Source organism: Grus americana, chromosome 1 (genome assembly GCF_028858705.1).
Source record: "Grus americana isolate bGruAme1 chromosome 1, bGruAme1.mat, whole genome shotgun sequence".
In the NCBI taxonomy this organism is placed as follows: Eukaryota; Metazoa; Chordata; class Aves; order Gruiformes; family Gruidae; genus Grus; species Grus americana.
The window spans coordinates 136,967,005-137,039,093 of NC_072852.1; the positions used below are offsets into that span (position 1 = coordinate 136,967,005).

At 41.0% G+C, this 72,089-nt stretch overlaps 2 protein-coding genes across 3 annotated transcripts in view; both read right to left on the minus strand.

The window, feature by feature from the left end:
- The window catches only part of TLR7 (toll like receptor 7), a 10,470-nt gene extending 9,710 nt beyond the window's left edge, over positions 1-760 (minus strand). Inside the window, exon 1 of the mRNA XM_054813265.1 lies at positions 568-760. Coding sequence (XP_054669240.1) covers positions 568-570 — 3 coding nt within the window. The 5' untranslated portion in view covers positions 571-760. The remainder of the gene's footprint in view (positions 1-567) is intronic.
- A 14,722-nt stretch (positions 761-15,482) lies between these two features.
- Positions 15,483-42,183, minus strand: PRPS2 (phosphoribosyl pyrophosphate synthetase 2). 2 transcript variants are annotated; one of them, XM_054817334.1, is made up of 8 exons: positions 41,861-42,183; positions 31,264-31,447; positions 28,580-28,600; positions 24,912-25,010; positions 23,688-23,812; positions 21,415-21,588; positions 17,498-17,657; positions 15,483-16,505 (listed from the first exon to the last, which is right to left on the minus strand). In XM_054817334.1, the coding sequence occupies exons 1-8, from the start codon at positions 41,980-41,982 to the stop codon at positions 16,413-16,415; spliced, it is 978 nt and encodes a 325-aa protein (XP_054673309.1). In that variant the 5' UTR covers positions 41,983-42,183; the 3' UTR covers positions 15,483-16,412. The 2 variants fall into 2 exon arrangements, with proteins under 2 accessions (XP_054673309.1, XP_054673318.1); XM_054817343.1 differs by lacking the exon at positions 28,580-28,600 and having other exon boundaries at positions 41,861-42,173.
- Between the last annotated feature and the right edge of the window lie 29,906 nt (positions 42,184-72,089).

Below are 72,089 nucleotides of genomic sequence, written 5' to 3' on the forward strand. Positions count from 1 at the left end.
TTGTTTTAATTAGAAAAAACAAGAAACGCTGACCTGTGCAACGCTTTTGCAATGAGAAGCTAGTTTAAAAGTACAGCTTGAGGTATTCATGAGAACTGTCCTTTTCTCTGCGATCTATGCTTGGCTTTATGAGAAGTTCAAAAAGCACTAATCTGCTGATATTAACTAGCACATGCACAAACCCATGATGATTTGGTATATTCTTCAAATATTCAGCAACATTAAAGCTAGGTGTTTCTGAAGGAAGTTTGTCTGTAGATGTTCCATAGGTGTTTTAAAAGGTGAAAGGGGGAAAGGCTAGAGAAAAAAGAACACCTCAGAATTTACAGAAATTAGAAAAGACATTGTTATACTCGTTCTGTACCACAGCAGTACAATTAAATGCTAGCCAGTTAGTATTAGCACAAATAAATGCTTTCCTTTCCTGTCATTATGTATTGCAGCTTCTAACCACAATAGTAAATTTGAGCATTTAGAAAGCAGAAAAGGAGATTATGTTGAAAGTCTTCCACAACAATTCCAGTCAAAGAGGTCTAAGAGCAAATTTAAAATGAAAGTTCAACCTACCATTTTCTGTGTGCTTCCAGGTCTGGCAAATTTGTTGCTGGAGGAGACTGTAAATCAGAGCAGAAAACAGCATAAAAGAGATCCCCACTGTTTCAGCTCAGGTGCGAAGGAGAGTAACACGACATAACTCACTCGAGACAAGAGCTGTAATCACTACTATATCACTACTCTTCAGCTGGACTGTGACTTGAGAAATAATTAAATGTGAAACAACTGCTGCAACCTACTTCCTCAAACATTTGTACTTAAAACTAAAACAACAGTACCTCATTTACTCCACCCCCCCGTAAAAATAACCGTGTACTCTTATTTTTTCACTTTTAAACAAATTCTCACATGACTCATACATCCATGCACTGTTGTGATAAAAGTGGTTTGGGTTTTTTTTCCTTTTGGTCTCATATACTGCAATTTTCTCTCTTCTTTGCTACTTTTGAACACAGTTTTGATTTCAAACTGTGAGCTTTACCTAGCTACAATGTCATACCATAAAGAACTACAATAAGACCAACTCCAAGAAGATGAACATCCAAGCCATGGGGAACCCTGAAGGAGAGAAATTGCAAAATACGTGGCAACAGAGCATAAGATCAATCAACTAGGAGATAAATGTGCTACGTAAGGGTAACATTCACTTCAGACAACTAAGATTTGCAGAAGCTTAAGCTCCTTCTTTTTCTTCCCCTCCTTTTTTTAGTGTAAACTGCACAGAGACAGAAATTGTTAATTGATGTTAACAATATTTTAGATTTGGGAGTTTAGTTGCTGTTATTATTATTATTGCTACTACTACTATTATTGTTGTTGTTGTTGTTATTATTATTATTGTTGTTGTTATTATGTGGTGTAGTGTTCATTTCTGTTGCAAATACCTTCAAGAACTGGGACAAATCTCTTAAGCTGAATACTTTGTGGAAGAAATGTCTATTAAGTGAAAGGGACTTCAGGGAAGGGAACTAAAATAAACCAGGAAAAAAAGCATAGTGGTAAGGGCATAGGAAACAGCATACAAAAAGTTGACAAGTGCGTGGGACAGTGTAGAAGGGACCAAGTAAAAGATGACATGGATAGACTTAAGCTGGTGACAATCCAGCATTTCGTGGAACACCATGTCTGTTTGAGAGCTTCTTACTTAGAAGTTTCTATGCTGAGCAGGACGGACTAGTTCAATGGCTAGGATATTTATTACGTGTGTGTCTTCTTTCCCTATACAGACATGAACAAAACCAAGAAAGTGCACAGCATCATTACCATTTAAATCAAGGCCTAGGAAAGGACTCATTAATTCACTATAGGCTCAGGACTATATTGCTCACCTTTGTGCCTGATTACTAATGGTATTGTAATAAAATATGATTCCTCTGTTATTTACTGGTAACTGGATTTTTCTTTTCACACAGGATGCACTGAAGTTTTCATTGTCATACCTACATACCTAATGCAGACGTGTCACTAAAATCCTGCTGCGTTCTGCAAGACCATTCAATGCAGTTCTGGTAGGAGGAAAACCTTCATTGCAAACACCCTACACTAGCTATTCCCCTCTGAATATTTCACCTATTGTATGTCACCAGAAGAGAAAGTTAACTTCCACACATTTATAGTTATTCAGCTTATTATAAAGTAAATGTGCTTAATTAGTTGTAAAATAGTACCTAAGAGAATGACTTGGCACAAGTTGAATTGTGAAAGTTGATTTCTTCAAGCAGCTACCCACGTCCATGGTATCTGACACTGGAACATTGCTTAACCATGAGAAGCTTAATGTCCATTCACTTTGGTTGTAAGTAGGTTTTCTAAAGCACACTGTTGAGTCACTCAACCCTGTAATTTTTGACTGGTGCTCAGTGTCTTTGGAGATCTTCCTTGCAGTCTGTTCCTGCAGACTTCAGAAATTTTAATATCTGTACCAATGCTTTTCCTTTTCTTTTGGACTAGTCTGATTTTATTTTTTTCATATTAGGAACTCGCCGTCACTTAGCCAAGTGCATACAAGTTTCAATTCCGTGCAGAGTGAAACTGCAACTTTAGCTGAACGCTAATAGAAACACAGAGCACTTTTTTTTTTTTTTTTTTAACCAAAGAAATGTGGGAAGCAAAATACAGCAATATTTCCCTTCAAAAAGTCGGGGATAAATGCAAGGGATCTCAGCAGTCCAGAACTTCAGAACTATAATTTGATTTTTAGAGACACAGGGAGTCACTGATTTACTGATTTTAAAAGTTCAGGTTTCCCTCAGAGGTTGTGCAAAATCTCTTTTGCCTCCTGTGAAACACAAAGTAACTGAAAGCAGAAAAGTACTTCCTACTGCGCCACGTGCTAGGGGACGACCCATTGGTAACAACACATGTATTTTGCCACTTCTGTGAGTGAAGAATTTAATTTAAAATACAGTAGGAGTCTTTAATTGCCTCAATCCTTCATCTACAGGTTTAATTTTCAGTTAGATTGAAATCAGACTGGTGAACATTACATTTTCTTCTTTTATTTTTGTCTTCTAAATGAAAACTTACAGCAAGTTAGTTTATTTATAAAAATCAGAATTCTACTGTGTTTGTCTTAAAGCTGAGTAGTTTACTTATAGTCTTAAAGCCTTGCAGTAATGTCTTTTCTCTAATGTGCTAAGCCTTATACCAATAATCGTGATACAACCCCATGTGTTCATCGATAATACAATGTTCAGTGTAACATTGCATAATTTACCCAGGAAATTATCAAAGACATAAATTAAGTTGCTCAGTATTTGAAATACATAAGTTGAGTCTTCAAACTGCTGTAGACAGATGTATGAAAAGAACCACAAAGAGAAATGGATAGCAAAATTGAGGAAATAATAAAAAAATCACTTGCAGAAGGGATGTAAAAATCTAGAATTCCTGCTGACAGCAGTTGCAGAAACATGTTTGCAGGCATTGAAATAACCAAAACAATAAACAGAAGACAACAGTAGGGAAGATTGGCCTACAACAAGGGCAGAGTAAGCTCTCAGAGCTCTGGTGAGGGAGGACACCCTCACAGATCTGCGCCAAGAGGTTGCCCAAGTGCCTACCACGCTCATTTATGACCAAGAGAGCCACTAGCGTCACAGAGATAGACTTTCCCATTTCTAAAAGCTGAGGATACACCAGGCTACCCCAGTGCCAAGACTGACCATTTGGTGTTTACAACAGGTTAAAACTTTGCTGAAAGCAAATGCACCTGGCATTCGATGAATAGAATAGAATAGAATAGAATAGAATAGAATAGAATAGAATATTGACTATTGACTATTGACTATTGACTATTGACTATTGACTATTGACTATTGACTATTGACTATTTCAGTTGGAAGGGACCTACAATGATCGTCTAGTCCAATTGCCTGACCACTTCAGGGCTGACCAAAAGTTACAGCATGTTATTAAGGGCATTGTCCAAATGCCTCTTAAACACTGACAGGCTTGGGGCAGTGACCACCTGTCTAGGAAGCCTGTTCCAGTGTTTGACCACCCTCTCAGTAAAGAAATGTCCAGTCAAAACCTTCCCTGGTGCAGCTTTGAACCATTCCTATCTGTCTTGTCACTGGATCCCAGGGAGAAGAGCTCAGCACTTCCCTCTCCACTTCCCCTCCTCAGGAAGCTGTAGGGAGCAATGGGGTCACCCCTCCACCTCCTTCTCTCCAAACTAGACAAGCCCAAAGTCCTCAGCCGCTCCTCACAGGACATTCCTCCCAGCATTTTCACCAGCTTTGTTGCCCTCCTCTGGACGCATTCAAGGACCCGAACACCCTTCTGAAATGGTGGGGGCCAGAACTGCACACAGTACTCAAGGTGAGGCCGCACCAATGCTGAGTACAGCAGGACAATCACCTCTTTTGATGGGCTGGTTATGCTGTGTTTGATGTCCCCCAGGATGGGGTTTTGCCCTCTTGGCTTCCAGGGCATGCTGCTGGCTCCTATTGAGCTGCTGTCGACCAGCACCCCCAGATCCCTTTCTGCAGGGCTGCCCTCCAGCCATTCCTCTCACAGTTTATACTTATGCCTGGTATTCCTCTGTCCTAGGTGCAGAATCCAGCATTTCAAATTGTTAAATTTCATCTTATTAACCATAGCCCAATGCTCCAATCTATCTATATCCCTCTGCAAGGCCTCTCATCCCTCAAGAGAGTCAACAGCACCTCCCAGTTCGGTATCATCAACAAACTTGTTAATGGGGCATTCAACTTCTGCATCCAAATCGTTGATAAATTTATTGAACAGAACTGGCCCTAGAATTGAACCCTGAGAAACACCACTGGTGACTGGTCACAAGCCAGATGTAACCCCATTCACTACAACCCTTTGAGCTCTGCCCTTCCACCAGTTCATCACCCAATGCACTGTGAAACCACTCATCCCACAGTTGGACAACTTGTCCAGAAGGATACTGTGAGGGACAGTATCAAAAGTCTTACTAAAATCCAGAAAAACTACATCCACTGCCTTCCCTTCATTCACTAGACAGATGAACCTATCATAGAAGGATATCAAAATAGTTAAACAGGACTTTCCTTTTGCGAACCCATGTTGACTGTGCTTGATGATTGCATTATTCTTTAAATGCCTTTCAATAGCACCCAGTATGATGTTCTCCATAATTTTTCCAGGAACTGACGTTAGACTTACAGGTCTGTAGTTCCCTGGGTCTTCTCTCACGTCCTTTTTGTAGATTGGAATAACATTGGCTACCTTCCAGTCAGTGGGGGCCTCCCCAGACTCCCCAGACCTTTGGTAGACAATCAAGACAGGTCCTGCTATAACATTGACTAGCTCCTTCAGAACTCTGGGATGAACTCCATCAGGCCCTATGGACTTGTGAACATACAGCTGATACAGCTGGTCCCTTACAATTTCAGTGTCCACGAATGGAAAGTCATTGTTTACATACTCATGGTCCTCCAACTCAGGGGACCAGGCAGCCCAAGGTCTATCAGCATTATTAAAGACTGAGGTAAAAGAAGCATTGAACGCCTCCACTTTTTCTTCGTCTTTATTAGTCAGATGGCCGTTTTCAACAAGTATTGGTCCCATGTTTTCTTTAGACCTCCTCTTTGCTATTAATGTACTTAAAAAAGTCCTCCTTGTTATCTGACACAACACAGGCCAGCTTCAACTCACTGAGCTTCAGCCTTTCATGTCTTCTCCCTGCATAAACAAACCACAGCTCTGTAATTTTCCTGTGAAGCCTGACATTCCTTCCAGAGATCATACAATTTCTTTTTCCTCTTGAGCTTCACGAGGGGTTCCCTGTTCAGCCAAACTGGTCTTCTGTCCTGCTTACTTGACTTACAACACAGTGGGATTGTCTTCTGTGCTTCTAAAAGGCAGTTCTTAAAGACTGACCAGCACTCATGAACTCCTAAGCCCTCAAAAGCAAATTCCCACGGTACTCTGCTGAATAGCTCCCTGAAGAGCTTAAATTTTGCTCTCCTGAAGTCCAGGGTAGCAACTCTGATGTTCTTTTTTCTCATTACACCAACAATTTTAAACTTAACCATTTCATGATCACTGTGGGCAAGACAGCCACCTACCATCACATCCCCCATGAGTCCTTCTCTACTCACAAATAGCAAGTCTAGGAGGCCATCTTTCCTAGTTGGCTCACTGAGTACCTGTCACAAGAAGTCATCTCTTACAAACTTAAGAATTTCCAGGACTTGCTCATTACAGCAGTATGATATTCCCAGCTGATGTCTGGGAAGTTGGAATCTCCCATAAGGACAAGGCTACTGATCCAAAGATTTCTCCTAATTGCCTGTAGAATAATTCATCAGTGCTTACATCCTGGCTGGGCAATTGGTAATAGACATCCTCTACAACATCGCCTTTGTTTTCCATGACCCTAATCCTTACCCAGAGGCTCTCAATCGCATCATCACCAACTGTAAGGGCTGTGCAATCAAACCTCTCCCTTATGTATAGTGTTACATCTCCACCTCGCCTGCCTTGCCTATCCCTCCAGAACAGCCTGCATCCCTCCATCCCAGCACTCCAACTGTGGGACTCATTCCACCAAGTACCACTAACACCAATGATATCATAGCTCTGGGAGCTGACCAACGCTTCCAGTTCACGCTGATTTTTTCTCATACTGTGTGAATTGCTGTACAAGCATTTCAGATATGCTCCTGAACCCTCTGTGCTCCCAGGAGCAGTGCAAGTGTTCTCACTAGGATTTCTACCCTCTGGCAATGCTATGTCAACCTTTGGCTTACCTACTGCAATCCTGTTGGTATTCGTTCCCCCATGGATTCCAGTTTAAAGCTCTCTTGATCAGCCCCACCAGCTTACACCCATTGGGACAGGTGGATCCCATCAGGCCCCAACATACGTTGTCTCTCCAAGGCTCTTTCATGGGTTGAAAACCCAAAGTTTTGGTGGAGGCACCAGTCCTCGAGCCAGGGACTGATATCTTGGACTTGCCTCTTTCTTCCAAGGTGTCCCCCTATTACTGGGAGGATTAAGGAAAATCATAGAATCATAGAATCATAGAATGGTTTGGGTTGGAAGGGACCTTAAAGATCATCTAGTTCCAACCCCCCTGCCATGGGCAGGGACACCCTCCACTAGACCACGTTGCCCAAAGCCTCATCCAACCTGGCCTTGAACACTTCCAGGGATGGGGCATCCACAACCTCTCTGGGCAACCTGTTCCAGGGCCTCACCACCCTCACAGTGAAGAATTTCTTTCTAACATCTAATCCGAATCAACCCTCCTTCAGCTTAAACCCATTACCCCTTGTCCTGTCACTACACTCCCTGATAAACAGTCCCTCCCCAGCTTTCCTGTAGGCCCCCTTCAGATACCGGTAAGCCGCAATTAGATCTCCCCGGAGCCTTCTCTTCTCCAGGCTGAACAACCCCAACTCTCTCAGCCTGTCCTCACAGGAGAGGTGCTCCAGCCCTCTGATCAGCTTCGTGGCCCTCCTCTGGACTTGTGTGTTGGGTTTGCGTGGCAAGGTTTTGGTAGTGGGGCGGGGGGCTACAGGGGTGGCTTCTGTGAGAAGTTGCTAGAAGCTTCCCCTGTGTCTGATAGAGCCAATGCCAGCTGGCTCCAAGATGGAACCCGCCCCTGGCCAGGGCCAAGCCAATCAGCGCCTCTGTGATAACATATTTAAGAAGGAAAACAAAACAGAAGGCTTTTGCAATCGGAGAGAGGAGTGAGAAGATGTAAGAAACTCTGCAGACACCAAGGTCAGGGAAGAAGGAGGGGGAGGAGGTGCTCCAGGTGCCGGGGCAGAGATCCCCCTGCAGCCTGTGGTGAAGACCATGGTGAGGCAGGCTGTCCCCCTGCAGCCCATGGAGGAAGGATGAGGGACTGTAGAGATTCCACCTGCAGCCCGTGGAGGACCCCACGCCAGAGCAGGTGGAGGCACCTGAAGGAGGCTGTGGCCCGTGGGAAGCCCACGTTGGAGCAAGTTCCTGGCTGGACCGGTGGCCCCGTGAAGAGGGGAGCCCACGCCAGGGCAGGTTTGCTGGCAGGACTTGTGACCCTCTGAGGGACCCCACGCTGGAGCAGTTTGCTCCTGAAGGTCTGCACCCCACGGGAGAGACCACGCTGGAGCAGTTCGTGAAGGACTGTAGCCCGTGGCAGAGACTGCATGTTGGAGCGGGGGAACGTTGAGAGGAGTCCTCCCTCTGAGGACAAAGAAGCAGCAGAGACAATGTGTGCTGAACTGACCGCAACCCCCATTCCCTGCCCCCCTGTGCTGCTGAGGGGGGAGGAGGTTGAAGCCGGGAGTGAAATTGAGCCCGGGGAAGATGGGAGGGGTGGGGGGAGGTGTTTTAAGACTTGATTTTATTTTCTCATTGCTCTACTCTGTTTTGCTTAGTAATAAATTAGATGAATCTCCTCTCTACATTCAGTCTGTTTTGCTCGTGACGATAATTAGCGAGTGATCTCTCCCTGTCCCTGTCCTACAAGCCTTTTGTTATACTTCTCCTCCCCATCCCACTGGGGGAGGGGTGAGTGAGCGGCCGCGTGGCACCCAGCTGCCGGCTGGGCCTAAACCACGACAACTTGCTCCAACAGCTCCATGTCTCTCCTGTACTGGGGCCCCCAGAGCTGGACGCAGTACTCCAGGTGGGGTCTCACAAGAGCAGAGTAGAGGGGCAGAATCACCTCCCTCGACCTGCTGGTCACGCCTCTTTTGATGCAGCCCAGGACACGGTTGGCTTTCTGGGCTGCAAGCGCACACTGCCGGCTCATGTTGAGTTTCTCATCAATCAATACCCCCAAGTCCTTCTCTTCAGGGCTGCTCTCAATCCATTCTCCACCCAACCTGTAGTTGTGCTTGGGATTGCGCTGACCCATGTGCAGGACCTTGCACTTGGCCTTGCAGAACTTCATGTGGTTCGCATGGGCCCACTGCTTCAGCCTGTCAAAGTCCCTCTGGATGGCATCCCTTCCCTCCAGCGTGTCAACCACACCACACAGCTTGGTGTCGTCGGCAAACTTGCTGAGGGTGCCCTCGATCCCACTGTCCATGTCACTGACAAAGATTCTGAACAGTGCCGGTCCCAGTACCAACCCCTGAGGAATGCCACTTGTCACTGTTCTCCACTTTGACATTGAGTCATTGACCACAACTCTTTGAGTGAGACTGTCGAGCCAATTCCTTATCCACTGAGTGGTCCATCCATCGAATCCATGTCTCTCCAATTTAGAGACAAGGATGTTGTGCGGGACAGTGTCAAATGGCTTGCACAAGTCCAGGTAGATGATGTCAGTTGCCCTTCCCTTATCCACCGACGTTGTCACCCCATCATAGAAGGCTACCAAGTTTGTCAGGCACGATTTGCCCTTAGTGAAGCCGTGTTGGCTGTCACCAATCACCTCCTTATTTTCCATGTGCCTGAGCATAGTCTCCAGGAGGGTCTGCTCCATAATCTTGCCAGGCATGGAGGTGAGCCTGACTGGCCTGTAGTTCCCTGGGTCTTCCTTTTTACCCTTCTTAAAAATGGGGGTTATGTTTCCCCTCTTCCAGTCTGTGGGAACTTCACCGGACTGACAGGACTTCTCAAATATGATGGAGAGTGGCCCGGCCACTTCATCTGCCAGTTCCCTCAAGACCCACGGATGCAATTCATCAGGTCCCATGGACTTGTGCACCTTCAGGTTCCTTAGATATTCTCGAACCTGACCTTCTCCTACAGTGGATGGTTCTGCATTCTTCCAGACCCTGCCTTCTGCGACGTGGGCAGTGTGGCTCAAGCACTTGCCTGTGAAGACTGAGGCAAAGAAGTCATTGAGTACCTCAGCCTTCTCCATATCCTGGGTAACCAGGTCACCCGTTTCATTCCAGAGGGGACCCACATTTTCCCTCATCCTCCTGCACTACCTGTGCTCCCAAATTTTTAAGCATGCTTCCCAGAGCTTGGAAATAGCTTTTGATTGACCTCAGACTTTTTGTTGCGACATCATTTGTACCCATGTGAAAGAGTAGAAATGGATAGTAGTCTGAAGGTTGAACTAGGCTCTTCAGTCTTGTGGTGATGTCCCTAATTCAGGCCTCAGAGAGGCAGTAAACTTCCCTGAAAAGAGCATCCAGTCTGCAAACGGGTCCTTCCATTCTGCACAGGAGGGAATTACCAATGCCCATAACTCAATGTCATTTCTTCTTGGTGCAAGTTTTATTATGAGAGGTTGGGTGTCTCTGATCTTGGCAAGACTGCTTGCACAGGTTCCTCCTCTTTCTCATTATGCACTTCATCTACTGTACCCAGGGCCTTGTACCTGTTCCGTAAGGGTATCTTAGAGGGTAAGGAGGGGTTTCTCTTACTGCTCCATGTTGTAACCTTCTTCCACCCCTCCCTATCCCTTGTGACACTGCCTTCCTCCTGGCACAAAGCAGATCCAGGACCTGCCTCTGTAGTGGCCATGCTGAGTTGGCTTCAATGCATCAGATGGCAGAATATGGCTCCACTGATCAATCTCCCTCTCAGACTCTCAGTCTGCTCACCTCCTCCTGCAACTTGGCCACCAAGCAGAGCATCAATCCGGTCTTACCTCCTGCCGTCTTGCTTGCAACCACTTTCTACCTCTAGGAATATCCCTTCACACATACCACAGCCAGAAACCTGCGTGGTTGCGTGCTTGAACAAGAGCTCTGTCTGTATGGCTGGATTGATTCTACCAGGTGCTAGAAGCTCAGGAGAAACAGGGGGTACTGGTTTTTGCTGGGTGGTCACCATGCTGATGCTGCCACGTGCCTGCCCACTGCCGCGTGCTGATCTTGTTTCCTGTTATTGAAAGTGAGTTACCTTCAAGGGAGGTAGTAGGCGCAAAGAAATACCTGAAATAAGATGCGGTTGCTTTCCAAGCTCTTCAGGATCAGCAAGGCAACTACACCTCTCACATTTCCCCCTTCCTAAGGGATCAATAAGATAGGGTAGCTAAAGAGGGCATCACTGCCTTCCTCTGGGGGATGAGGAGGAGGAGAAGTGCTAAGGCAGTAATGCTGGAAGTGGTGGTGCATGCTCATGCAGGAACTGCTGGCAAATCATGCTACTGGCAGGCTCAAAGGAATTTGGGCACTTGTAAACTGGACATCCTCAAGTCCTACTTCTTAGTGATGAAATCATAGAATCATAGAATCATGGGTTGGAAAGGACCTCAAAGATCATCTAGTTCTGACCCCCCCTGCCATGGGCAGGGACACCCTTCACTAGACCAGGTTGCTCAAAGCCCCATCCAACCTGGTCTTGAACACTTCCAGGGAGGGGATATCCACAACTTCTCTGGACAACCTGTTCCAATGTCTCACCACCCTCAAAGTGAAGCACTTTTTCCTTAGATCTAATCTAAATCTACCCTCTTTTAGTTCAAACCCATTACCCCTTGTCCTGTCACTGCACTCCCTGATAAACAGTCCCTCACCAGCTTTCCTGTAGGCCCCTTTAGGAACTGGAAGACTGCTATAAGGTCTCCCGGAAGTCTTTTCTTCTCCAGGCTGAACAAGCCCAACTCTCAATCTGTCTTCACAGGACAGGTGCTCCAGCCCTCTGATCAGCTTCATGGCCCTCCTCTGGATTTGCTCCAACAGGTCCATGTCCTTCTTACATTGGGGGCCCCAGAGGTGGATGCAGTACTCCAGGTGGGGTCTCACAAGAGCAGAGTAGAGGGGCAGAATCACCTCCCTCGACCTGCTGGTCACACCTCTTTTGATGCAGCCCAGGACATGGTTGGCTTTCTGGGCTGCAAGCATGAATTGCCAGCTCATGTTGAGCTTCTCATCAATCAATACCCCCAAGTCCTTCTCTTCAGGGCTGCTCTCAATCCATTCTCCACCCAACCTGTAGTTGTGCTTGGGATTGCGCCGACCCATGTGCAGGACCTTGCACTTGGCCTTGTTGACAGTCATGTGGTTTGCACGGGCCCAGCTCTCCAGCCTGTCAAAGTCCCTCTGGATGGCATCCCTTCCCTCCAGCATGTTGACCACACCACACAGCTTGGTGTCGTCGGCAAACTTGCTGAGGGTGCACTTGATCCCGCTGTCCATGTTGCCGACAAAGATGTTAAACAGCCCCAGTCCCAATACTGACCCCTGAGGAATGCCACTTGTCACTGATCTCCACTTTGACATTGAGTCATTGACCACAACTCTTTGAGTGAGACTGTCGAGCCAATTTCTTATCCACCAAGTGGTTCATCCATCAAATCCACATAGACTGCAGGACCACCTCGATCTGAAAAGTTTCATGTAGGTTATCCTGCCATGGTTTATGAAATCATTCTCAGGCAAGAGCATGAGGGAGCACTGGAACGGCCTCTATAGAACAACGTGGAACCCAGACACTGATAGACCTGACCAAATCACACAGCAGGAAGGTAGCTCCATATGAAATAAAGGCTTAAGATTAGGGCAAACGAGCAACCGGAAGGATGCTCACATTAAAAATGCAATTGTGTCAATTTATGGGCTTCTAGAGACCATGAGAAAAGATATTACAATTTATTGTAGGCCTTGATATTGCCTTTTCAAAAACTGTGCATGATGTTTTCATGGAAGAGGGCTACCACTCAACAGAGGTTATTTTGATCCTAATTTCATGGACTGCAATAGATATGGATTGATTTCCTTTCTTCCTCTATGCCTATTTTTACAAATAAACACTATGTATATGATATAGATATCTCTGTTAGAAACCACAGAATCACCTAAGACCACGAATTAGGTCTTCTCCCCAAGAAAAGATGGCATGATCAATAGCTTAAATGAAGTGCATCTATAGCAATGCACGCTGCGTGGGCAACAAAGAGGAGAGTTGGAATCCATTGTGCAGCTGGAAAACTGGGATATAGTTTCAATCATGGAAAAATGGTGCGATGACTCACATATGGGTGAGAATCAGGGGAAAAGCTAGTCAGGCAACTGTCATGGTGGAAGTCTGTTCTAGAACACCCTACCAGGATGGAGAGACAGAAGAAATACTCTGTAAACAGCCGGGAGAAGTCTCATGGTTGCTAGCCCTTGCTCTTGTGGGGGACATCAAGTTACCAGATGTCTGCTGGAAATACAACGCAGAGGAGAGGAAACAGTCTAGGAGGTTCCTGAAGTGTGTGGATGATAACTTTGTGACACAGTTGGTGAGGGAGCCAACTAGGGAGGGCACCTCTCTAGACTTGTTGTTTGCAAACAGAGAGGGACTTGTGGGTGATGTGGTGGTTGGAGGCCGTCTTGGGCGTAGCAATCATGAAATGAGAGAGGTTTCCATTCTTGGAAAAGTAAGCAGGAGGAGTCAGCAGATCTGCTACCTTGGGCTTCTGGAGGGCAGACTTTGGCCTGTTCAGGGGCCTGGTCGACAGAGTCCCTTGGGAGGCAGTCCTGAGGGGCAAAGGAGTACAGGAAGGCTAGACACTCTTCAAGAAGGAAATCTTAAAGGTGCAGGAGCAGGCCGTCCCCATGTGCCAAAAGACAAGCAGGCAGGGAAGAAGACCAGCCTGGCTGAACAGAGCACTTTACCCTGAGCTCAGGTAAAAAAGTGAGTTGATGACCTTTGGAAGAAGGAGCAGGCAACTCAGGTGGACTGCAAGGATGTTGTGAGGTTACACATGGAGAAAACTAGAAAGGCCAAAGCCCAGCTAGAACTTAATTTGGCTACTACCATAAAAGACAATAAAAAATATTTCTCTAAATACACTGGCAACAAAAGGAAGGCTGAGGAGAATCTCCATGCTTTATGGGATGTGGGGGGTAAAAACAGTGACAAAGGATGAGGAAAAGGCTGAGGTACTTCATGCCTTCTTTGCCTCAGTCTTTGGGAGTAAGACAAATTGTTCTCAGGGTATCCAGCTCCCTGAGCTGGAAGACAGGGATGAGGAGCAGAATGAAGCCTCCCTAATCCAATGGGAAATGGTTAGTGACCTGCTACATCACTTAGACACACGCAAGTCTATGGGGCCAGATGGGATCCACCCAAGGGAGGTGAGGGAGCAGTTGAGTAGGTTTGCTTACAACAATGGTAAGAATCTGAGAAATAAGAACTTCAACAGCTCATAAAGTGTTAAATCAAACTCCCAATGAAATTTAAACCTTGTGTCTGTCTTGTCAGACCATAAAAAGGAGAAGGATGATCTCATTATAAAGATGTGTACCATTCCAGTGTGATTAACAGTTCATCCTTATGTCCAAGACAGCTGGAGTGTGATTTATGAGGAAGGTTTGCATGAGAATAAATGCCTGCATTCTTCTTTATTTGACCTATACAGGGCATGGTCAAAAAAAAAAAAAAAAAAAAAGAAAGTATCAAAAGAATAAAAACACAAGCAAACTCTTGGCACAAGTAATTTTCAAGTTTTATTGTTTTATTTACAATACTTGTGCGCAGTAAAGGCAAAAAATTCAGCATTTTTTTTGTAACAAACATCTGATCTGTAAAGCAACTGAACTGATACCGTGCATTAAACATATTGCACACTTTTTGCATAGTATTAAGGTCTAAACTTTGATATAATTATGTGGCCATAGACTTGGGGTTAACAACTTGTCTTGAAAATATTACTTCGCAGTTAATAGGTTAAATAATCTTACATTTAAAAAATTGCTTTACTGAATAAAACAACAATTGAAATGAATTTCCATTGTGTTATAACATTTTTTTGAAAATTCAACTGTAATGAGGAATCCCTCTGAGAACTGGGGGTTGAATTGAATTCTCGTAACAATCTTATATACCCCATTTCTGTATTCATTGCTGAAAGCAATACAGGTGAAATTCTGTTTTACTCATTTTCATATAGGAAAAAGAAACCCACAAAAGAATAGAAAATTACTGGAAAAAATTATAAAGAAAAAATAGATTCATTCTCAGAGAAACCAAAATAATAGTCTGTCTGAAGACTGTCTTAAATGGAATGGAAAAATCTATTTATAATATAATATTATATCATTATAAATATATCCCAGAATAAGCAAGATAGGATGACATAAGGCTATTTCTTTACACAGCTCCACAGTAAAGAAGCATTTCTCAAGCATGAAAAATGCTTTTGTAATTAACAGCTGCAATTTCAGGTAGGAAACTGAGTTCTCCCATGATCTACGTGTAGGAACACTATCTTAATACACATAAACTCTTCCTTTCTAGCGTGAAGACTGAAAATACTCCATAGAAGGATTCAAAGACCTAGAATTACAATATTAGATTTGTTTTTTCCCCCCTAGAATCCATTACTGACTGCATTACCAGTACTTAACCATAAGCTTTCTCAGCATACAAGAGGAAATCTGTTTTCATAATGATTTTAATTCTCTACTGTTAAAGCATTCGAGACTACCACAGTTGACTGGCTGCACAGTAAAGTACTGTGGTACTTTGTCATGGAAACCTGAAGCTCTATTGACTGTGCAGTTTGAAAAAAAAAAAAAAAAAACACAACCAAAACCAAACCAAAGTATTGTCAGATACATTTTAATCAAGTAAATGTGGGTAGAGACCAGCTTGTATAAATGTGTCTTTAAATTTGTTGTTTGAACTTTGCATAGTGAAACTTCACAGTATTAACAGGAAAACTGCTATGAAATGATTCATATGGTCACAATCAAGGAATTTCAAACGCTACATGGAAAAATGGAATTTAAACCATGCTCATGATTAAAAGTTGGTCCTTATTATTAAAACACAAAAAATAAATCATCCTAGGAATACTGAAACATTAATCCTACAACTGAAGACAGTAACTGCACAGAATAGATGTTAAGCAAACGATTTAATGTAGTAAGAACTTTGCAAAAGAAAACAGCAGCCACCTGTATCTTGTGGAAAAAAAGAACATGAAGTGTATGAAACACAGTTAACACTATGGACATGTCAACAGTTCCTCAAAATTAACATGAAGTTTACATTCTGTTAGGGCTTACAAAATACTATTCATGATAGTTAAACATAATGAAACAAAAACCAACAGCTGCTTGCCTGACAGATGAATAGACAGAAGATACCCAAACCTGCAGCATTTAAGCTTGACACAGAAAATGATCTTAGATGCATATATCCCATTAAGTTCTATGAACGGTTTGTAGTTCTGTACAGAAAACCAGAGCAGAAGCAGCAGTTCAGCAGAAAGTGAAGACAGGCACATAAAAGAGAACTTACGCAACACACAAGACTTCCAGACTCTTAAGGGAATTCAAAGTTTCTGCAAGACAGAGATTTATTGCCCATTTACAAAGAACAAAGGGTAATTACAAGACAAATATAATAATTAAACATACAAGCTCCAAAATTGTACAAAGATACTAATTTCTTGTGTTTGAGATGCATTGCTAAAAACAACAGTGCTAGCTGGAAAGACCTTTGCAAAGGTGCACTGTAATCTCCTGCAGTTACAAGGGGACGTGACTGAACAGGTAAGACACGGATTCACCATTGTGTGTTCTTCGAATTGCCTCAGCCAGGATCATGGAAATGTCAATAAACTGAAAGAAAAATAAAGAAGATAAGTTTTATGGGATACCAAGAATAGTTTATAAACATATGAACAAACATCCAATTTACCATTGTGCTCTCTTAACTCTTCTAGGAAGTAAAATAATATTAAAGCATTAAGTACTTAACATATACATAAGAACTGTATTGATACAAGGTACAAACTCAAAAATTGAGTAAGAAAGCATTGAATAAGATTGTTACGCAGGCATACTGGTGAAGACTTCTGGCACAGGGCATGTTGTCAAAAATAAACTATTCTAGCCATCAGATGGCAGCGTCCACTTGGCACAAATACAGTTTAAGGGAAGTATATATCTTTTAAGTGCTTGCCTTGTTTCAATAAATACCAAATAAGTTTTAAGATTTTTAAAAATTCAATGTTGCAATAAAAATAACAAACCAAAACCCACAATCTTTTATGTTTTCCTCCACTCTGTATTAAGGAAAAACTCCAAAAGGGACACTTCACTTCCCAGAACAATCTCATGTAAAAGCTACTGGCATAAGTCAGCTTTCTATTTTCAGTTTAGTTTTTTAAAAGAAACATCTCTCATTGTTATCATAAGCATTTTCATTAGTGTATTTAAAAAATAAAATAAATAAATGAGGTTATCTAAGGTTTCTGTGGCATCCACAATAACATAACTAACTTAAGTTCCACATACAAATATTGTATGATTAATACTGATCAAAGCAACACCAAAACAAAAAAACGAGTCAATTTTAAATTTGCCACTCTTTCACAGTCAGGCATGCTCAATCTGTTGCAAATACCAACTATTTTGCAGTACTCTATTGTACTACCTGATTCCCCTTAAAACAGTTCTTTGGCATGTTTTAGCAAGATGTTCTGCAAAAAACAAATCTGCACAATGTATTTTAGAATATTATTTTCCTCTCAAGGCACAAATTCTAGCATCAGTGAACAGTAACATACAAATCTGGAGTTTAAACGGATGACACAAAAAGTCCACTGTACCTGAATTTTTGGGCAGTGTTTCATTTTCTCTTCTTGGGGGATTGTATTAGTTACCACAACAGCCTCAAACGATGCATTATTAATCCGAGAAATAGCAGGACCAGAAAAGATGCCATGAGTAAGAATGGCATAAACTTTAGTAGCTCCAGCAGATACTAACCTGTAGAACACGAAGGGAAATTATGTTGTGAAGCATGTTTACATACATGCTATAGATGAAGCCAGATACAAATGTATATAAAATACATTTTACACACAAATTCCTCCTGGAAGCTACAGGAAGATACAAATATCTACAAAATAATTCAGGGAATTTTAAACTTTTTCAGATTATATGAGTGAGTCTCACAAAAAATAAGAAAATAACTACTATTTAAATAAAAATGTTCATAGCAGTGATACTAATCTAAAATGCTGCACCATATCAGCACAACATACAACTAAATTCCTGTACAAGTTTTCTATCATAACCAGGCAAAAATGAAGTAGGTTGGATGGCAGCATTCACAACTATTGTGCCTCCGTTATTGTCCACCTTTATTTTCATTTGTAATTCAAACAATTCTGCTTGGGAAGAGTTTCTGAGGAAGAAGAAATGTTAATTATTAAAAGCCTAGCTTACTGCTGATCCACGCATGCAGAGAAATGATGCAGCACAAGAGAAAAAAAAAGTACAAATCAAAGAACTAGAAGACCTTGTGAATGAGTCAGAGTCTCTTAATTTGGTTTTGACTGGCCTCTCTGCCTCCAGATGCTCAGCTATGTCCTAGTTGCTTTTCTAGTCTTAAAAATAGAAGTCCTGAGAGTGGTATTTTATCAGATCATAGCATAAATACAGTAAGGCAAGAAAAAAGACAAAACCACAGAAACATCTCATTTTGAATGACTCGACAGAATCAAAGTTTTCTGGTCATTCTCGGCATTACATTTAGTAGCTGCAACCTACAAGGAGAAATCTACTGTAGGTAAATAAAGAAGTGCTTCTTTCATAACAGGAAAAAAATAAAAGCCTCCTTTTTGACAGGAATTAACTTCCCATGTGAACAGGAGTATAAAAAAGTAAAAATAATTGGCTAGGTAATTTGTGATTTTGATCTGCAAAGGGCACAGCCCAGAAGTACGCTTTGGGGTCTGATGCAGATTAGTATGCGGATAGCAAACAGCTACATAACATCTCTTTACAAAATTCCTTCGAATTTCCATCAAAGTGAAAAGACCACACAAGACTATATGAATCCCTTTACTGCAAGTTTTTTACATCCTTTTTATCTAGATGAAAACACCAAGTCTGCAAATAAAGACTGTAAACTCATGGGATAATCTTTGTGTTAAACCACCAACAGTAACGTGTAGCTCACTTAAGCTTCACCCTGTTACTTTGACATGATTTCTCACAGCATTCTCCTGGAGAAACTGGCTGCTCATGGCTTGGATGGGTGTAATCTTCACTGGGTAAAAAACTAGCTGGATGGCTGGGCCCAGAGAGTTGTGGTGAACGTAGTTAAATCCAGTTGGCGGCCGGTCACAAGTGGTGTTCCCCAGGGCTCAGTACTGGGGCCAGTTCTCTTTAATGTCTTTATCAATGATCTGGACAAGGGGATCGAGTACACCCTCAGTCAGTTTGCGGACAACACCAAGTTGTGTGGGAGTGTCGATCTGCTTGAGGGCAGGAAGGCTCTACAGAGGGATCTGGACAGGCTGGATCAATGGGCCAAGGCCCGCTGTATGAGGTTCAACAAGGCCAAATGCCAGGTCCTGCACTTGGATCACAACAACCCCATGCAACACTACAGGCTTGGGAAAGAGCAACTGGAAAGCTGCCCAGTGGAAAAGGACCTGGGGTTGTTGGTTAACAGCCAGCTGAATAAGAGCCAGCAGTATGTCCAGGTGGCCGAGAAGACCAACAGCATCCTGGCTTGTATGAGAAATAGTGTGGCCAGCAGGACTAGGGAAGTGATTGTGCCCCTGTACTCAGCACTGGTGAGGCCACATCTCCAGTACTGCGTTCAGTTTTGGGCCCCTCGCTACAGGAAGGACATTGAGGTGCTGGAGCGTGTCCAAAGAAGGGCAACAGAGCTGATGAAGGATCTAGAGCACAAGTCTGATGAGGAGCAGCTGAGGGAACTGGGGTTGTTTAGTTTGGAGAAAACAAGGCTGAGGGGAGACCTTGTTACTCTCTACAACTACCTGAAAGGAGGTTGTAGCCAGGTGGGTGTTGGTCTCTTCTCCCAAGTAACAAGTGATAGGACAAGAGAAAATGGCCTCAAGTTGTGCCAGGGTTAGACTGGACATTAGGAAAAATTTCTTCACCGAAAGGGCTGTCAATCATTGGAACAGACTGCCCAGGGATGTGGTTGACTCACCATCCCTGGAGGTATTTAGAAGATATGTAGATGTGGTGCTTAGGGACATGGTTTAGTGGTTGACTTGGCAGTGCCAGGTTAACGGTTGGATGATCTTAAAGGTCCTTTCCAAATTAAATGATTCTATGGTTCAAATACAGTCAGGCAGGAAGTACCACATGGACCTGTTTTGGATGAAAGGCTATTTGATACTCTCATAGTGTCTAGAAATATATTGGAGAGGAATATAAATTCAAAATGCTCTCAACTGAGACATAATAGCTTTGGAAAGGATTGCATCCAAGAGTAGCAATGCTACAGTAAATGTTCAGTAACATCAATTTAAAACATTCCTATGTCTTGGTCCTCAGCAGTTCCTTCCCACTTCCAACGTGCACTATTTACAATCATATGTGGGTGGACTTTGCTATAAACAATGTCAAAAGACAAGATCTTTGAATGGAAGGTTTAAAGCCTCAGGACTCTGGTCAAGTTTAGATTGCAGCCCTTGACTTCCCAAACCAAAGTTGGTTGAACATGTTTGGATATGAATGGACGGGTAGGAGCACTTTAGTCTAGTATTGCTCAACTGTGATACCTTACATTTGTTCTTAATGAATTTCAGTCAATTTCTCCAATTTGTCAAGATGATTTTGAAGCTAGAGTTACTGCCATACATATTGAGTTGTGAAGGTACAGCAATAGGAAGAATTAATCATTTCAGGAATAAGCAATTTTTTTTAAAAGCTACAGACATTACCAAAGTTCAGTGTAGTCAATAATGCCAACTTCTATGAAAAAAACCTTGAAATGTACCAGCATAAAGCCAGCTGGAAAACCATAAAGTAATCCTTTCTACCTAGCACTGCTAGGGCCTCAGTTAAGATAGTGGGTCTACATTCACGTGCTCCACTTCAAGAAGTGGACCAACTGGAAAGAATCCAGAGGGCATCAACAACTAAGCAGAAGTCTAGAAACCATGTGGAAAGGCTTAAAAAACTGAAGATATTTAGTTTAGAGGGGAATGAGAACATTCTTCAACTAACTTCCAGACAAAAGACAGGAAAAGTTATTCTCACCTCCTCGATTGAAAAGCACAGTTTTATACTGAAGATGTACATTAAAGATTAATATTAAACATTAACTGAACAGTGGGGAGAAAATATTTTCCAATGTTAAATCTAGGAAAGCCTTGTGAAAGAATATCTAAGGAGAGTGGAAAGGCTCCATGATGAGGTTTAAGAAGAGAATGATACTCTATCTGTCATTTCTGCCTTGAAACTGAAAAATGCACTAGATGGCCCAAGTCTCTTCCAAGTTATATGCCTTTTTATTTATTCTGTCCTCTTTCTAAATACAGATAATATATTTCTGTAAATAATTTCTCAATTCCATGTGCTAAAGAAGGACACAGCTTGATCACAGGACTGTGACCTATAGACTCAAGGATCAGTGACTTCATGCAACCCAACTTCAGGTTGGGTTATAAACATGCAGGGCACAGCAACTGTGTTCATCGGCTATCTGCAGGTTACAGTACGGTGAGACAATGGGCCAGCTCATAATAATACTTACTTTTCTGCTGCATGACATATTGTGCCACATGTGTCAGCCATATCATCGACAAGAATTGCTACTCTGTCTTTCACGTCACCAACCAAGACCATTCTGTCCACTTCGTTTGCCTTCTTTCTTTCCTTATGAATGAGAGCAAATTCCACGTTCAGTCTGTCAGCAATTGAGGTAACCCTAAGTTACAGGAAGAAATACACCACATTCAGAGAATTATTTTAAAAGAACGAACAAAGCCATACATGTGTATTTGTCATAAACCACACTTTTGCTGTTTTCTGGCTTTCAAATTACCACAGTACAAACTTTTGCAAGTAATAAGACAGGTTAGAAACAATCTTAATTCACTGTTAATAAATACAATCAGAGAGTCTTTAGCTATACTCCAGAAAATTATTTTTTTCTTGAATTGACTTTGGTTTTTTGTCATTGAGTGCCCAGCTTTGAAAACATTTCACTTATTCACAGACTTTTATTAAGCTGCTGCAATACCCAGTCACACTAGATAATTTAAAGTAGAGGTAGTCTCAGTTCTAAGCCTACAGCAGTGTGTACCTTAACATCCTAACTGAAAATATCACTGCAGGAATGTGAAACCAAACCAAAGGGAAAAACCAAACAAGTAAGCTAATAGGAATTAATAATTCTTTTAGCAGTACTTGACTAGTAATCAAGTAGCTTGTTTCATTAGTAATTCCCTTAGCAATACATCTGCTTGACAAAGATCTTTTAAAACTATTCAGGGTGACCTCTGGTGGCCAGACAAACCTCCAATAACAAACTTAATTTGTTACAGACTTTTGATTGCTTTTTTTTTTCATTTTTTTTAACATGCCAGAGCTGGTAAATATAGAGACACAGGAATAAACAATACTATGCTTTTTCTATCCTGGCACAATCTTGTAGTCTGTCTTTTTAGAATATGTTTAGAATGTTGTTAACAAGGTTATTAACATGCACAGTTAATAGAGAATACGGTTTTGTTTCTTTACCACGTAAATATGAAGGAGTTGTTACTTACAGCAACATCTTCCCCTACTTCACCAGCAACTGCTTGGTTGCAGTACAACAGAAAGGTACCAAAGAGTGAAAGTGGTCCTCAAAAAATAAACTCTTATGATCAACTTCATAATATACAAATATTTGGGAGGGGAAAAAATGCTGTCTTCTGACTTGAATTCTAAGCAAAGGCTGTGTTTTGTTAAAAAACCCACAAACAAAAAACAACTGTGAAAACAACAGTACCCAGATAGGAACAAACAAAGAAATTTAAGTGACTGAGTCATCTGAATTTTAGAACGCTTTCTACAGTTTGTATTCTTCACATCTTCACCTTGATTAATCTAAACAGGAACAACTATGAAGTTCTAAACAGTCTTATTTCCCTATTAATTATTAGAACATGAACACTCACAACAGATCCAAGGACTTCAATTAAAATCAAATTATGACAGTCTTTCACATTTTTCCCCATACTACATTCCAAACATCGAAATTACTATGGAATTACAGGATTCTTACTGCATTTGTCTTTGTTCCCATTTAGTTTTGTAGCAGCAGCACGACCCATAAAACTTGAGAATAAGCATTTCGCCTCAATGGCATGCTTTATCACCTCACCAGCCAGCGTGTTTCTGAGCTTTTGCATTAGTTTATACTCAATAGATACCAAATAAAAGATAGTCTGCTAAATGAGTAATGCATGCTGGAAATGAAGAAACACTCCAGTGAACTAACTTTTCTATTTTCACCTTTTGCCACTCAAAAAAACCCCCTTCGCTCTGTTTTTCTAGCATTCACAGTGCACAACTCGGGGCCAAGAGGTTTACAGCTGGAATGCAATAACGTAAAGAAAAAAGAAACGTGACTCAAGCAAGCTCTTACCTAAATGCCAGCAGGTACAGTGGAGATAGGCCACATGCTTTGACAGAGAAGGGAAACTTAGGCAATTCCAGAGTGAAGCAGGAAGAGGTGCAGCAACTGGACTAAAGAAGCAAGCAGCAGGAAAAATCTCTTCCCTCCTGCGGAGGGATTCAGCTAATGAGGCCATATCCAAGGAGAGAGAAAAAGATTTTCTTTAGAGTATAGAAAGCTCCTGGATGTTTGCAAGCATAAGCAACACTAGAAGAACTAGTTGTTCTGTTTTTACAATGCAGTTGGATTCATCAGTGATGTATCCTATATCTTGCACAATTCAGAGGAAAAAAGACGACTAGACAAAGTAGTTCGTTAACCACTAACTATACAGAAAATTTAGTTCTAGGCTTGTATAGTACCTTTTTGCACCACCTGCGTCAGGTGAGACTATGATACAGTTTCTCCACTCCATAATGTTCTCTTTAATCCACTGTAGCACTGCAGGTTCTGCATACAGGTTATCTACTGGAATGTCAAAGAAACCCTAGTCCAAAAGAGAAAAAGTTTCATGAACATATGTTTATGTCTTACTCGGAATGAAGACACAGGGAAAGAATCAAGCCTTTGCCTTTAATGTACGGTAGAACTTTAGTGAGTATTTTACAGGGCCTAATTTTGCCCTCTGATATTACTATCAAATGCAGCAGAAGTTAGACAAATATTAAGGTCTCTAAATGTCTCACCTAAGAGTAGTGAAATAAAGAACAGCTGTTCTCAAATGACATAAAAATCAGAAAAGATCACCACCTTCAGGCACTCAAGTAAGTTCATGCTTGTGAAAAGCTCTCAAAAGAATCTAGTGAGTAATACTCAACTTCCACAAATTTCAACTGCTTGACATGAACAGTAGTATTTCAATATGAGGAAGATTCAAGTTAGTATTACTTGAGCAGCAGAAATGGAATCTTTCTTTTTGTGCAGGTTGTAACAACAAGAAATTTGTGTTAGGCCACAAATGAAACTGCTTTTTATTTGCATGACATCCATCTAGCATAATAGGAAATTCTGATTAAATAGAGTACCAGAACTGGAAGAGAAGGTATGTTCTAGAAAAACACAAGGTATCTTGAAAAGAGGTACACATGAGAATAACAAACGATGTCTGCTCTGTGTCTAAGGAAAGAGAGTTTTGTGATTTGCTGGATTCAGCAGTAAGTCAGCTAAGGGTTGCCAGCCTCCATCTCCACTTCTCTTAAGAGAATATTGTTCCCTTGGCTGTAACAATAAAACTCTATCTAGGGCAATACTATCATCTCTGACCAGGCCAAGAATAAGAGAACTTGCCCCAAACCAGTACATTTTATGTTCTGGGAGCTCTTACACTAGACGTGGTAAATACTGCTGAAGACTCTAATGCACAAGTATTCAAAACGCCTGCAAAATCACCCCATAAAATCAAGGCTGGTTTCTTTCAAAAAGGGAATTTAATTAGAAACAGGTAGTGAGACTTTCTCTGAACTCCAACAATTACACTTCTGTCCATAGCCTATCAAAACAATGAGAAAAATAAAAGAATTAATATTAGCTTTTCACATTAATTCAGTAAAGCCCCTAAGCCACGGTTAGAAGGAACTGACAGTTACCTGGATCTGAGAAGCATGCAAGTCCATGGTGATGATGTGGTCAGCCCCTGCAACAGACAGCATGTTGGCAACAAGTTTTGCAGAGATTGGAGCACGACTCTGAGGAATAAAGCACAAATGTTTAAATTTTAAAAAGATTTCAACTAAGATGCAAGGAGTCAGAAAATCAGCTATTTTTATTGATTTTTCCTTTAGAATATCTGGAATCCAGGTACGAAGAGCTCCAGAACTTTAGCCAAACTAGCTTGTCAATAGCTAATCTTGCTACTAGTGTTTTGAAACTCAGCAAAACAGTTAGGAATATCTAAATCAGTTTGCATAGTCTGTCTAAAAATGCTTTGTAGTAATTTGCCTGACTAACAAGCAGATAAAATTTGGGATATAATTTTCAATTCTTCTATTTAAAACTTTCAGCTAGCCTTTCTATAGCAGAAAGGCAGACAATCTCCATTTCTCTAAACCACTATCCTACATTAACACCCAACTCTCAAGCAACTATCCTGTTCTAAAAACATTGCCAAAGATTGAAGGCAGAGTAAACCCAACTTTTAAAAACATTGCTTTAAAACAAAGTTAGTATCAAGCATTTCTTCATGATACAGTAAAGCTTGTAACAGATCCGCATTGGCAGGGGCCTTCTACCCCAGCCTGTTTATTTATTCCTTTTTGCTAATTCAGGCTTAATTGTTGGATGCAATTAGGAGTCTAGAATTCCCAAAAGGGACAGGGGGGATGAAAAAAATAGAGAAGTGGAAAGAACAAAGCAAGAGCAAAAATCAGCAAAGCAAGAGCAAAAATTAGCAAAGTTAATGCCAATGTCAAGAGCTTTTTAAAAGTGACAAGGATGCAGAATGAACAGCAACATAAAAAAGAGAAGATGGAAAATCATGACTGGAGGATACCTCACTTTTTTTTTTTGGAGCAACTCCAAATTTTTTCAGATTGTTTTAAGCTCTGAAAGAAGCCATGTTGCCCTAGACAGCTTTGTCTGTAACAGAAATACTAAACAAAACCTCCTGTTTTCTCTTTGCCAATCTTTAAATAAGGCTAATAGCTGGCAATAACATTAGCATGAAGACAGAACTGCAATTCAGAGGTTCTATCTCACTGTCAGACTGTTTTTTGCTGGCACAGTATTCTCTCCTGCTACATCTCTTTATCAGCCTCATCTAGCCTCCTAGGAACCCCCTCTCCCCTCCATCCCATACACACAGTTACAGAGTATCTCTGCTTTCCTTCCACTGATGCTTAAGGGCATAACCTAAAGTAAGCTGAACCACTGCCAATTTAACCTGGATGCTTTTCCGTCCATGTCATGTCAAGGAGACAGTATTTTCCTCAAATCTTTTGCTAACTTGGGTGGAAACTTGGCATTTTTCTGTTTTAATCGGCAGAAAAGAAACTGAGATATTGCAGTCTTTCTTATGGTTGAATCAAGTTTATCATCATCATTACAGAAATGCTTTATTTTGAAAACCATCCCTTTTGGGTTTTGTGTTTCACCATCATTTGGTCTGTGTAAGATACACACTAGATATATACAACAGCTAGCACTTCCCTAGATCTCTGCAATTCAGATGCATATAGCTTCCGTAAGAGTTTGCTATCATCAGCATTTCAGCACGGATGATTTTCCAGTTACTGAGTACTATGCTGCTCCTTATTTAAGTTCAGTTCTGTAAGGTCCAAGTCCAAAGCTTTCTGGATATTTCTATTATTAGTAGTAAACTTTTTGTTCATGCCATTCACATTCCTGATCACTTCATCTCATTTTAGCAGTACAAACTGATATTTTTAAGCTGGGCTTCAAAATATTCTCACATCTCTGGCAACATCTAATAAAACAAAGCTTTAGTTTCTACTCTTTTGACTCTACCACAATGTTCTTTTATCAGTTGTTTGCAAAGGTCTGGTTTGATGCTACAGCTAAGCTGGACTAACAGGTGATGCTGAAACCAGAGGTTTGCTCCCGTGCTTACCCCATCCCTTCTTCCCAGGCTACACACTTCCACCACTTCCCTTGTGCTGCACACCAGGACTTGTCTGACCCCGCAGGAGCCAGATGAGGCAGCTCAAATGGAAGAGAAGGGAAAAGAAGATGGCAAACCAGGACCACCCCCTCTGATACAAACAAGTACCTAGTTCAGGCAAGCTGCTAAAGGCAAATTACATTCTTCCCAGACCACGGTTTGCCACTTCCACTCCATCTGGCATTCTGAATTTTGCTTTTATTTTTTTCCATTTCTGTTCAATGTGAACATCACTTAGCTTGTCTGATGCACCAATATCATGAGTATCACCATCACAAAAAAACCCCCAACCAAATACTTTCCTGCATCAAATACTAATGCATACGTTACCAGTTGGTACTTCGTTCAGCTGCTGGCCTTGCAGGCTGCCTTCCCAGAAGGAAGAACTTGAAGGTTTTACCACTAGGTAACTTGTTTTAGCAGACATGCACACATCACAGATTGCCTATGTGTTGGTGGACAGAGGGTCTTGGAAGGAAAGATAGCCAGACACCAATATCTGTTTCTCAAGAATGGGCTAATAGGAGATTAAGACAAATGAAGTTTGCAGCTATCTGACAGTTTCCTTTACAGAAAATTGTGCATTAAAAAAAAACCAACAAAAAAACCCACATGACATGTTCAAAAGGATTTAAGATTTGATTGCTTGCACAGAAAATAAGTTTTGTGCTACAATATGATCAAAATTCAAGCTTATTTTAAAAATCAAAGGAAGTATATTCATGGGAACCTCAGATAACCTGGCCTCATTATTCAGAAACTTGGATGACAAAGGTAGATGAGAACTCAAGATTTTCTTTATCCTGGATTTTGTAAGGTTTGCTTCTGATCAGCAAGGCAAGAACACAAAGAGATTCACAGTATTCATTGTTTCATTTTTTGATACAATTTGAGATTAGTTTCAGAATTATTAGTGTGAAACACAACATTACATTATGTACAGAAACTAAAAAAAAAAAAACCCTGAGTTTTTAGTTCCTCAGCAAATTCCCCACTTACATATAACAAGTTATATAAATGATTTCTTCCTTTGTGATGCATTACAAATTTATTCACAATTCTTAAAATTACCAGGAGCAAGGGGGAATCTATAAAGCTAATATAAACAACCCCACAAGAGTAACTATGCAAAGAACACATAGCTGAAAGAAAAAGTTTTCCATCAAGATGAAAGCTCTGTTGCCTTCGAACATCTTATATTGTCTTGCTCAAAATGCATCACATGCATATTGAACAAAAAAAAAATTAAAATAACAATCCAAGAAATGCCAAAGATTTATAACTAGAACTTTCACTTCCAAGAAAGCCAGTTGTGAAGTGTATCGATACTGAATGTTCACTAATGTATTACCTAAATTTATCATTTCAAAAATAAGATATGCTTTGAAGCTTCAGAAGTTGACAGCCATTATCTTGCATGTCCAGATAAATTTTTAACTAGAAACTAAGAGTTTTCTAGTAGCAGATTATTCCACAGGATTACTGTGATGGCCTAGGTGAAACACAACTGAAATAAAGAAGTGAAACTGAAAATGTTCCTAGTTATACATAATGTAACCCAGTAAGTTTCACCCTTTAAGGCCATATTAATGGAAATGCATAGCGTTAGATTTAAAAAAAAAAAAAAAGGATACCTACCCAACGCTCCACGGATCCCTTCTACAAATCAAAAAAACAAAGTTACATGAGCTGTAGAACACCAAACTCACCTGTCACTCTACTTCTAACTTATCTCAAAGGCATCTCTGCAGCATCCAACATAGATGTGTCCTGTCCATGGCTTGGAAGGTTAGCATAATTCGAGGATGCATAAATGCAACTATGGCCAAAGTAGATATACCTGAGCTACTTTCAAATTAGCTAGCTTGTGTATCAGAATTATTCTAGTTTATGACAGCGCTTGATTGTGTCTAAATTAATTTACCAACTCCAACTTTTCTATGATTCTCAGCAAGCCTTTTTTTAAAAAAACAAAACAAAACAAATCCAAAAAAAAAAAAAACCACCTCTGTTTCTCATTTAAAGCTAGTCCAGGTTTAATGCTAAAATTTTCAGAGTAGATTACACAGGTCTTGTTCAAATTATGATTTTTTACTGCAAGGTCCTTTCCTTAAATAAATGAATCGAGCACTTTCATTGTTCTCAGTGATCATAACTGCAACAGAGGCATGAAGAATACAAGGTTATTTCAAGCAGCAAGGACTCAGTCTATTTAGTTCTTTATGGACTAAAGTCAACAACTTAAATTCAAACCAGAAAACAGCATCCAGCTAGTGAAGATTATACTGTTTCAGTTCAGAGCCAAGCAAACTACAGCAATATCTTTCACCAGAGAGAAGAAAATCTGTGTATAACCATAGGAAGAAAATGGCTGGCACTTTACTGACACTTCAGGCAGCATAAAAAACTCGTGCACTCAACGTGGGTCAAAGACCAAATGATGTGATGCAATCCAAAAGTGGGATGAAAGATCTCCCTGTCAATGAGCTGCCCAATGTTGACAGCTATATTATAGCTTATTTTGCAACACGGAGGTCAACTGCCAAGGTTAATTTCCAAAGATGGCAAACATTTTCTCAATTGCAAAACAGAGGTTAAAAAGAAAAAAGAAAAAAAGAAAAAAGAAATGGCTTGCCTAGAATTGCAGGACAACTCATTGACACCCAGAGAATAGTCTGGAACAATGCTCAAAATCTCTGTGAATCAAAATCACTTTCCTAGACTATCCATCTTGAGATGGCATTTACAAAAGACAAAGTGCTCCTGGGTGGCATGCTGGGCCACCACACTGTGGGTTTTAAGTGTCTCTTGGAAGTCTGCCACATGGATTTCAGGTACCCTTGACAAGGCATAACCTAGATGCATGGAAAATGTGGGACATACTCATCCTCTTTCCACACCAAGAACTTACAGGTTGGTCCAGCAGAATCTTCCAATATGAATTTGGAAATCAAAACATAGTGAGATGCTTTCCTTCCCTTTCAACAACATGTTTATCACATCCCTTTCAAGCTCTTTTGATAAAAAGAAGCATTTCAGCTCTCCTGATCGAAGGAGGGCATTATTCAATACAAAACACAACAAAAAAAGTTCCAAAGGATGTAGGCAAACAATAGCTACTATCTAACCCCTGAATTCAGTTTTTGGAAGTATAACAAGTGGGTCTTGATAATATTAGTATGGTGTTAGAGAGCTGCACTTCAAGAATGAGTATATTGGAAAATAACTTTTCTGTATTTAGTTTTGTTCTCAGACATCACAGGCTGCGCATTACAAATTTTGTGATATCTGCTATTATTTTCAGCTTCTGCATCACTGCTCAGTCCTGTTATGTTTTACATAAAAGAATCTAGAGACAACAGAAGGCTTTCAGGATAGTTTGCTTGATGCCCTAAATGAAAGGGAGGGGGAAGTCCATTTGCGGGAAGTTTCGGAGAAGGGCAATTTTCCAAGATGACAACCACTGCAATCCAATCTTAAAAACCAAATTCACATTTATTCTTGTCAATTTTTCTCAACTGAGTTTAGGTAAAAGTAACATTCACATAACATACTGGATATTTTTTGTATATATAGTAGAGATAGGAGAGTTTAGTTCTGTATTTTTTAAAATCAAACTCACTTGCCACAGAGTTTGTTACTGTGTTATCAACTTGGCTGAACTGGTATATTCATCAGTTATGGAAGACCAAATTCAGGAAAAGGGCACTAAGATCAGAAAAGATCAGATTTATGGGGTTTCCATACATTTTTGGTCAATAAAAATAATTATTACGGATATAATTTTTCTTTAAATCTGCCTTGCATCATAAAATAATGTTTTTATTAATTACTGTTAGGCACTGCAGATTCAATCAATTCCTTCCATTTGGCTCTCTGTTTAAACATATAGGGTAAAACCCACTTACATAGTGATTACAGCACTTCAAATTCAGGATTTAATTCCATCCAATTAAAATGTTTAAAAGGGTGTACTCTCTTCATATATAGTATTAAAAAAAAAAAAGCTAGAAAAAGCAGGAAAAACTGTCCCATAAGGTGAGGTTTGCTAGCAGAGTACTCTGCAATATACCACACACATAGGATGTACCTACTTTTTCAAACTGAAGGTGTGTCAATTATCAAAACACAAGCAAAAAAATAGTTTATTGTCTTATTTCATTCACCTGTAGATGATATAATTGAACATTTTACCAAAAAAGTATGAAAAAAGGCAAATCTTTCAAATCACTTAAACATTTATGAAAATATGTTTCATCTCCAAAAATTTCAAGTGAACAAGCTGAAAAAAAGCCTTCCAAAATAACACGGTTCTTACCTACCTTGTCTTTTTTATCTTGCCTGGCATATGGAAAACATGGAATTACAGCAGTCACTCTGGAGGATGATGCAATCTTGCAAGCATTGATCATGATGAGCAGTTCCATTAAGTTGTCATTTATTTCTCCACAGCCACTCTGGATGATATACACATCTTCTCCTCTCACACTTTCACCAATCTCTACACTGAAAGAGCAGGAGATGACCATTCAAACACTTGAATTACTGGGAAAGCATTATTCAAGAACAGAAAAAACAGTTTGTTTTAATAAACTTTCTTAGATTTATCCCCATTTAGAGTAAGATTTTTTTTACAGCTATTTGGATAACTGTCACCTTGATACAAAGTCTATTTCGATATAAGCCAGTCTAAAATTTACTTCAGCCTAAACATGGTCTTCATAAGGTCAGCACGAACCAACATGTAATTATGGCTATAGCACTAATGCAGCTCACATTGTTACTAAATTTGATACTGCTTTTTTTTGGTTTAGTCTATATATTCTGTGTCCTTGCCATCTCCCAAGGAGATGACCATTTTAATAACCTAGATAAGTACAGAAACAACACAGCCAACTTTAGAGCACTAAATACTACCTGTATCAAAATATCTCCTTAAAAAGGGTAATTATTTTTTATGATAATTAAGATGTTACTAAATTCAAGGAAGAGAGAAGTATCAAATCACACCCCAAAACCAGAAGTCTAGTTAAAATTCACACCATGATGTCCAAGTAAATTATTTTTTCAAAAAACAAAATCTTAGAGAAAAGCTAAGAGAGCTGCTCATCAACAACTCACTATGACTCAACAACTCTCACATTGTCAGTTGTTCTATTTGCTCTAACTGTGCTTACATACTTTGTCTCCTTATGATAGCATTTAAGAGTTATTTTATTCTTCCACAAGTTTCAAAGCAAATTCTGGCATTGATCACTGCTCACATCACAGAATTCAAAAATTAAATAGAGTTTATAAATAAACAGGAAAATTAAAACAATTGTGGATTCTTTTTCAATTCTAGACCCAAGCAAGAGAAATCTACTGTTGAACCACACTAACTTTTCACACCTGTTACTCCAAAACTTACACATAAAAGCAGCAGACTAATCTTAATTTTTCCCTGAATCCACACACAAGAAACATACAGACTTCCTAAATAATGAGGCAATCAGACCTTTCAAACCCATGTTCTACTAAGTTAGTTTTAATTATTAAATACTAAAATATCTTGGGCCCTTATTGAAAAGGTTGCATCTTTACTCAAGACACAAATAAGCAAAAGCTTCTAGCTGAAACCATCCAAATGGCCCAGATGTGGGTAGAATAGTTTCTCTGATTTCTTTCTTCAGAGCTGAGGCTTGTTCTAGTCAAACACAACGCAAACAACTTTTGTTTATCAGCTTTCAGGGTGCTGTGTAAGACTCACTAGCTTTCTGTAGCTACAAAACACAGACAGGAATTTACTGCTTAAAAAAATCTTAATGATATGCAAACATTTGATTTATTACCATCAAGATAGTTGAGTCCATGCTCTCAGCTCCCCTATTCTACTCCTCTGCAGTCCCAAAAAAGCTATAAAAAGATCTTGTCTTAATTAGTCTCCTTAATTGAATACATGTTTTTGCCTAAGAATGCTACTAGGCAGGATTTCTTAAGGCCAAAACAAAGTAAATGATCTAGCAGACACCAGGACCTCTAGAAGGACAGAGGTGGTCAGGGACAGTGTCATCTGCAGGTATGTCAGTGTTAATCCAGGAAACCTTTTGGAGGCTTTCAAAGACACATTTTTTCAGTCATAAAACTGTTACATCCCTGTCCACGTTTTTGATTGATGGACTAGGGCTGTTCAGAGAAAACTGTTTTGATCAAAATATTTTCTTAGTTTGTTTTCCTTTTTGGAGCTGAAAAAGTTTTGGTCAATGTAACTGAAGTTCAGTAAGACACTAAGCATATTCCATAATTGGAAGAACTGTTCAGGCTTAATTAGAAGTCCTACCAGTAACAGTTCTGGTGTTGGAATATCAGAGTTCTACTTCCCAGAAGAATAAACAAGACTAAATAAAGAAATCAAGAAACCTGTCATTGCTTCTGAACCCACAAATTCAGCTCCGAGTAAAGCATCTACCCACTAGCTTAGGGATGCAGCCTCAATCATTGTTATAGACTCATGGTTGTTATTATTATGAGGGCTCTGAAAAATGATAATCGCCACTTGACTCAGCACTTACACAGACCAGCTTAATAGCAACTGTTGTCACTTGCCACACCTCTGGAACAGGCCCAAAGAACAATACCACCACATGCAAAAGCTCTATGGCACCTCTTTCAAGAGGAGTAAAGTCTCTTACAAGACCATGAAGTTACACTCCCGTTCTGGAAATTAACCTGGGAGCCATTACAAAGGAGAAGAAAGTAGAAAAAGGCTAATAACACCAACAATTTGCCAGGGAGAATGTTATTGGAGTGACAAAGGAGGGCAGAATAAGATTTTAATACTTGGGGGAAAAAAGGTAACCACTAGTTTCACATGTAATAGGAAAAAACTTGGCTGAATGACAAAAATACATGATCTTGATGTTCATTACATACACACACTGAATTATAACACTCAGAGTTGTTTTGCTCCTTTAAAAACCAGTCATTTCTAAGCACACCACTAAGAAATAACAGGCTTCAGAAGGTCAGGGAATATACTTTGAGATAAATATAGATCTGATTAATACAACGGACCTGAAGTGATGCTTCTTCCGTTGCCATTAACTACTATCTTTTCAATGACCTTGGGCTAGCGATAACTTTTTCATCTTCTAAACAACTTAGAAAACAAAAGTGCTACTACTTTCTCTCTTGGTGCAAGTGAAAAATTTTTGGTTATGCTTTTCAGGCCAGAATGACATACTTAGCACACAGAAATGCGGCTGTATGTCTATGTGTTTATAGGAATACCTTTTCTAGTGGACACAGAAGTTATGTGCAGATTAAAATAAATCAAGCTTAAATTAATACTTGCATAGCACTCAGGAGTAATCCAGCTAAAGGTGCCAGAGAATAGCATAATGTAGTTATTACACAAAGATCTTCTCCCAATCAACTGGAGACAGCTGTGCAAAAGATCAGTATCCCTTATCATCTACTGTCTCAAAGACTGGCACTGAGAGGTATTGTGTAGACTCAACCAACAGACGCACAGCTGCCTACTTTACCTTCACCGAGCCATACAGTAACAGATAATCAGTCACTGTGTTTCAAGTATTCCATCAGATATAGGCTGTACTAACCACAGTGGGGGTTTTGGGGGAGCTTTTCTTTTGGTTGTTTTTTTGAGGGGGGTTAGCAGTTTGGGCTTTTTTGTTTGATTGTTTGTTTGGGGTTTCCCCACCACCACCTTTTTTTTTTTTTAACATATTCAGCTATAAACAGGCAAAAAATAAGAGACTATAAGCTACAGTATCACATATCTGAAGTATTGTACCTCAAATATCTATTAGCACTAAGCTAACAACAGTCAAACTTTGTGACATTACTACTAAATTCCGCTTAGACCATCTATATCATGGCCTAATTAACTGTTGGGGGGGGTTAGTTAAACAATTTCACATAGTGGAGACACAGGAAGTGCACAAGAACAAGCTCTTGCCTCAAGATTACAAGCTCTGTTTGTTTTATGCAATTTAATCAAATTCAGCTATTTGGTAACAGTTTAAATAAACTTCTCGTTCAAGAAGAGTCAACAAAACGTGTACATTAAAAGCCATTGAAAGTCCTGACACCACACAATTATGGTTTAAAGTAAAAATTATAGAAATTAACAGCCCACAAAAGTAATTAACTTTGAGCAAATTGTTTGGAATCCACAAGCACAAGGGTCTGGCTGGGAAAGATAGACATAAGGCAAGACATGATGAAAAAACAAGTTTGGGTGTTGGTATCTGCCTTCATCTTGCAAAGGCTGATTTGAGAGTTCAATTTAATAAGTAGAAACTTCGATAGACTAATTACCATGAATTAAGGATAAGGCTCAAAACCCACTTACAATACAAACATATTTCAATGGCTGAAGCATCCATTAAGCAAAATTCAAAATCACGAGTAACAGCAGGCTGAGTTCCTTCTGAGCTAGATTTATAGTACTGTCCCAACAGAACTTACAGTGATGGGAATTTTAAATTTGTACATTCTGACTAAAAAAACAGTTGTGGGGAAGCAGGGCAATAAGTGTGCAGTGCCAGACTAAAATGGTAAATAATGTAAATCCGTAACTAGGATCCTGTTCAAATCATGCACTTAAAAGGGCTCTATGTACCTTTTTAAATAATTACAACAGATTAAGTTTCTAGCCATGCTTACAAGAAGTAAGGTTGCTCAAGCAATTTAGGTGCCAATTAAGTATATGTGTACTTTTAATAACCAGAGAAGAGGCCTAAACTTAAGGTCTAGAGTCCAGTGTGCAAAGAGGATCAATGTCTTAAAAGTCACTGTCCTGGTTTTGGCTGGAATAGAGTTAAGTTTTCTTACTAGCAGCTGGTATAGTGCTGTGTTTTGGATTTAGGATGACAATAACGTTGATAACACTGTTTTTATTTGTTGCTAGCACTCAAGGACTTTTCAGCTTCTCATACTGGCCTGCCAACAAAAAGGTGGGGATGCACAAGGAGTTGGGAGGGGACACAGCCAGGACAGCTGACCCAAACTGACCAAAGGGATATTCCATACCGTATGATGTCATGCTCAGCATATAAAGCCAGAGGAAAAAGGAAGGAAGGGGGAGACATTTGGAGTGTTTGACTTCCCAAGTCACCATTAGGCATGATGGAGCCCTGCTTTCCTGGGGATGGCTGAACACCTGCCTGCCCATGGGAAGTGGGGAATGAATTCCTTGTCTTGCTTTGCTTGTGTGTGCGGCTTTTGCTTTACCTATTAAACTGTCTTTATCTCAACCCACCAATTTTCTTTTACTCTTCTGATTCTCTCCCCCATCCCACTAGGGGGAGTGAGCGAGTGGCTGCGTGGGGCTTGGCTGCTGGTTGGGATTAAACCACAACAGTGATCAAAAAAACCCACATGCTGAATTTGCAGTTCATTGAAACTCAGCCAATGGAAAGCATGAAACAGAGGGGTGTGTTTGACCTCTTACCCTTAGGAAGGCATTTTGTAAAGCCTTTTAACGCAAGACCTCCAATTTACTGTGCAAATATTTCAACTGCTGTGATGTTACATAACAAAGTGGATACCAGCAAAGCCCAAAGCAACAAAGGAACAACAAAAATGCCAGAGTTGGTTTTAAGTCTATAGGTATCCAATATCTCCTGGCACCCATGGTCTCCTCTCAACTGTAGGCTCTTCCACTTTGATTAACAGCTCCAAGAGCAACCCCCAACTGCCCTGTCCTAATGGTGGGCAGTGGCATGAGTAAGCACCGTAAGACAGATAACACCCTCTTACCCTCCACTCTGGCACACAGCCTGCCACCATGAGAGGAAAACTTTGTTTACAAGGGCATGTAGTGATAGGGCAAGGGGTAATGGGTTTAAGCTGAAGGAGGGTAGATTTAGATTAGATATTAGGAAGAAATTCTTCTCTGAGGGCAGTGAGACACTAGAACAGGTTGCCCAGAGAGGCTGTGGATGCCCCCTCCCTGGAAGTGTTCAAGGCCAGGTTGGATGGGGCTTTGGGCAACCTGGTCTAGTGGAGGGTGTCCCTGCCTGTGGCAGGGGGGCGGGGAGGGGGTTGAAACTAGATGGTCTTTGAGGTCCCTTCCAACCCAAACCATTCTATGATTCTAAAACACATTCACTTGAGCACCTCTGGGTTGAGCCATGTGCAGTCCAAAAGGAGCCCTCAGAAGTTTGGAAACAAAGGTCTAACAAGCTTGAGCACATGCAGTCTTCAAAGGCTGAGTATCAAACTGCAGCTAAGGACAAATGGGATCATCAGCCATTATTCAGATCCTTCAGCTGATTTAACACCAGGTTATCACCCGAGCTTGCTTACTCCATGATTAGGGGTCTGCAAACACACTAACCATCTACTCCAGCAAGGGTGATACAGCTCATGGCCCCCACAGCAGCTGAACCCAAAGGAACCACAATACAGGAGACAGTGAGGTCATGTCTCATCCAAGACAACTGCAGTAGAAGAGCTGGAGGATGCTGAAGGGAAGATGGAAGGGAAGCGTTACAGCCTGGTGCTGAATTGTGCATCCCTGATATATACACTGACAAAGTTCCTAGGTTTGTTCACAAATTTTTTAATTATTTACTTCATAGAACAAACAGTTTTCATTACTCCACTTTGTGTGAAGCAGAGACACACATTCATCCTTGTACGAATTCTCCAAAGAAACTTCAGCTATTTTTCCGTATCTTCCATGATTAAATTTCAGTCCAAGATACCAGTTTTATCTGTTTACTTACAAACATACAGCCCTCATATCAATGCCCCAGCTTTTCTCACACAGCGGACAATGTCCCTTTGTAGTCAACCCAAATTTTCCTCTTTAAAAACTGCATGGCATACACTTAAGTCAACGTTTCTGAAACAACCCAGCTTCAGCAGCTAAATAAGGCTGTGGGTAGGCAGTCTCCAAAATCACATGTGCCAGGCAGGACTTCAAGTCCCTTCCTCATAGATCTGTCAAGAAGATCTGCACGTCTCACTTCAGCCAGCGAATCTGACAGGAAGAAGCTCATGGGAATGGGTGGGAGCACTAACTTCTTCCACTGGGAGAGATGTGTATAAGAGGATGCCATTTATGACTCCAGCATTTCCACTTTGAGAATAACAATTATTTCAAGAACAGAGTTAAGATAAATAGTCTTTAGAGAAGCAAACATACCATGTATTGTAAGAAAATATGTTTATTTAAGAAGTGATGTACATTCAATGATTTTTTTTTTTAATCAGCTGACTCACCAAGAATACCCACGCTGGGATTTAATTCCGTATCAACTATAATTAAATACCATTTCAATGTATTTGGAGACAATTTTGTGAAAAACTTCAGAGCGTTTAATGTCTGTATGCTTCAGTTACACATCTGTCAAATGGAGTTTCATGATGCGGAGGCTACAACAGCCATGCCTGTTTAAGGTCTAACATTCCTTTCCTCTTCCTCCAGCCTGCCAAACTCTGCTGCTGACAGTTGCTTGTGGGGTTTGAAGATGATAAACTGACTGAGCCCCTAATGGAGCCCTAACATTTTGCCAGATAAGTGAGAAGGTGGTGCCACCCAAGCTTTACCGTGACACTGTGGTGGCACTTAATTGACATGCAAGATTTGAATACTAAACAGAGTTATCTTCCACAACCAGATATTATTGAGGAGCTCTCTTGCTGCTTTAGTTAGGGTTGCTTGAGTTTGCTAGTCAGCTGAAGGAAAGCATTTCCATACAGTTTAGATGGAAGGAGGAAAAAAAAATGGGGCCGTGGTCGAGTCTACCAGCAGTTTCCTTCACTTCCTCTAGCACAGACATTACATTTCTCAGTTACAGACCTGTGAATACCAAATACCTAAATCAGAAGGGAACTGGAATATTGCTAGATATGCTAGTCTCAGTATAAATTAAAAAGAGAAGCCTTTCTCGCTTTAAATGTTCTGGAGTTGGGAATGTACCAGCCCATTTAGCCACAGTGCTTGTCAGTGGTGGTCCTATCCCTGGCTAACCTCAGGGTACAGCTTTAGTTCCTCAAACCCACTTACATCTGCTAAGCACTGAGACTGAGACCTAAAGCCCATTTGAGTTGAAATATAATGCAAAATACTCAATGGCTCTTCCCTCCACTCTATTCTGCAAGCCCAGACTAACCGCATTTCTCAAGTAAAGGGTTTCCAGCTAGGACCCTTTGACAAGGATTTAAGCCTGGGCCTGTGCATGTTTATCAATTTACATTTACTTTTAAGAGAATGCAGCAAACAGCAAAACAGAGTTTTTAAACAAAAGGTGAATCTTCTCTGCAACTTGCTAACTTTACAAATCTGACAAAGCAAGAGTTTACTGACCCTCAGACCCAGGCTTATCTGTTTGCACAGGGGTTTGCCCAAGTGCCATTGGGAAGGTTTAAGGTTCTTTGAGCATTTTAACTATCATGTTCTAGTATTCTGCAATACTGCAAATGTGTTTTGTAATGCCAACACACTTGTTTATAAATGTAAAAATGCAACAAAAATAAGAAAAAAAGACTATGTTGGATTATCTTTATATAGGAAGAAATTAATTTTTGCTTACATACACAAAGAAACTTTGCTATACAGACAGACTGAAAAACCAGATGCCTCAGGAAAGGACCACTGCAGCATAAATACCGAATCAACTTTAGGTGCAGTTTAATTTCACATACGTTGCTGAAGAATTCTCTTATTACAATTGCTGATTTTTCTATTAAGAACATCAGTCTACAAAACTGGAAGGGCAACATCCTGAAATAAGTTGCTAAGCATATTGAAAAGATTACCCACTTAAAACGTTGTGTAGTGCGTACAACTGTACTTGCTGAAGGGGAAACAAGAACTTCATTTTAGAATCTCAAAAGTATGAAGTTTAAAAAAATAAAACAACAAAACAAACACTTAAGAATAAAGTGTTAAGGCATTTTAAGTTCAGGGGGGAAAAGCCTCGTTGCAACAGAAGCAACCAGAAATAATGTTTAGATTAGATACATTCCTCATATCTATACCACACGACATCCCTACTTGCCTAAGAAAATAAACTGGCACTACTAGATTAGCTAAACCACTGACATGCTGCAGTCACCACTACCTACTTGTTTGATAGCAGAGGCCAATATTGCATACCTGGAAAAATAGGTGGAATGATAAACTAGAGGTTATTGTATCTGAAGCCTAGAATTTAATTAGCTTACCCCATAAAATAAATATGCAAACTTTGGAGAGAAATTTTTGCTTGTATGAATCAATTAATCTCTGCTTAAAACATAGCAAACAGCAGAACTAAAGATAAGTGTCTCCAGAGAACAAACATTAAAAAAGAATTAGACATAAGTTAGCAAGAAAGTCATGCAACCAAATACACAAAGTAAGTTTTATCATGCAGAAGAGAGATCAAAGGGCAATAAAGTGAATATGGAGTTGGAAAGACTTGAGAGAAGATTTAAACCTTCATTTAGTCAGGAATGAATAGAAGAGTTAGAGTGTGCAAACATTAGGTTGCATAAACACCAATGGAAGAGGGTTTATAGTAATGCCAGCGAGCGTAACTAGAACAAGAGCAATTAAACCGAGAATGCAAAAACACAGACAGAATAGAAGGACAAGCTTTGTGAAAGCAATTTTAGAGTACACCATGTTAATTTTTCAAAGGAAGCAATGAAAACACGCTTGTTCAGAAGATTCAGAACAAGAACAGATGAAAATAAACATACAATAACCTCAGAGACTAGCCAGCTACTTACAGTCAGGAACTTGGGTTTCAGAATCAGCCGGCAGCCTATTCTCATACACCTATATAGAAAAGCAGTTGCACAGTCTTACCAGCTCAGGGGATGAACATGCAGCTGCCGCTTCAATTTAAAATTCATTAAAAATGAGTACATAAAATAGGTGGGTTAGACAGCTAAGATGACAAACTAGTAAAGAGAGGCAATATTTTTAGGAAAAGCACTGGCAAGCACATTCTCAGAGGGCGAAGGTGAGCAAGCTGTCCTTGTGGTTTCACACAGAATTTTTTACACTTATGAGAGTCACTTTCTGCATTTGGCTGGCCAGGAGCCTAATGCGCCTGCCTCATGCGGGACCAACAGCCTGGGACTAAGGAGGGGAGCCACACAGGAGCTGTAACGGGTCCACCATATGCACACAACTGGCTGCTGCTGCAAAATAAAGAGCAGTCACAACAAATCCTGAAATGTGATTTGATCCAGGCTCTTTTTCAAGCATCTAATCCATCATCACCCTGTTCTTATATCCATTCGTATACAGACCTACTTATGAAACTGCATTACACACTGTAATTCATAAAATCAAGATGATTTTATCTGTACGGAGATAAAGCTGCTCAACCATTTCATTAACTATTTGTGAGCCATGGGATGAACCCTCACGTTGTAGGCAAGCTGCCTGCTGCAAATCCCACCCCCACCCCACAGGAGGATGCTCTGCGCCCGACCAGGGGACTTTGCCACCCCTCCTCTGGCGCAGGAGCTGCCGATGGGAGTGCTCCCAAGCCGGGTCAGCCCAAGCGAGCCGGGACAGCTCCGGTGCAGGCCCGTTCTACCGGCAGCGGGAGGGAGGGCGAGAGGGCCGACCGGGAACGAGTGCCGGGGGCCCGGGCAGGACACACGTAACCACGCCGCAGCCCTGCACCCACGCCTGGCGAGGGGTACCCATACGCTCGTGCGGCGCAAAGACTACGCGGCTCCGGCACCGGCAGCACCCGCCAGCCCGGAGGAAGACAGCGGAGCGCAGCAGCAGCCCGGCCGCAAGGGCGTGGCCGGGGCGCGCCCGTGACGCCAGCGTGACGCACGTGCAGGTAATGCCGCACCGGGCACCGCCCCCTCTGCCCCGGCGGGCGGGGGGAGGGGTGGGGGGAGAGCCGGTCCCCGCGCGCGCCGTTCACGGCTGCCGCCGCCCGCCCCACGCACCTGGTCTCCTGGTTGCTGAATTTCTTGGTGACCACCTTGCCCAGCTCCAGCCCGAGCCGGTCCGCCACCCGCTGGGACAGGTCGTGGTGGGAGCTGCCGCTGAACAGCACGATGTTCGGCATGGCGGGGCGGGGGGCGAGAGCGGGCGGGCAGGAGCGGGGCTGCGGCGAGGGCGAGAGAGAAAGTGGGGACCACGGCGCTGGGTCAAATAATCGGCGCCGCGGGCCCGCCCCCTGCCCGCCGCTAGCAGCGGGGAGGGGCTGGAGGGAGGGCCGAGCCGGGGGCGCCGGGCACAGGTACCGCCGGTGGCCCTTAGCCGGTGGCCGTTAGCCGGCCCAGGGGAGGTGTTAAGGGAGGGGCGGTGCTGGGCCGGGCAGAGTCGGGCAGAGCCGGCCGCGCCCTCTTCTCTCTTCTCTCTTCTCTCTTCTCTCTTCTCTCTTCTCTCTCCTCCTCCTCCTCCTCCTCCTCCTCCTCCTCCTCCTCCTCCACTACTCCGAGCCCCCGTGCTCAGGTGCTGCCCGTGCCCCTTCTTAGGCAGCGAGCTGCCATCGTGCCTCTGAAGGAGCGTTAGGCCGGGCTTTACCTCAGCCCGGCGGAGCTCTGCCTCCTCTTTTCTTTCGTGCTTTGAGAGAGGGACGAACGGAAGGTCTTAGCGGGGGGCTGGCTCCCTGTGCAGTTGGGTATGTATGGTTCAGGTGACACTGTCAAATACAGCTGTAGCTAGGTATATGTTTAGTTAGATACATATCTAATTACTTTGAGCTACCAGAGCTGTCCTTGAATAACCTGCAGCCAATTCTATATATACACCATTCATTTTCCAGTAACGTATTTGTTTTTCTTGATTGTTGCTTAGAAATAGGCCCATGTACAAACTACTGTCAGAAAACTGAACAAAGACAAAAAGGTCTTAGCTTTCAGCTAGAGTTATTTTAGCTCGTATGTATAAAAAATAAATTGCATTGGATAAGTGACTGAAGAGCCACCTCTGTTTTCCTGCCTTAAGCAAACCTTTGCTTTGAGGAGCAGGGTCTTGAACATATGTTTAATAATGCTCTATCAGTGGATAATTCATGACCGGATGAACCCCAGCATTGCATAGTTCATCTCTACAGACAGTTTTAGAGCTGGTTAAAAAAGTCCTATCAAAGGAATTTTTCAAATTAATACTTGATTTTTGACAAAATGGAATTTCTGCAAAGAAGGTGGGTTTTTTTGTTTTTCAGTAAAGAACTTTCTCTGTCAAAGAAACTAAATCCCAAAAGAACAAATATATGTCTTGAATGTTTTAACCAACAGCTGAGTAATAAATAAATGGTTTGGATTAGGGAGTTAGGGATTAATAGTTTGGGTTTCCCATTCTCTGTGGCCTAAGCCACCCAGCCAGATATTTCCACAAATCATGAACACTTCTTGCTGAGTATTGCATCATTGCAGAGGCAATGTGAACAGGGAACGCAGCTTATGGACAAGAACGGGAACAGTAAGTATTGTGATTTACCACTGCATTTCAGTGTTGGACACGTTGCCAATACCTCAACATAGGAGGCCTGTTTATATGGCTCGCTCACCCTTTTCCCTCTTTGTATTTTCTCCTTAAGTAATTAAAAAGAAGTGGGTTTAACTGTCAGCACTGTAGGCTTGTAATAGCATCTTGAAGGCAAGCCTGTGTTTCTTCCAGTTCATGCATCTTCTTCAACAACTAATTTTGTAGGCTACATTTTGTTCTGGGTTACTTGCAACTCCAAGTTTTGCCAGCTGTCCTGATTTCACTATGATTTTTAATATTGGTTATTCTAAAATCTTTAGCTTCTGTGCCAGGACATCTCAGCTTCCATTAAGACTTCATGTTTCGAATCTGTGAAAACGAAAACTTGCTAATATGACCTCCAGATTGCCAGAACTAAAAGCAGTGCTAGACAGAAAAGGGTAATTTAGCTTCAAAATAATGTAATAAAGGAAAACTGTACTTCACTGTAGATTCAAAACACCACCAGAACTTTTGAAATGGTCTGCAGAAGACAAGAAAACAACCTGGGCTGCCAGCTGTTTTTTTTATGTATGTTTGGCAGCACTGAACCCTACAATGAACTAGCTCACTTTGTGAATGTCTTTACCTACTCTTTTTTTTCCAAGGTATCCAGTTAAAACTCTTGTCCTCACAGGCAATTTAGTATATATTCCTCTATTTGCTGGCTTAACAGGATACCCAGACAATTCTTTTCAGCTTGGTTAGCAAAAACCCACTAAGACTTTTGTGCTCAACAGCTAATTAGTGTTTATCCTGTAGTAACAATATAGAAACTGCAGCCATTAAAACTAGTTGTGGAGGCTGACATACAAAAGAAATAGTGCTGACCGACATGCAAAGTTTGATTATCTTTCCTTTGGTTGTGATAGACTAAAATAGTGGACCAAAATTCAAAAGTTGATGTCATCACTGCTTGAAGCTGTGTTTGCTTTGCACTTTTCTAGAGAAAAAAACTTTTTCCTCTTTCTCCTTTGATTAAATACATGAGAGCAATAAAGGAACTACCTGCCTAACAATAGTTTTACTAAAGTTTTGCTTTACTCTCAGTAGGAAATTGCTTTCTTCCTTTTATCATCATGTCGTGGGTAGAAAAGGTCTTGCCTGATGTAGGGTGTAATAATTAGCAAAGAAGAAGAAAATGCTGTTTCCTGATGTCAGTAAGTATTGGGCAGTTCAGCCAGGACAAAGATTGCAACAGTTAGTAGTTAGCTGGACCTGAAAAAGCATGTGTAATTCTGCTCCTGCAACAGAAAGCCCTTCCAGCAAAGGTATGAGAGCAAAGGAAAAATAAGAGAATTTAAAATATCAGAAGCAGAAATTGGACTACCTCGAGACTTTTTTACGTGAAGCTGAAAATTTTTCACCCATCTTGGTTTCATTGCAGTGTGGTTTTGCAAATCTTACCATATAGCTCACTCTACGATTGTCCTTTCAGGTCCCATATTAAAAACTGTTACACCTTGAAAAAAGTCACTCAATGTAACCCAGGGCTTTCCTAGTTTTTGTATCACAATGACTTCTGACTGTTTTTTTTTTCTTCCAAATTACAAAATATCTTTATGGGGGAAGTATCTGTTGGGGAAAACACCCCAGCCTTTTAGAAGAACTGACAAAATCCCTGTTGGGTCTCCAGAAATACAGTCAGAATATCAAGCTATTTCATTGCTTCCTTTCACAGTCATAATTTGCAAAAGAGTCTGTTGGCCAATTTCTGCATTTAATTGTCAAATGTTAGCAAATCATGGCTCTGCTCTCAAAAGAGTTGACCATGAAAAATCCAAGATTTCAAATGAACAGTTGCAGGCTATTTTTTATTTGTTGTGTGTATTTTTGTTAGTGTATATTTAGGTCATAGTTTCAAGATTTTCTCAGAATCTCTCTTAAAAAAAAAAAAAGTTAATATTTGCCTCTAATCACTTGTTTCCAAGGCTTTTGGCTTGAAGAAAAAACAGCAAATATTGGAGGCCTTGATATAGAATAGCAGCAGCTGACAGCATTACAGTCGCATCTGTCCAAACATATTATCTCTGCATTTTGAGACCTGTGATTCTATTGTCTTCAAATGCTGATCTGGTTCTTCTACAGCTTGTTCTATCCTGCAAGTATAAAAACATTAAAAGTTGTGAAATGAATAATGCTACTGAGAAAGCATAAAGTTTTGCCATAAGACCCCATAGTTATTTCTACCACCCAATAACTTCACGTTCTTCATGATCTTGGCCACGCACCGCTCCCAAATTGCCCTCGATGTTCCCAGCTTCCACATAGCTCCAGTCATCTCCCTCCCAGCTGTCTTCCAAATTCCCATTGCTTCCCTGTTTTGCTGTATGGCTTCCAATTTCTGAGATTGTTTCTAATGTTACCTCTGGATATTTTCTGAATACTGAATATTTCAGCTGCTGCTTCTCTTTCAGATCCACAGCTCTATGATATACTATTCAGCTGCTATTGAAATCTGTTTGATCACTTAGCTCCACTTTTCTTTGTCAGCAGATACAGCTCCTACTGCTTCACCTACTTTATTCTGTAAAAAAGCTTATTGCCCTTCTTACATTTATTCTGAGGGAAGATGCTAAGCCAAACAGCTTTCATAAATTTCTCATAATGCACATCATAAGACACCTTTCTCAACTCTAATCATCATCTAACAAGTGGCACCTTACACAATGCATGATCAATGGAGAGAAGAGAAAGACTTTTCAAACTGCAAGTTATATAAGTTAAGTAACTGTTCACTGTACGCTTTGTTACCAGGACATTTTTGCATCAGTAGCCTAGACTGTTCTTAGCTCTCTACTTATCTCCATAGTGGTGTTCTCTTCTAACAGATTTTCTCTTAAACTACCTTTAACTGAGCAACAGAAAATGTCTTTTGGTGCTGAGAAACCTGGAAAATGTGTCACTATTTTTCCAGTCTGAGCTTTGATGGCTGTTTCAACTGCAGTAAGCAATCATTTCATTATTTTTGTAGTTACGACTGGTTACCAAACTTATGTGTATATGTCACCTCATAATGCTGCAGTTTTCCCAGACAGCTTACAAAGTACCTTTCAGGATTCTCATATCTAAAAAGGTACTATCTGGGATATGTGGCTTGTCCTGAGCATGAATTTTCTGCCACATAACAGTAGCGAAAATGAGCTACTGAAAGTATTTTTGTAGATACCATAGGTATTGCTATGGAGCAAAGGGCCAGACTAGGTGATTTCTTAAGATCCTTCATAAATCTTATTTTCTGTAATGATACTATTATTCTAGATTTTGTCACTGCCAGGAGTTTTTTATGGATTTCACAATAATGCAATGCTTCATCACTTTTTCCATATTAAGTCATCATACAGTCATGACTTGTGTACGTACATCAATGCTTCTCTTGGACTATAAGTACTAGCATTTATGTCCATTATGGAAGTGTTTTGAAGATTGAGTAAGTTAAAACATCTTTTTTTCATTTGTGTTTTTTTTTTCTTCTGTAGTAAATGAGGAATTGACCTTGACTGACCCAGCAATGGGTTCTCAAGGAGAAGAAAAAATTCGAAACCCTCGAGAACTGTCATGTATTAAAATCTTGTTGTCCCACCAGCTTTGTTACATATTTGGTTCCTTCTCAGGATGAGGTCTCAGTGCCTTAAGTTTCTGTTGCAGCTTATCCCTGTTAGGAAGCTCCAAGTTGAACTAAGTAATTTACTTAACAGGAAGCAATCTGATTCCCTTTGTTTTGTCCCAACAGTTTAGACTAGGATCCTTCAGTTTGGGTTTCCTAGTGAATCATGAAAATTTTAATTTTTGCATAAAGATTTAGTTCCTACTACTAGGTCATTTCTCAACTTTTTCTAGGAAAACAATCATATGCTGGTTTAATTCCTTTCTTGTTTCAAATCTTTTTTCAAATGTTTACAGAATTTCCAGTTTCTACAATACCTCTTATTATAATTCCTTTTCACTGTTTTTTCCTTTCTGCCATGATTTTGCCCACTTGATCTCCAAAGGAACATTAGCTCATAACCTTCATCCTTGAAAACCGCATCTCACCTCTAGTACCAGGGCTTTTACCTCTGATTCCTCCAGTTAGTGAGCCACCAGACTTCAGCATCTTCTGTGTTACCACTTGCATGAGTAAATAATGGCAAGGCAGCAGACTAATCTTGGAATTAAATATTTCTTTGTAAGTCTGCATAAAACAGCATTGCTGTTGCTTCACAGAACACAAGCTCTTGGGACTGCACTATTGGAGAAAGAAGCATGTCAGTGCCAAACTAAGGTGGAAAAAACAGGTCAATATATATCATCCATTCAGATATCAGAGTCAAAGGATGAAAACTGTCCAGAAAACCATTTTCTACCCATTTAAAAATAGCATAGTTCAAGATAAAAGATCAAAGATTTCAGGGGTTTTTTTTGCAAGACTAAAGCTTGTGCGTTCTGCTTCAGGCTAATTTAGAAAGTTTTAGCTTGTCTTTTATGCATCTTGGTTCTAAGTCTGGGCAGCCATAGGGCTCCAGCTTAGCATGCAAGCCTGTGCGTGCTTATTCTCCAATCTAATATTCTACTAAATCAACACGTCACCATGCTGTGTCTCAATTCTGTCAAATCACATTTTCCAAAAGAAAACCATTCTGCATGGACATTTTTGACTAGCAAAAGATAAGGAAAGAGAAGCAAACAAGAGAAGGAAGGAGATCATGATCTGAGACTGCAATCTTTCACATCATACTTTCACAACCACAAGCATTCGCTTTTGGCTGTAGTCAGAGGCAGAATGTCAGATATCTCTGTCAGATTTGGTCTGAATCAGTATAGCCTTTCTCATATTGTTTCGTTCCTATGTTCTGACAGCATAGAAAGCCAGGGTGTCAAGTCAAACTAAAGAAAAGTCTCCCTGAAAGCAGACAGCCCCTAGTCTATTTTGAAAGTCGCAGGGCAGGTTGCTGTGATGTCTGTGATACTCCTTCTCCTATTACTGTACTACTGCTACTTCAAAAGCAAGATAATGTATTCAGATTACATAGACTTTCCATCAGCTTTGGGTCAAAATAGCTAAGGGAAGCTTTTAGGAGCTGTTGTCTTGTTATTCTGGCTGAGGTTATCCAGGGAGACCCAAGAAGACTTCCTTGCTTCCACATCTGAATGAACATTCCATGTCAGGACAAGATCTGCACGTGAACCATTAATTACCAACTACCTCTTGATAAAAACCCCAAGCACACCAAAAGGAAGAGATCTGAAGTACGCTGTAAAAACAAACCAGGACTGAAAAAAAGCCCATTTATTACTGCGTCAAAACTTCCTTTCCCCTTCCTGTTCCCACAGTATAATTGCTATAAATGCTGCTAGTTATTTAAGAAATGGGCATAGACTCTTAATATAACACCAGACAAAATATAAAAAAATTAACAAAGTAGAGCAGAAATAAAAATGAGAAAAATATTTTTTCTGATCTGAAATTATTAAGTATCCCTACAACTTTGCTATACTCACAAACAAAAAAATTATAGAGATACACCAAATTCAAATTAAGTGATTTTCTTTGATATTCGAAAAAGTCATCTGTGGCAGCTTCTTTAAACCTTTTTGCAATATTTGGGGAAAAAAAGCCAAACAAACCCAACAGAAAATACTTTTTACCTACCTATGTATTCTTTCCAATTGATAAGTATGAAACTTATTATTGAAATTCTAACTAAAGATTTGGCAAAGAGTAGAAAAATATTTTTCCATAAATATTTTGAAGAATGCTGAATCAGCTTCACCTAGTATTATTTGAGACAGCTGTAAAAGGTGTGTGTTCTATTCAAAACTGATATGAGACATATTTTCTTCACTAGATAAAGACAGGAATGCAAATCAAGTTTCACTAACACTGGCATAACAAGTACTAAGAAATAAAAATTACATGAAACATAACAAGACTCAGTACCTTTAATCCACCCTAAGTCACCCCACCTTGAAAATGTTTCTTCATGTTGCCTGTCTTCATATACAAATCAAACCAAATGAAAGCTACATCACTAATATTTGGTTCTTTTTTACTATTCCAGGCTGATTTCAAAGATAGCTTCATTAATTATGTTCAGGATTGGACACACTGGGTTTTACTTCATTCTTACTCCAGGGAGAAATTACAGTGGCTTCTGTTTATTAGTTTGATTCTCATTAAAAATAAATTCTTTCATCCCACATGATCAGGTGCAGACTTATAAACTGGAAGGAAAGAGAGTGAGAGATCAATATACAAGCACTGACTGCTGCAGTTCTTGCATTCCCAAGTTATGTAAAGTAGGAACTCTCATGAGCCCGCTGAGGCTGCCAGTTGGGCTGCTAACCTCCTGAGTGAAAGGGTCATTGACTTGTAAGGATGAAATATATGTAGAGAACATTTCTATTTTAAAGTAGACCTACTTAAGTGTTGAATGTGATATCACAATTGCTATGAGACATGGATTGTTTAAAAAAAATAATACCTGATCAAAAATAAATTATTAAATCCGACTTAAAAACACAGCAGCTATTCCCACACAGCTTGGCAATTGCACAACTGAGTACAGTTGCTTCACACGCTAAAGGTTTCCTCCAAGACTAGAAGGAACTAGAAACTTTCAAGTACACATATATAAGTTTGACTTTGCAAAAGCTGAAAGCATTGGTCATACAGGTCCAAAAAGCATTTCTACATCAATGAGGTCTTGCAAAGACTTTTGATACTTTAACATGCTAAAAAATCTGGAGCCTTTATCAGGGAAAAAAAAAAAAAGTTATAAATGGGGAAAAAATGTATAGGTATACAAACCTGCTTCAAACCATCCACGCATTAATGTTCACTTCTATTATAAGGCTAAGCAGAGAGGAATAAATATTTGAGAAGTAAAATATGTTGGTGCATATTTCTTTCTGAAATTATTTTAAAACATTATAAATTTCTCAGTAGTTTTGTTTCAACATAATGGTATAATAGCAACAGATCCTGTGGGTTTGTTTTCTGATCTTGTCTTGTACCCTGACTTCAAATTACTCATGAAGCTCTGCTCTAATATTCTATGAAGCATATCAATGAATAAAATTACTCATAAATATCATACATAATAATGCATCAGTTGAAGAACTTTATGATTCAGATGAAGGTTAAAGCTGTGTATGTGTATATACTTGTTGCCTTGTGTTGAAGGTCCATTTTTCATCACGTCATTCTTCAGGGTTCATGTGTTAGTTATATCAAAAGAGGAGACTCTATTTTCAAATCATCTTGAAAATCTTTAAATCTGTTAAATATCTTCAAATTTTTAATTTTTCCCTCTGCAAGGCCTATAAGCTTGTCTCCTGTTTCCTGCTCATCTTTATGTAACCATGTCTCAAAGGAAAAGGATAATAAGGTACATATGTGGTTAAAAAGAAATGAATGAAGAACCTCAACCATTTCTTGCCCAGACAAAATTCACAGTAACAGAGATCTCCTGGGTTCTTCAAGAAGTAAAAGACTAAAATATCCATCTGCCCCTTTATCTATCTTGTTCCTGTATTTCTCCTGAGTAGCTACATTGGAACCTCCACAGATCTGCATAAATTCTATCATTATACCCATGGACACAATTGCAGCACGGCTTTTGCCAGTGCATACTCCAGTGCTAACAAAGGGGCAAGGTTTCTCTCTCGGTAGGAAAGGTGAAGTTAAATTATTTCCACAAGCAAATATTCTCTATCAGGAAAGGTGAAGTAAATTATTTCCATGAGCAAATAATCTGTATCAGTAGCCTTGGCAATCTAGTGGCAATGGCATAACATTTAGCTTTGTTAGAAAAGCAAAAAGGACATTTGCTGCTTAGAACATACAATTGTATAGGACAGCTGTTACAGCAGCATATATAGCCTAAATCCACAGCTCCTGTTTGCACAGACCTCTGTTCCCCCTGCTGTTCTAGTGGTACTGCTGAATTGTGTACACCAGGAGACTGAGAAAGAAGGAAGGGGTCACAAGAGCAAGGGAACAGCTAAAAATGGGGTGGGGGAGAGAGAGAGGTTTCCTCACCCTGTTTCTTGACAGGCCTTCCGAAGTCTCTAGACCATTCTGACATTCCACTTATCCTCACCTAAATCTTCTCCTCTGTCCATTCCCCAACACGTTAAAACCCCAAAGCTTCCTAAATCCCATGGCCTGACCAGCTTTCTCAGACTCCAGAACATCACTGACATTTGCCAGCCTTCTCCTTATGCTTCCTTTTAGCACTCCAAACCCTTTCTGCTGGCTCTCTCAAAACTGTATTTCACCTACTTGCTGTGAAAGAAACTGAGAGCCAGCTCTTGATCTGACTCGCTATATGGAGGAGTAAGACCCATACTCAGTACGGTGCTGTGAAATCCTTCTGTGCCAAAGTTTGAAGAAGATCTTTATTTGGTGATAAAGTTCAGTTGCATCTGTTTAACCTGTCGTGTCTCTCTGTAGAACTCTGTTCACAGATTTACCATGTCTGAAACACTGTAACATTTAAAAGTACTATTTTCAGTAACTTTTCTTCTTTTCCCAGTGAAAAGTCAACAAGATCTATATTTAAAACTGCACAGAAAAATACTTAAACCATTAAATATTAATCAAGTGCTGTTCAACTAAGCCCTGAGGTGGTGTGAACTCTCAGTCTCCCTTTGAGATATCAATATTATAACCATCAGAAGCTCTTAAGTTACTTCCAGCGTTGTGTCTCAGAACCTGTTTTGATCATCGGTTAACTAAGGCTTCTTAGCTATGGGTAGGAAGAGATAAACCTCAATACGCCTGGTCAAATCATGGCCACCATTATCACTAGGAAGTGGTAACAGCAGAAGTCAGGGCTGTAAGGGTTAAAAGGTCATTTTGACTGGGGAAGGTGTGTAGATGTGCCCTGTTGACTGAGGAGAAAAGATGCAAGACAATGGAAATACTGTTAAGGTTCATGGCAAGAATGTATATACTGTTTGTGAAGCTCAAGAAGAAATGAGACGCAGGCTTGTTTACCCACAAAATTCTGCAAAAATCAGGAGGGGGAGGGATTTTTCAAACTGTCAGCAGAAGCCTAAAAAAGACTTCTAATGCTACATGGGGTCTCTAAATCTATTGGAAAAGCAAATGTACAGGATGCAGCAATCTTATACACCAGTGAATGAAACAAATCCAAGAATTTTCCTTTGCACTGAGGCAAAGTAGTGTGAAATTAAGCTTGCAAGTCAGTGTCTGCATGCAAACTACCTATTGGTAATGATCCCCAGAATGGTGATCTGCTGAACTACCCCCAAGAAGTATTTGGAGAAAGAACTAGCTGGAAGGGCCAAGCTCACACCAGGGCACAGTTTAACAATTTGTTAGCACAGAGGATCATGCTCTAAAGGTCAGCAGTACTCTCAGGCATTCTGAAATCTCCTAGTATAGGCACAGTTATTCCAGGAAGTTCTTATGGAAATGATTTCTCCCCTGCCCTGTCCCTCCTCCAACCTCCACTCCCCAACCAAGCAAACTAGAAGAAGCTATTGGTGAAGTGGCTATTTTGAATTTAATTTTCACCAGAAAATGACTGAAAACATAAAGGTGGGAATCAAACTTAGTGAAAGTGAATTAGTTCATTATTGTAACGAGAGGAAGGAGTCAAAGGAAGAAGAGAAGAAAAATAAACCAAACTGTAACACACTCAAGGATCTGGAGATGGAGTCTTCTGAAAACTTAATTTAAATTACAGGACTGCCAGGAAGGTAGCAGTAACTGAAAAGGGCTATAAATGGAGAGCAGCAAACCTCTCTGATGCAAGACAGAAAACAAAGATAAGAAATCACTCTGGCTATACCAAGAGTTTTTCAACATGAGAATTAAAGAGAAATCATGCAAGGCACAAAGACATCCCTCCATAATTATGAAGGAATCAATAGAAATGATTGACACACAGGGATAAAATCAGAAGGGTTAAGGGACATAGCAAGGGTCAAAAAAACCCCCAAACCCGAAATCAAACCAAAACTAAAAAACCCCAAAACCAAACCAAAACAAAACAACAAAAAACCCACCACAACCAAAAAACCCAAGCCCATTTGCTTACTAGGAAAGGAAAACTCTCTTGGAGTTAATGCTGATTTTGACAAACCGATTTACCCCTGGAAGTGCCTATATCCACTGATTCTCAAGGAAACCAAGGGCAAAGGCATTTCTGTTCAGTGTCAGGACTCTGATAGTTCATTTTCAGTGGTTAAAAGGGATTGCTCTACACAGAAAGAACACAGAAGAGAGTGAAGAGGTAGCATAGAAAATTCAAATAGTCAAATGTAAACATTCCTAGGAAGTAAAATGCTTTTGATGCAGTCTTCCACAGTATCCTTATAGCCAAAATAGTGAGATATGCACTACTAAGGTGGATGATGAGGTGGGTGGAATATAAGCTTGCTCATCAGGTTCAGAGGGTTGTGGTCAACTGTACAAAGTTCAACTGGCAGATGGTTACCTTCTGCATGCCTGAGGGATTGATACTAGAGCTAATACAGTTTAATTTCTTTATTAATAACCTGAACAATAGGATAGAGGTTCACACTCAGGAAGTTCATGAACAATACCAAGTCAGGGAGAGTGGTTGATATGCTGTAGGGCAGGCTTGCTTGTTAGAGGAACCTCAACATGATGTAGAAATGGGTCACCAGGAACCTCATGAAGCTCAACAAAGTCAAATGGCCGGCACCTGGAGAACAATAAGCCCAGGCACCAGTACATGCTGGGGGCTGACCAGCTACAACACAGCTTTGGAGAAGAGGACTCAGTGTTCCTGGTGGACAAGTTGAATAGGAGCCAGAAATGCGCCTGTGGCAAAGGCAGTCAATGGCATTCTGGGCTACATTAGCAAGAGTGTGGCCAACAAGCCAAGGCAAGTGTTTCCCTCCTCCTCTGCTCAGCACTCGTGAGACCCCGTCTGGGATGCTGAGCCCAGCTTTGAGCTCTCCAAGAAAGACACTGACATGCTGCAGTGCATCCAGCAGAGAGCCACCAAGATGGCTAGAGGGATGGCACACCTGATGGAAGAGGAGAGGCTGCAAGAACTGGGCTGGTTCAGCCCAAAGAAGAGAAGACCGAGAGGAATATTGCTGCTGTCTCCAACCACCTGCTGGGAGGTTATAGAGATGGTGGAGCCAGACTCTTTTCAAAGGTGCACAATGGCAGAGGAGAAGCAATGGATATGAGCTGGAACGTGGGGAATTCTGATTAGAGACAGGAAAACCTATTTGACCTTGAGGTGGTCCCACACCAAAACAGGTTGCTCAGAGCGGCTGTTAAATCTTCATCCTTGGAGATACTCAAAACTCAACAAGACCCTGAGCAATTCAGTCTAATTTGATCTGCTTTGAAAAGAGGACTGGTCAATATGACCCCCAAAGGTCCCTGAAAACATACCCGTTGCTATGATTATGAAAAAGTGCAGACTGCTTTTGAAGACAATCAAGAATTGGATCTGCTAGATACCTGAGAGGAAGCATCCCTTTCCTTTCTCAGAAACCGTATCCTCTGATAACCATTAACCTGCCTGCACTAGAAACTCATATTTTTTCCAAATTCTAAGTAGATTTCACATCAAATAATAATGTAAAATATTTCTTCAAGGCGGTAAAACTTTGGTATTCCTGTGTCCTGACTCCTCCCTACCTGTCAAAACATAATGAAAACCAGTGAAGCCATGACAAGCCTAACGTACAAGAAGCAAAATCACCTTTTACAGCAGCCTGAAAATTAGAGATCTTCATTGTCACCACTTGAAATGATTCTTGGTCTAAAAGCATCCAGAGGAGTCTCTGCTTAAGAGAGAAACCTTTTTGCCACTGTTTTACACTTCATTAAGAATCTTTTACCCATTCCCAGCAATTCCAATCACCTATGCAGCATGGAAGGGTGTCTCTACTGAGGACTTAGAATTGGTTCATTAATTTAGATTTTCTAGTTATAGAATTAATGCTCTGCACATAAGTGCTTTGTCAGTGACGGGTGCTTCAGAATTATTTAAATAATGAGCACCTCTTAACACTAAACTACAGTACTGCCAAGGCGATTGGAGGAGAACTCCTTCATATTTATTTGTTCCCTACACGCTTGTCTAGTACAAAAAAAATTCAGACACTTCTGTCCAGCAAACCAAAGGCCATTAGTAAGGGCAAAAAAATCCTGCTGCTAAGGCTGGTCTGTTTTCTGTAGGTATAAAAATTCTGAATTTCACCCAGTGCTGAAAATCTACAATAAGATACAGACAAAAGGGCTGATTTTCTTTTCTCTAGACCTGAGTGTAATTGCTTGCGTACAACAAAATTTCACTTCCTGCCATGATGTTTTACACAATTCCAAAAACTAGTTTCAATTTGTTATTCTTTTTCCTGGTTTAATGATCAGAACAAAAACTATACATGTTTTTCTTCAGTGCAAGGTAACTTTATTCTTTTCAGCCCTAGTGTTTTTACTGTTTGAGTTAAACATTCTTGTAAAAGGGAGAACCTAACCTCTACTTGTAATTTAAGAGAAAACGTGTTGTATGTTATTCCAAGAAGAACTCACTGTAAGGACTGGGTTGGAAATGGTCACATACTCACACCTGAGTAGTGGCAGTCAGGATTTAATTGCCTTGGGAAAATGGGGACATTCTAACAGCCGCTCTAAAGATTTTGTATAGGTCTTCATGCTCCCAATTATTCTTCACTTTCACAGTATGGGTGTCTTTTCCTCCATTTTTATCACTTTGCCTTCACATAGTAGCCTGGTGGTCTATATCCTGAGTCTGATCATAGCTGTGTGCATATTCCATTTCAGTAGCACTCCAGAAGAGAGACAGAGAAGCAAGGCAATATGCAATGTTTTTTCATTAAATAAATAAATTGCCGCCTGATATAATGCTTCGGTAATATTTCCATTTTTTTCACAGTTTCAGAGTTAAATTCTTGACTGCAAGGTCTATGGGACAAGCCTACCATTTCCCCCTTATTAATAGTACTAAAGTTGTACATTACAGACATTACCTGTTAATTGATGTCTTAGTCCCTTTCACTTCAATATGAAGACATTAAATTATAAAACCATATTAGCTTGGCCGCATTCAACTATGAAAATAAAAATTTTAAATCAGGTAGTTTCATGGTCAAACTTTTGAGATCCATAAATATGTCCAAAAAGCCCTTTGTAGCATCAGTAGAATAATACACAGATATCTTGACCTGGATTTCATGATTTTCTTTTGGAGTAACTATGGAATTTCATGCAAAAGGTTATGTGGTCTAGCTAAACTCTTTAAATCACCTCTCCCCCTAGAAAGAAAATGAAATGCAACAGTTCCACAAATGGACATGGACAGAGCAATGAACTTATTAGGGGGAGTGGACTGGGTTCTCATGAGAAGGAAACACGCCTGTTTTCTTTTAGTGTTTCGGCTGAGGCTCGTACATGCCTTGCCTTTCTATAGCAGGAATTGGTCCCAGTGTTTTGTAGATCCTGAAGGAGCAGAAGATCGCTGCCACCACACAGGTTTATAAATCTGCTTGCTTTTCTTCAGGGGCTTTTTCCTTGAAAAAACAGGATAATCCTTAGGGCACTGAAGAAAACTTGTAGCTCCAAACAATATTACTTTATGTGCTGGGAAGGTTTTGGCTGGGATAGAATTAATTTTCTTCATAGGATTTAGTATGGGGCTCTGTTTTAGGTTTCTGCTGCAAACAGCGTTGCTAACAGAGGGATGTTTTCGTTACTGCTGAGCAGTGCTCACACAGAGCCAAGGCCTTTGCTGCTTCTCACACCACCCCACCAGCGAGTGGGCTGGGGGTGCACAAGGAGTTGGGAGGGGACACAGCCGGGACAGCTGACCCCAACTGACCCAGGGGATATCCCATACCATATGACATCATGCTCAGCATAGAAAGCTGGGGGAAGAAGAAGGAAGGGGGAGACGTTCGGAGTGATGGTGTTTGTCTTCCCAAGTCATCGTTACACCTGATGGAGCCCTGCTTTCCTGGGGATGGCTGAACCCCTGCCTGCCCATGGGAAGTGGTGAATGAATTCCTTGTCTTGCTTTTCTTGTATGCGCAGCTTTTGCTTTACCTATTAAACTGCCTTTATCTCAACCCATGAGTTTTATCACTTTTACTCTTCTGATTCTCTCCCCCATCCCACCAGGAGGAGTGAGCGAGTGGCTGCGTGGGGCTTGGCTGCTGGCTGGGGTTACACCATGACGCTATTTTCCCCGATATCCTTAAGAGCAGAGGAAGGTGATGCATCCCTTCCCTTCCTTCTCCTGCACAACCTGTTTATTCAGCAAAAGGCACTGGACAAAAAGTATATAGAGATGTTGCTGCTTGTCCCTATAGAGATGAAGTATACAGAGGGTAGGTACGAACTGTGAGATGTGGAAGAGGACTTACCAAGAAGAGAATGCAACTTTTATTTCTATTTTTACCCTTTGCAAAAACATTCTGGTATTATTAAAATGAACATTCATAAATCCTTCAAAAGCCTCTGGAATACATAGGAACAAAATATTATTGCTTTTTGTTATTTTGCAGGCAGGCCTAAGGCCTGTACATGGAATTAGCCTCAGATTAAGATATAAAAATGTCGATCCAATGTTATTGCTGGAAGTAGCTTAATTTAGTTTGTTGGGAACATGGTAAAGTTCTTCAGTGGTTTTCCAAAGGCAGTTTTAGGCACCGTATTGTCTTACCTATTTTTTTAAAACATGCAAATATTTAAATTTGATTTTTAAGTATATAATCATACCATAGGCAGATTAGAATGGCCCAATTAATTTTTATCTCATTTTCATTCTATGATGGTCTGGCACTGTAGTTTGTGATACTGTAAAAGAAGCAGTATTTAGGATTCAGATGATAAAACTCTGGATCACCTCCAAGGGAATCCTTTTAGGCCCATTTCAAACCCACTGGCTTGTTATTCTTCAAAGGTCATTTCAGATTCAAGTAGTACTCAGTTCACATCATGTTTAACAAAAGAAGGATAATATTAAAGTAATTCTGTTACCCATGAAACACTGTGGAGACTGAGGAAGGAATGAAAAAAAAAGAAAGGAAAAAAGACTGTCTTAAAATACATGAAGATAAAAAGGGAACCAAAAATGGAAAGAGAAACACTGCTGAAACCTCCATTCCTAGCTTTCAAGAAAAAAAGAAAAAATATTTCTGATTCTCAACAATGACTTGCAGACAGTCCACTTGCTTGGATCACAATATAGCAGAAAGCCCTGCATGACTAAGCCCTTTAAACTTGCCTGTATTATTTATCTTCTCCAGTCACAGAGGTTCAGCAGGTCAAATACCTGTTTCTGAGAGCCTAAAGGGATCGTTAAAAGCAAAATTAGTCAGCAAGCTTATTTATTGTAGCAAGTTAAAAATTAGCTACTTTGTGGCTCAAATTGCAAGATAGGCAGAAAAAAGAGTGCAAATTTTACCTACGCCCCATGATTTTTTTAATGGACTCGGTGAGACACAAAAGCAGAATGCCCACTGCTGCTCTGTGGAGCCCAGATCTCCTCTTGGAGGTAACAACGTGCTGATAAAAGTCTACCTTGATTCTCTCACAAGTTTCCACATGTTTATTAATTTCAGATCCAACAGATTGCAACTGAGCTCTGAAAACTAAATTAGGTTTTTTCCAGCTCTGTAATACTACTTCTGAAGCCCTCACCTGTGCTCTTATCTACACCCAAAATGTTTTCAGATGACCCAACCAGCTTTATGAACACTGATAAAGTGATAGAAGAACACAGGTGTTCCAGAGTGTTATTCATCTAGGGTATTTTGTCCAAGGGATATATCCTATGGGACTGGATGGGGGAAAATTACACGCAAACAGAAAAAAAATTCATTTTGTAAACAAAGTTATAACATACGGATGGAGCTGATGCAACGTCCCATCCACTATGCTGGAGATTCCTATGCAAGCATGCAGTGTAAAATAAAACTGCTGTCACAGGAGCAATGGTGGGACGTGTATAGTGGTTAAACCCAAAGTGGGTTCAAAATCATTGAAAACACAAGAAACAATGAATCTCAATTTCACCTTGTGATGGCTCTGACCACTGGCCTACAAAATATAAAGACGAGTCTGCTTTCTTCCCAGTCAGTGGTGCTTGATGTTGCCAAACCTGAACACTTAGCAGAATTATTTAGAGAATTTGACCCGTATCACAAATTGTTTTAAGATGGTACAGACAATGAATTTACTACTTTTTACAAATCCTGAGTTTTACACATACTGATGCATGCCTCTGCTTGTTTTTACTGTTAGAACAAAGAAAGCACATACATGTCTTTTGAAATTTCAAAATCAGAAAACAAACCCTCATACCCTCCCATCTCCATAGAGAAATGTGTCCTGATTCTTTCTATTCCTCCAAAGAAAAAGGTGGGGGGGGGGGGGGAAAGATGTTGTCTGTCTTGTTCTTTCTATGTTTTGTGGTTTGTTTGGTTTGGGTTTTTTTGTTTTTGTTTTTGTTTTTGTTTTTTTTTTAAATGTAATTCTGGTGATAATTACACCAAAGGAAAAAACAAAAAGCCCCAGAATCTCAGGAGGGAGAGGATGTGTGCTTTCAAAGGTCAGAACGAAACGATTTTCACAAAATAGTATTTTTAAGAGTGACATTTTAACAGCAGAAAAATTCAGCAAAGTGGAACTGACAGTTCTAAAAGATGAAACAGTGAAGGACATGGATTTACCTGTATTTGCTCCTTTCTTGGCCAGGTGTGGGGCCACTTACTGCATTGTCTGCACTTCCCAAGCTCAGAGAGCAGTGCAATCTCTCAGGGAATGCAGCTAAGATGGTTTTACTGTATAAATTCCTATCTGAGATGCTCTGTTGATGTATTAAATGAGCACCCACAGCTTTTATACCTGTATAGATTTTACAGTAGATTGAGAACTTTAATGAAAAAAGCATGAATCACACAAAACAATTTAAATCCAATTTCCCTCTAGGTGTTACAGGCAGTAATTCTTATTGACCTTTAATTTTTTTTTAAATTATTAAATTAACAGCATTAATAAAATGTTAGTCATTAATGTTTCCCCATAATTCTGCAGAGAATAACTGGCTATTCACCAACGCTACAGGCTTCTGTGATTTGATCCAGTCTCACAGACTTAATGGATGTGATTAAATTATGTTATGCAAAGTAAACATTTGCAGTGTTTCTCTTCTTGCTTCTGTCCAACCTAAGCAAATAAACTGACTGCCAGCATCAGTCTCATGCTTCTCATGTGAAACCTATTGTGAACTTTCAAAGCCCAGTACTGTAAGAGAGAACCTGATGTACTTCTAAATAAATTCATAGGTTAATTTGCTTAATAGTTTTTAACAATTAAGGTTATGGCCCCAGTCATTTGTCTGCAAAGTATTCTATGGGAAATTAAATGCAGCTAGAAGAAAATAATTCTTCCCTTTTCTTTCCCATTGCTTAAAATGTCTCTCCATCAAGTATTTTTCCCACATCCATTTTCACTACACAAATCAAGTATTTTTCCCACATCCATTTCCCACTACATTTTCACTACACATCCATTTTCACTACACAAATAGTTTTTCTTTCTTGGAATTTGAAAGGAATTTTCAGGAAATAAAATTACATCATTTTTATGTTGTATTTCTGTAAAAAAAGGTTGGCTTTCTAGAATGAGGAAATAATCCAGCATAGCTGAATGTGAATTGGTTGCAGAACTATGTATTTAGCATTGTTTTCCTTCACATGCATCTGGTATTGCCAAATCCCAGATGAGACTTCAGTTTCGATACATATGCACTGACTGAAAGTTTCCATCAAAGAATTTTACCTATCAATCCTTAGGTAGGATTAGGATTGATAGGTAAATCCTTACGACTGATCCTTAAATCCTTAAAAGCTTTCTAATTTGTTATGGACACCAACAGTATTCCAGGGTTTGGCTTCCTATCCCAGTGTCTCAGATAACAAGCTCCTGCAGTGTGCACACACTCGCTCTCTTCCCTTGTATGCCACTGCACAGATTTAAAATAACATTCAACCTGGCTGGAGAAAGCTGGAGGGCAGGTTGAGAAAGAACCTGTTTCAAGACTACCTCTAGGTTACCAGAGATGCACTTTTACAGTTTGGTATCTGCTCAGATCCAGTTTTCACCCAGAATATTTTAAACAAATTCCATTAACTACTTCCAAGTCAGATGGTGGGAAAAAGAAACACTTTTGCTGTTACAAAATACGAGCACTTCCTCAGACTTCTCAAGCAAAAATGTTTACGCTTTGTAACTTGAAATTTGTCACATAATTATTGCCACACCATGCACTGCAGAATAATACATTTTTTCTAAACCAATTATTCAACTGAAATTTGAATTTCAAATGAGTTCATGAAAACCAGGATTCTCAGCAGCTTTTCAAACTTCAGAGATGACACAGTACCTTCATTGCTGGAGGCATGCTTAAAAGCAGATAGACACTAAAGGTGAAATCCTGCACTTCTGTAATCAATAGCAGAGTTTCCGAAGGGCCTGGGCTCTGCGCTTTCTGCTGCTGCTGACGTTGTAAAATGCATGCCCTACGTTCAATAACACCGGTGAGATGGCGGTAACTTGCCTGCAGCTGCAGCAGAGGGATACACTGGGGTCAACAGTTTTCTTGTTGAGTGTTTCCAAAGGACAGTTGTTTCTTACTCCCAGATAACCACCAGAAAGACCTTATGAGAGTAATGAGAAACCCAGGGCCTGGTGCTAATAATGCCTGTCCTAAATTTCTTGCTTCTTACACTGACTTTCTCTATACATTCTCTTATATTAAGGATATGAACAAATTTGCTGAAATAGGCCCATCCTGCCTAATCAAGCTAGCAACCAGAGGATATGACAAGAGTAAGATCTTCCTTTTTGCAAGGTTATTTGTTTGAGGGGTTTTTTTATTTCTTGTTAATTCAGTTCTCAGTTGGTGACCTTCAGTGGTTACGAAATTGAGATGGTAGCAATAGTAACCAGGACAATTGCCTTTTCTAGCCAGGTGGTTTCAACACTTCTGTATACAAACAGTCTCCAGACTGTTCCCATTCAAGGTGTCCCTCAAAATCATGGGTCAACAGAGCTGATGCAAACTGTGGCATTTGCCTAATTAGGGGGCATTACGTGACTCTTGCTGACATTGGGGCTCCACAGTTTTCCTTGGCTACCTGGAACTTTGCAGACAGAATTTAGGATGTTGCTCTTGACCTAGAAATGCATTTAGGGCAATTTTTTTCACCAACCATGTCTCTCCTGTTGCAATACCAGTCAATATTAGCAAAGGTGTTCAGCTTGTACATGTTAAAAAAGGAGATTTTTTTTTTTTTGTCTCCTGGAATTCACTCTGAAATGCCATTTTTAAAATGGATACTCCTATTATTTTGAACTTTCAGGGCATACCCATAAGATGATGTTTCTGTGTGCTTTCATTTAAGTGGGAATTAATTAAATTCTTTGGTGGTTTGGTTTTTTTCTTTCCTTGTGGATGAGAATATACTACCACTTTTATTCTTGGTGAGGTTCCTGATTTTCACAGCTGTCAGAGAGCATAGATTGGGCCAGGCCACCCAAAGAATAGGATTCTGAATAACAGCCCACAGGATGGAGTGGATGGATATATTTTTCCAGTGTTAGATATATCTAAAGAACTGAACTAACCAGAGCAGCAAGGCTATTCCACCTGAAAAGTCTCGACTTGTACAAATGCCCTCCACCTAATTGAGATGATATGGCTGAAGAGGAACATTCAGTGAAAGCAAATGTGGCAGAGCTGGGCTTGCTGGAGGCAAACAGTTGTCTTACGAAGCTGCTGATATTCGCACTAAATCAGGTTTGATGAGCAACATATACCAAGGCTGACACAAAATGTTTCCATGAGCACGCTGTCAGTGAGTGGAGCATGACAATCCTGAATCCTGGACTGTGTCACACAGAGAGAGAGAGAAAGCTAGTGGTAGGTAATGGCTGGAAAGACAAGAGTGCCTTTTTTTTTTTTTTTTTTTTTTGGTCACAACTTTCACTAATAAAGACCTGTGATGAGGTGTTTAACACAGCTAATGATGAATGCTACTTCTGAGTAAAATATTAAAGAATGGACTGGAGAGTACTTAGTGATTTTCTACTGAAATGGGCCTTATGAATGTATGCCAGGGCACTTAAAAATAGGAGCTGAAACGCAGCTAGAAAAATGAGAACTGAAAGTGGTGAGGCACTGAAATCAGAGGATTACACTGAGTTGTTGAAATCAGTAGAAGTATTCAAGGGCTGCATCCAACTATGTTTAAGTCTGCATAACTTCAGGTCTTAACTTGAAATATGTAATATAAGCTGAACACAGGAAGTAACACCTGTATAATGGCCTGTAACAACACAGAACACTTTACACATGAATCGTGCTTTCTTGTTTTCTTTTGTTTGATTTTTATGCTTTCTCTCCTTTTAAAGTCATCCAGTAAAATTTCTGCTGTTAAATGTAATATAAGATTTTCCCCTGTCTTCCTAGATCTGAAAATTCTCCAAAACCTGGAAGATTTCAAGATATGCCCATTCAAATAAAGTTTGGCTATAAAGCAAAGAAATTCCTGCAAATGAGAATCAAAATGCGATTATTGGTAGGATTCATCTCATCAACATTTACACATTTACAAACTAGACTTCTATAACTGCACTAGCCTCACTGACCCCCTACACAGCTCCCATTTAGAGTCAGTGGAGAAAAAACCCAGCATTTCTTGGGCACAAATAATCTGGCTTCTTTTAGATATCCTCATTGGGATGAGAGGAATTCTGTTGTAGAATTGCTCCTTGTTTTTCTGTTGCCTGTGAAGTGAAGGTGGAATGATTAGTATTTGTCTGATAAATGCCATCCTGAGTGTTAATGCAAAAAACATCGTAGTTGGAGTTCTCTCTGAAAATAAATAGATGCAACAACCAACTCTCCTTGCCTTTCACTGTGGCAAAAGATGCACCTATGAATTTAGCATGAGGCTTTTTTCATCCAGAAGTGGCAGTAGAATAAGTAACAAAATGATTATGCAGAGTCAGTTCATCCCACATTTTCAAAGGTAAATTCAGCTAAAATAACCTGTACCAAACGTTTGTATTTTATTGTGAGATTTGAAGGCTCATATTAATTTGCTTTCCACTTCTTCTCCATCTAGGCTGATATAAACCAGATGCTAAATAGCTTTCTGAACAGCTATGAGCTTTGAGAAAGTTCAGATCTGCCCGTCTCTCTCATAATTTGCATGCACAATATTATTTCTAGGATTTTCCTTGAGTGATTTCTGTGCTGCTTCTCTTGATTGTTCTAGCTCTTGGAAGAAAGATAAATATGCCCCATAATGGTTGTCTGATTTGCTTGTTTAACCCGATAAGAGTCTACTAAGATTAATTTTCCTTTCAGACATTTGCTAATAAGGTGACATTAGCAATCAGAAGATATTCCCATTAAGCATTTGATTCACACTGGATAGAGATGTAGTGTTAAATTTCTCTAGTAGCATTGGCCTTGTTCAACAGATCTTAATGAAGGATTGATTTTGATGCCATCTTTAATGAATACATGAACAAAAAGATTAAGTCTTTCAGTTCAAGCTTATCTGAGACTCTGAAAATAATTGAAAAGCTTAAGGTGACAGACTGAGACAAGACTGCTCTAGCATAACCAAGCCACTAAAAATACCAGGCTGTCAATATGGCTATCAAATATTGATTGAGTGTTCGCACAGAAGAAACAGAAGTGAATATTTGTTTCAAAATTAATTAGGATGTATTCCAGAATGATCAGTTTTTCTCCCCCACACTATGTACATATTCAAGAGATCTCAATAAAGCCACAAAATACATCTAACAAGCACAGGTGCTGCTGCTTACATGATAACCTCTTCAAACTGGGGCAGCATCTACTTTTCCTGGGTAGCTTTAGACAATGCGGAATAAGAAAAGACAATTGAATGTGGCACCACAATTTAACTTTGGATTTTTGAGTCTTTTAAGAACATAATCTCTGTCTTCTAATCTTCTATCACCAGAGATTTTTTTTTACGTAACTAAACCCAAAATAATTTAAAAACATTACTTTTCTTAATTTCTGCGTGTTTTTTGTTAAAAGTCATGTCATGATTTAAGTATCAAACCTGAAGATATCAGAGATGAGATGTATTTGCCAGTTTGAGTGAATTTTCCTTCTATAATAAAAAGTCTTGAGAAAACTAAATTTGAAAATTTTTCATGTATAGCTATTTCTTTGCCAGGTACTGTGACTTAAAAAATTCTTCTACTGACCTGATGAGGTTTCATCTTTTGAGGCCTATCTTTTGAAGTCAGAGAGTGATATTGCAGCAATCCATTAGGGTGAGCTGCAAATAGAGAAAATAATATCATTAGAGCTTAAATGGTTTCCCTTGCTGTGAACCAGGTAGGTCTAATCTAGTATGGTAACGGTGAAACAAATATTTAAGTAAAGAATCAACTGTTCTTTTTACTTCCCATTGAAGTGTTTTTTTCCTTCTCTATCCCTCCCTTCTTTAGTCTAATGGACCTACATGATTACTGAGACTGGAGAATGGCAGACCTTTGAAATCACAGTCTTGGAAAAACTTATTTGCAACTATATGCACACACATGCACTTTGGAAATCCACGCAAATATCTATTCATTTTTACAGTAAAGAGTACAGAATATTTCAAGCTGGGTACAAGACAATTTATTTCTTGCTGTTTTTTCTGTCGATCATTTTATACTTTGTCTTATCTTTCATTCTTTGTTTCCATTTCCATTTCATTTCTTCTCTTGCTCTAAATAAAAATGCAGAAAATAGAAAAATGTCTGTACTCAAACATTTGATTTCACTTTAGTTGTTTCTTTCACTTCTGGAAGACTTGAGGTCATATTAAAAATATTTCTAAACAACTGCACTGTTTCTCTTCCCCCCGCCCAAGTGAAATCTAAAGATAGTAGATTGACTGTAATAAGAAGTTATTTAGCTTTAATATTACCTGATCTAGCAGACAAAAAGAAAACAAATTTTTCATTTAATGCTTCCACAGATGCCTTGCTTAAATGCATGACTGTAAAAAGGTTTTATTTTTCTTGCATAGAATTGTCACACACGGTCTCTTCTCAATTCCACTTAGTCAGGTATTTAATTTATACGGGAACTAAAACTAAGAGTTTGGCTATGAAAATCAAGTAAAAGACTCAATATTACTGTAAAATGATTTCTCCTGGTGAAAGCAGAAATCTTTTAATGAGAAGAAAGGAAAAAAAAAAAGTATTGCCTCTCTTCGAAGATACTTTTATTCTGAGAAACACCAGTCAGCAGCCCATGCTTGCTAGTGACACTGCTGTAATACAGCAGAGATCTTAAAATTCCCTACAGCCTTCAATCTGAACACATTGGCTGTCCCTGCCTCTATCCATCCCCTAGCCTTAGTTCACACCTTTTCATGAAAAAATGGCATGAGTTTTTATGTAATACTGGAATAATTTCTAGTCACTTTCTTTCTCGTCCTGCTTGGAAAATCAGTTGTTCTACTTGGACACGTTACACAAATCATTGCTGCAAAGAGGTTCCAGTGGCACCGAGTCCTCATCCTCAAGTCTCAACCTCTCATCCTACTTTGTATTTTTGTCTGCTTTTCCTCACCTTCGAGCTTTGCCAATGTTTCCTCTGCTTGAAAACAGTCATCTTTGTATTCAATATTCTGCCAGAATGGGCACACTCACTGAGGCTCCTAGTTGGTGCTATTTTCAAGAACAAAAGGAACAACAGCTTTCTTTGCTAGTACGATGCTAGACTTCTTTCCCCACTTCATAGAATTATAGAATCATAGAATGTTTTGGGTTGGAAAGGACATTAAAGATCATCTAGTTCCAACCCCCTGCCATGGGCACGGACACCCTCCACTAGACCACGTTGCCCAAAGCCCCATCCAACCTGGCCTTGAACACTTCCAGGGAGGGGACATCCACAACCTCTCTGGACAACCTGTTCCAGTGCCTCACCACTCTCACAGTAAAGAATTTCTTTCTAACATTTCATCTAAATCGACCCTCCTTCAGCTTAAACCCATTACCCCTTGTCCTGTGACTATACTCCCCGATAAACAGTCCCTCTCCAGCTTTCCTGTAGGCCCCTTCAGGTATTGGCAGGCCGCAATTAGGTCTCCCCGGAGCCTTCTCTTCTCCAGGCTGAGCAACCCCAACTCTCTCAGCCTATCCTCACAGGAGAGGTGCTCCAGCCCTCTGATCAGCTTCGTGGCCCTCCTCTGGACTCGCTCCAACAGCTCCATGTCTATCCTGTACTGGGGCCCCCAGAGCTGGACGCAGTACTCCAGGTGGGGTCTCATGAGAGCGGAGTAGAGGGGCAGGATCACCTCCCTCGACCTGCTGGTCACACCTCTTTTGATGCAGCCCAGGACACGGTTGGCTTTCTGGGCTGCAAGCGCACGCTGCCGGCTCATGTTGAGTTTCTCATCAATCAATACCCCCAAGTCCTTTTCCTCGGGGCTGCTTTCAATCCATTCCTCGCCCAGCCTATAGCCGTGCTTGGGATTGAGCTGACCCATGTGCAGGACCTTTCACTTGGCCTTGTAGAACTTCATGCGGTTTGCATGGGCCCACCTCTCCAGCCTGTCAAGGTCCCTCTGGATAGCGTCCCTTCCCTCCAGCGTGTCGACCACACCACACAGCTTGGTGTCATCAGCAAACTTGCTGAGGGTGCACTCGATCCCACTATCTGTGTCACCGACAAAGATGTTGAACAGTGCCAGTCCCAGTACTGACCCCTGAGAAACACCACTTGTCACTGATCTCCAGTTGGACATTGAGCCGTTGACCACAACCCTTTGAGTGTGACCATCCAGCCAATTCCTTATCCACCGAGTGCTCCATCCATCAAATCTATGTCTCTCCAATTTAGAGACAAGGATGTCGTGCAGGACAGTGTCAAACGCCTTGCACAAGTCCAGGTAGATGACGTCAGTTGCCCTTCCCTTATCCACCGATGCTGTCACCCCATCATAGAAGGCCACCAAGTTTGTCAGGCACGATTTGCCCTTAGTGAAGCCGTGTTGGCTGTCACCAATCACCTCCTTGTTTTCCATGTGCCTGAGCATAGTCTCCAGGAGGGTCTGCTCCGTAATCTTGCCAGGCATGGAGGTGAGCCTGACTGGCCTGTAGTTCCCTGGGTCTTCCTTTTTACCCTTCTTAAAAATGGGGGTTATGTTTCCCCTCTTCCAGTCGGTGGGAACTTCGCCGGATTGCCAGGACTTCTCAAATAGGATGGAGAGTGGCCTGGCCACTTCATCCGCCAGTTCCCTGAAGACCCGCACCTTCAGGTTCCTTAGATATTCTCAAACCTGATCTTCTCCTACAGTGGGTGGTTCTGCATTCTCCCAGTCCCTGCCTTCTGTGACCTGGGCAGTGTGGCTCAAGCACTTGCCTGTGAAGAATGAGGCAAAGAAGTCATTGAGTACCTCAGCTTTCTCCATATTCTGGGTAACCAGGTCACCCGTTTCATTCCGGAGGGGACCCACATTTTCCCTCGTCCTCCTTTTATCACTAACATACCTATAGAAGCTTTTCTCGTTGTCCTTGACATCTCCGGCCAGACTAATTTCTATCAGGGCTTTGGCTTTCCTAACCTGCTCCCTGGCTGCTCGGACAGTTTCTCTGTATTTCTCCCAGGCTACCTGCCCTTGCTTCAACCCTCCGTAGGCTTCCTTTTTTTTGTTTGACTTTGCCCAGGAGCTCCTGTTTCATCCACGGGGGCCTCTTGGTGGTTTTGCTTGACTTCCTCTTTGTTGGGATGCATCGCTCCTGAGCTTGGAGGAGGTGACCCTTGAATATTAGCCAGCTGTCTTGGGCCCCTCTTCCTTGCAGGGCTTTGTCCCATGGTATTCTACCAAGCAGATCCCTGAAGAGGCCAAAGTCTGCTCTCCTGAAGTCCAGGGTAGTGAGCTTGCTGTGCACCCTCCTCGCTGCCCTGAGGATCCTGAATTCCACCATTTCGTGGTCACTGCAGCCAAGGCTGCCCTTGAGCTTGACGTCCCCTACCAGGCCCTCCTTATTGGTGAGAATAAGGTCCAGCATGGCACCTCCCCTTGTGGGCTCCTCTATCACTTGGAGGAGAAAGTTGTCATTGATACATTCCAGGAACTTCCTGGATTGCTTGCACTCAGCTGTGTTGTCCCTCCAACAGATGTCGGGGTGGTTGAAGTCCCCCATAAGGACCAGGGCTTGTGAGCGTGAGGCTGCTCCTATCTGCCTATAGAGGTCTTCATCTGTTCGGTCCCCCTGGCCAGGTGGCCTGTAGCAGACCCCCGCTATGATGTCCCCTGCCCCAGCCCTCCCTTTAATCCTGACCCATAGGCTCTCAGTGGGCTCCTCATCCATCCCCAGGTGGAGCTCCATGCACTCCAGCTGGTCATTGATGTAGAGAGTGACACCCCCTCCTCGTCTGCCCTGCCTGTCCTTCCTAAAAAGCCTGTACCCTTCCATCCCAACACTCCAGTCATTGGAGCTATCCCACCATGTCTCTGTAATGCCAATAAGGTCATAGCCTTGCAGGCACACACACGTCTCCAGCTCCTCTTGTTTATTCCCCATGCTCCGTGCGTTCGCATAGAGGCATTTCAGTTGTGCCCCCAGTGAGGCTGACTTATTGGCTGGGGTGGCTGGGATTCTTCTGATGTATCTTCCCAGCGTTACCCTGTTGTTGCATCCAGAACCCCCGGCTCGTCTTCTCTAAGCTTCGAGCATGCTGTAGTGCATCCAGCACGTCTCTGAGCAGTAGGCTGAGGGCCCTCACCAGTGCCCCGTCCCTCCAACCTGGGTACATCATCCCACAACATGTCGCTGGCAAGCCTGATGTTATCCCCCTCCCCCTTCGAGCCTAGTTTAAAGCTCCGTCAGTGAGCCCCGCTAGTTCCTGGGCAAAGATCCTCTTACCCCTTTGAGAGAGATGAATCCCATCAGGGTTCATCAGGCCCGGTGCCGTGTAGACCTCCCCATTGTCAAAGAACCCAAAGTTGTGGCGTTGACACCAGTCACAGAGCCATGCATTTATGGACTGTGTCCGCCTGTTCCTCCCAAGATTGCTGCCCTCAACTGGAAGGAAGGAGGAGAATATTACCTGCGCTCCTGAATCCTTCAGTGACTGTCCTAAGAGCCTGAAGTCCCTTTTGATCGCTTTCATGGTACATGTCTCTGCTTCATCCCTACCCACATGGAGGAGCAGCAGTGGGTAGCAGTCAGAGGGCTGTACCAGGCTGGGGAGTTTCCTAGCGATGTCCTTGACACAGGCCCCAGGGAGGCAGCAGACTTCTCTGAGGGGAGTGTCTGCCCTGCATATCGGGCCCTCTGTACCCTTCAGATGGGAGTCCCCTACAACTATAACTCTCCTTTTCTTCTTTGTTGGGGTGGTCACAACCCAAGGCATGGGCCTTTTGTGCCTAGGTGTTACCTCTGGAGTACCTTGACTGTCATCCATATCCTCGCTCGAGTGGCCTTCCACAGCCAGAGCCTGGTACCTGTTGCACAGGGGTATGTGGGATGGCGAGGTGGGTGAGGAGGAGAAGATTCGCCTGCCATGCCGCACGTGGACTTGTTTCCATTCACTCCCCTCTTTGAGGCTGCTGCCTTCTGCCTGGCGAGGGCAGGATACAAGGTTCCCTTCACTTTGGCTTTGGTCTGTTAGCTGTTCCTGTTTCTGCTTCAGGGAGGGCAGAGCTTGGCTCCACCAGTCTCTCTCTCTCTCAGCCTCTCTTATGCTCCTTAACCTCTCCACTTCTTCACAGAGTTCTGCCACCAGGCTGAGCAGGTCGTCCACCTGGTCACACCTCAGGCAGCCAATCTCACTAGTGCCTTCCCCTGCCAGTGCCAAGCTCAGGCACTCCCGGCAGCCTGAGAGCTGGGTGGCTGCATGCTTCTGCGGCAGCTCTGTGTTGCCACATGCTTCCTGGCGAGCACAGAGCTCAGGGCTTTCTGCCTGGTGGGTGCTATGGCTGAACTCCTTTTATGAAAGAGTGATGACAACCAGTAGACTCCCCTCTTGAGCAGGTAGACTGACTAGGCCCTACCCGCACGCCCTGCCTGCGCGAACTGCCGCCCGCCATACTCTGTTTGCCCCCTCTGTTCGCTGCGCTCCGGGTCGCTAGCGCTCCCTAGGCTGCTTTTTATAGGCGTCGGGGGTGGGCGCCATTGCTTTGGCAACACCCAGGTCTCGTCACTTCCTCTGGGAACTCTCTCCTTGGGATTTCAGGTATCTTCTAATCTTTGTCACCATTCCTCCCCTGTCTCTGCTTGCTCAACTGGGCTTTGACACATTTCAGGCAAAGTCCAGTTTTTTGAGAACTGCCTAAACTCTGCACCTTTGTATTCCTTTGAAACATTGAAATAGCTTGAAAGCTATTCATGTATGTCTGATGGGTTTTTGCTTTATGGGTTTCATTGTTCTGTTCCTTTGCCATTTGTGGAACAGAAATGTCCCCAGCTTAAAATTACTATCAATATTACTCTCATGACAACTTTCATCTACGGTTATGTGACTTTCTCATTTGACCTAGCACAGCTGTCTGGCATGCCTGTTGTTAAAGGCACACTGAATTTAAGATAATTGCAAGACATCTGCTCTCTCTTCACACAGCTCCAGATGCCCGTCCCTTATAATAATGTCTTTTCTACAGTCTGATGAGACATTC

What these genes read in the sequence shown, in the direction of transcription:
- PRPS2 (XM_054817334.1), bottom strand. Translation starts at nt 41,982, where the DNA reads ATGCCGAACATCGTGCTGTTCAGCGGCAGCTCCCACCACGACCTGTCC. An exon ending in AGGGATCCGTGGAGCGTTGG is followed by an intron (nt 25,011 to 28,579) that starts GTAGGTATCCTT and finishes TTTATTCCTCAG; the next exon opens with AGTCGTGCTCCAATCTCTGC. An exon ending in TGCATGCTTCTCAGATCCAG is followed by an intron (nt 23,813 to 24,911) that starts GTAACTGTCAGT and finishes CTTTTGGACTAG; the next exon opens with GGTTTCTTTGACATTCCAGT.